Below are 72089 nucleotides of genomic sequence, written 5' to 3'. Positions count from 1 at the left end.
GGGAAAGAAAGCACAATGAACACCAATGCTAGTGAGAGACATAGGGTCACTTTTATTTCTTTTTTTTTTTTAACCTGTTAAAATGAAATATGCAGGGAAGATGTTAGAGGAGTTAGATCAGTGTTGACTGAGGGGACAGTTGGAGGAATATGCTTTGAATAGGACAAGGGCATTTACTGGCCTGGTACAGGATCTCAGCAGGGAATGGATGTAGACATAGATGTTCATGCTTGTGGTTTTGCAAGGATCATTTTCATGTGCTTACCTGATTACCTCCGTCTTCTCCCTAAGGAGTCAACCAGTTTATCTGCTAAGAGAAGACAGAGCAGTAACTAAGACGGTGACTTGAGCAGACTAAGATTTAAAATATCTGGAATATTTGCTCTGGCAGAGGGCCCCGTTGAACTTGGAGATCATAGATTCATAGTGGCACCAATCCATCCAACTGCATGATTTCGTTCAACAGTACTCAGCAAGCAAGAGTAGATGACAGTTATATTGACGTAAGGCTGAGGACATCGAGAACAAAACAACTGAAGTGATGGGCAGTGTAGTTCCAGTGGGTACATGAGGAAGTGAAGGCAGGAGGAGACTGGTAGTGAAACATAAATAAATAGAGGATCAAAGAACTAGAGGGGCTTGATAAGACAAAGTAGTTCTGTGTGGTAGATGTAAGCAAAGAAAACTAGGCTGAAAGGAAGTTTGAGTCAGAGATTTGTGTGTTAAAATTAGAAATGTGTGGGGTGGGAATTTTCCTGCTAACGATAAACTCCAAGATGTAGCCATCAATGTACTATTAAATGGATGACCCAGAAGATAGGAAGGGAATTTGAAGTAATGATAATAATACATGGACTTTATCTCTGTGATAGATTATAGATTACAAAGCATTTTCAAAACCATTATCTCATTGACCTTGACCTATGATGTGGGTAGTTCAGGAATGACATCAATTATTATCTTAATTTTTACATGTAACAATGAATATGAAGATAGTAGGTATCTTAACAGACTGGCTAAGTGATGGAAATTACAGCAAGGATGAAATCATTAGCATCTGGATCAAAGGTGAAACACATCCAGTCATTTCTGCTAATTCAAACAGTTAAGAAACAAATACTTTACGTAAGATTGGTTTAGCAAAAACAAAAACAAAAACCAAAGCCAAACGAAACAACACAGCAACAACTCTTTCTAAAAAAACATGCTCTCGGGGTCATGAAGCAAAACATTTTTTACCTGCTCAGTCACACCTGGTAATTTCACAATGAAAAGGTGATCGTGTTCCCTGACTGATCAGCAGCAGGGCTCCCAGAAGTCCTGCTTTTCATTACTACTGTGGGCTGGAGCCCCTCAGAGCTCCTGGGCTCTTGGCCTGGTTGAAGATGGATGGAGATCAGATCTAACAGCAGTGGGTAGATGAGGGTCCAGACTTGGAGCAAGGAGATTTTTCCAAATGGCAGAGCAGAGACAGGATCTGGAGGAGATGGCAGCCTCCCAAATAGGGTAAGGGGGAAAGATGGCCTTCCAAATCCAGCTCAGATTTCTCCTTTGCCTCTCTTGCTTCTTGCTGGCCTATTCTAGTCCCAACCTGGGTGTCAAATTGCACCTCAACCCCTGGTCTTCTGCTGGTTCCTAAACCAGACCCCATAGTTTGCTTTATAAAAATTATTAACTCCTTCCCCGTCTCCCTTTTCTAGCTCTGTTTATTAGGAAACACTACTTTAGTCAAACCATTGTGATGTTTGGAAGGATTGCACTGGACTCTACTTCATTCCTGATCGTGTTTGGCTCTGTGAGCTTGTCTGTGTTACTTTATCTCTCTGAAACTCACTTTTTCATTGACAGACTTAGTTTTTGAGCTGTTCATAATTAACAAATAGGTCTCCTTCTTATCACAGATCAGGTCCATGAGTATTTTTTCTTGGGTCTCTGCTGAGGAGGATTCTTGGATAGTTGAGGTTCAGGATAACTGGCACGCCCTCCCTTTCCTGTAGAACAATGGTTCTTGAACTGTGCTGTGTACATTAATTACCTAGAGAGCAAGTTTCTGATGCAATCACACTGGGTCATGTGGCTGGAGAATGTGCATTTACATCAACTCCCTGGGTGAGGCAGATATTGCTGGCCCAGGGGCCATATTGAGAACCACTGCTTCATCCTCAGTATTATTTAGTTGGAAAAATGCCAGCCCCATCACTAGCCAGTAGACACAAATATATAGATATGAGGCCCAAAACTGCTTTAAAGGAGGTTAGAGTTTCATTAAATAGTAGGTGTACATCTGTTCTCTTTTTTTCTTTTATAAATAGTAGTCCGTTGATCAGCACAAAATTATAGTCCACTTTAACTAGTATGATGAGATAGAAAGGATATGGACTTTGGAAAAAGGAGCAAAGTTAAATACTGGATCTATAATTTATTAACTGTTTGACCTTGGTCCAGTTTTTAAACTCCTCACATTCACTTATAACAGCAAATTCACTACCTTTTCTTCTTTATTCCATGCCTAACTTACAGTAGCCAATCAAAAATTCTCTTTGGGTGAATATGAAATAATTTGCAAGAAACAAAGCTCCAGATCTTCTAAAGAAATCATTTTCACTTTTGTCTTTATGCCGTGTAGGAATTAGCTGAAAAATTCTCAATGAGTTTTGAAAATGTCATCTTTAAGAACACAAGGGGCTGAACTCTGTACCACAACTCAGCTGTGAAGAGAACACAGCTTCTTTTATTTTCCCTAATTATTCTGTTCTTGTTCACAAACATTGTCCTTCTGTTAGTGGTAAGGTGTGGGAGAAACTTACCCTAAGGGTGGGAGTTACTTTCAGTGGTTTTTTTAGTGATTTGGTCCGTTTTTGTGAATGCTCAGTCTTTGGAGGTCCTTTTCCCCTTTCCATCTCTCAGATGGCACTCTATGTAAAGAAATGCCATGTGATCCCATGATATCCCAGGAAAGAGCTGCCTGCTGGCCCCTGGACTTTTCTTGTTTAGCTGATCTTGTCTTTGGAATATTGATCAATGGGTCCCTTCTGGCTCTTTTGAGCCGCCGCTTCAGGAATCCTTTGTCTCGGCCACGGTTCTCGGTTTATTAGATCCAGGGCCACCACGGCCTATTTGTCCTTCTCTTGGGATCCTACAGGTCTCTCGGCCCTCTCAGAACCTCTATGTCTCCTCACCTGTGTAAGGGGAATACTCAGATTCCTGTCAGAGGTGTAAACAGGGCTCTTATTAATAACTAATGTAGAGGGCACTTAGCGATATCTAATGTGAGCAATTCAATGTAGTTTATTAGGAAGAACTCAGGAGCGAGTGCTACAACTGTGTTTGAATCTTTCATTACCTCTGACCACTGAAGGAGCTCTGAAGTCATTGCTCCCCTCCCTGAGCTTCTACTTCTTCATCTCTACCAAGTGGGTTATGTGGCAGTATTGAAGAACTGATGTGCTGATCAAGAGAAATTCTATTTGTAAAAATCCTAGATAAAAAGCCAATCTTCCTCTTATTCTTTGGAAGTAATTTTCAAGCAGAGAAGTTACTGTGTGTACTATGCTTTGGGGTAAGGATGAAGGATACTGACTGCCCTCACCATGCTTAGCAATTTGTGGAAGGTTCTGCCTGGCAAATTGAACATGAAAGAGAAGCATTGGGATGGTGAGATTTCCAGCCCAGACTCGACAGAATGACTTCCCTCTGTCCTGAGTCTCTGAGGCCTGGTAAGTAATGAAAATAATGCCAGGATCTTCATCACAAGCGTGGGCATGTGTTCATGAGGGTTAAATGAAAGTAAGTAAAGACATTTTGTCACCAGTAAGGTGGGAATCACCCAAGGGCTATGAGTGAAAATTTTGCAATAAATATGTTTATTTTTCCTTTCAGGGAACTGCAGTCATCTTAGAGTTGGAAAAAAAAAGCGGGGGGGACAATGATTTTATTGAAAATTCAAAGAAAATAAAGAGAACTTTGACTTGGCTTTTACAAGACAAATATTTAAAATGTGTTTGTTCTAACTTTGAAAGACAATGTTCTCTAAAGAAGTGGAGGCCTCTCAGAAGCATCTGGAGTTGTGTAGAGGTCTCTAGAGTGTCTTAAAGTAGGAACTTAATATGAGGAGTAGGGAATATAGAGTGATCAACGTGGCAATATAACAGATGCCTCATTTCATATAGAGCCTAAAAAAAATCCTTCCTGTACACTCCGAATGCCATATTTTTAATTGCCAAGAAACTCTATCCTGTTTTGTGGGAGTCACATAATATGTAACGTCAGCATCTATGCTGAGCAGCTATGGCGTTTCACCTTTCAATCCACACAGGGCATCTCACTGTGGAACCAGGAACGAGAGAGAAGGAACTGCTGAGAACACTTACACACTCAGAGACTTGGGTTTTTCCCAGGTAAAGGAAGTGGCTACTTAGGAATGAGATCCATCATTGAATGTTTATGAGCAATGGTCATAGGGTTGTAGACATTTCAAGCTGGGAAGGTCCTTAGGGATTGGCCTGACTCCTTGCACAGATGGGCAAAAGCAGAAGAAGCTACCCAAGTTGTAAGGAATGCCTACGTTGCACAGCCACTGGACTGTGTTACCCCTCTGCTGTCAATGCAGTCCTGAGTGACAGGAATTGCTGATATCCTCCTTATCCACGTCACAAACTTAGACTAAAAGGAGAAAGCCAGTTGGTCATAGTGACACTAGTTTTTATTGAGAGTCAAGAATCTGAGGGAACAAGAAAATGCTGTGGGTTTGGTGAATTATGATCATGTCAAAAAGTACTTTTGAAGTTACTAAAAGTGGGGAACCTAGCATCTTTGACATCTAAAACAGGTCATTTAATGTTCTCCTCCCTAAAAATGACAAAAGTATTATCACTAACGCAAGAACTGGTAAAATAAATGTCACCTTAGCAGTACATTTGGTTCAACTGCACACTTAGAAGTTTTCTGAATTCCTTCACTTATAGAATGTATTGCTTACTAAAGGATCAGTAAGGAAATCTGTGCTAAAGTCAACCTTGCAAATACATCACAAAAATATTAACAGTGATGACATGAATTATTAGATCAAAGAAAGTCTTATTTTTAAATTTTGGAGGAGATTGTTTTATCATTCACGTTGATTAGAATTGTGAGCACATGTAAATAACAAAAAGCAATTGAATTTTATTTGGTTTTAGTCTTGGTTTTTGGCTGTCTACAGACAATGGCCCCCGATGTCTGCATCTAGGGCAGATTCTCATAGGATCTCAAACCCTACTGTTAACTGTGCATATGAGGGGTCTAGACTGTGAGCTCTTTGTGACAGTCTAATCCAGAAACCACCCCCCATTGCCATCCATGAAAAAGTGATACCATGAAACTGGTCTGTGGTTCCAAATAGGCAGGGGACAGGGTAATACTAATTAGTATGTAAATTAATATTGAGTGTTTACCATGTGCCAGACACAGTGCTAGCCAAGGGTTTTAAGTACATTAGCGCAGTTTAATCTTAAACACAACAACAATGTAGGCACATTACTCCAATATTGTTAAAGAGGAAGCCAAGTTCAAATAATTTGTCTGTGGTCACAGGGTTAATGATTGGATGGAACTGAACTATTGGGGTGGGCTTAACACCTTCAACCACTCAGCGCTCTCAACTACTCTGCACACAGTTTCAACTCCTATCTATCAACAAACCTTGTGCTTCTTCTGTGATCCCATTCTGCAGCCATAAACGGATACATTGGTTCAAAATGAAAGCTGCCCAGGTAAACTTTCTTGTTAGTTGTGGATTTGCTTCCTTTTGTTGGTTCCCCAGTTTTACTTTTACTTAGCATCCATGAATGTGGTGGCTAAGAAAGACTGAAAGCAGAGACTGAGGCTGATAAAAACATTCCCCTTCCGAAAAGAAAAAAATCAAATAATTAATCAATGAGCACTAATATAAGATATATGCTTTACCAGGCATTGTACTAAGACCTTTGGGAGAAGGAGGGTTCCAAAAAACAAGATTACTGCTCTAAAATGCCATCCAGTTAGCCACTGGCACAATTTTCCATGATAGCTCATGATAAAATAAGTGAGCAACATAGAAACAGTGAAAATTCACAATGCTAGAACGTCAGGATGTCACTTAACTTGTGGTTAAAAAAAAAATGGAAACAAGTCAACTTACAGCCGAGGAATCTGTCTCTCCTGTTTTTTCAGACCACAGCTCCAAGAATTGTGGCTGTGGACTAGCAAAAGGCTCATTGTGAATGGTTTCATGTTGCATCCTCCCAGGATCTGCTAGAGACACGGGGTGCATGGGTAGCAATGCATCCTGGGAGCTGAAATTTCCCTACTTTTCTTTATGTCTACTGCACCAGAAGCAGAGAGATCATGGGCATAGGAAGAGTTCTTGTTTCAACTTTGTATTATACCTGGCCTGGAAACTGTGAATTATCAATTTTCTCTTTTATAATATAAGGTAATCCCTCAAGGATTCAACACCTAAAAGGAAAACTAGAAGCCCCATATCTGCTACTTCCTTAGTAGCTAATACCCAATGCAGAAATGCAGCTTGGACCTTAGAAGACATGAGTCCATATTCTGATTCTGCTACTTACTTTTCTATATTTTAGGTTTTATGATATGAGAATAATATTTGTAATATTTCTCATTTGTAATATGGAAATATAACAATAGCACCAACCTCATTGGGGTCAGAAATGTTAAATGTGAAGCTGACCGTTATAATAGGCACCCACAATCTTCTTCCCAGAATACTTCCAGCCATATGTGCTTCAGAATGCAGATATTTTGGGCATTTGTAATGCCGTATTGTCAAATATCCCCACCAGTGTTTAGGGAACACCCCTTAATGAAGTCATATTTTTCTAAAGTAAAATGTTGGAACTGTTGCTCTCAGATGGATATATAAAGTCAAAGATTACCTCCTATAAATTTGGGGTGATTTTTGCTGCCAAATGAGTTTTCCACAGACTTGCAAGCAAAACAACAAAACAACAACACAACACAGTCCCTTTCAAAGTTTTTCAAAGCTTCCCAAGTTTCACAATTGCAACTAAGGGTTGTAGATCAAAGGGAACAAAACTGACAACAAAAACCAGCAGCTTCAGCCCAGCAGGTGACCTTTCCTGAGCTCTCCTTCTGCACCAGTAGTGCTTAGCAGGGATCAGAGAAGGCTCTTCCTCCTGGCCCCGGGACCATGCGCAGTCCCTGTCCACTTATGGCCACTAAGCCAGGTCAATGGGTTTCCACTGTCTTGGATCAAGTGAGTCGTGCCCTCCTGCATGCAGCCGACACCAACTCGGTCCAACAGTTCTCCCCAGTATGTCTCCCCTCTGTTAACAGTTAACCATTCTACAAACCCTCCCTGCTGCCCTGTGCCAATATTGCCACAGGGCTTGGGAAAGCCCTTGTCCCCAAGCCTACCCTCTGCTCCTCTGAACCCTCCTGAATCCCTCCCAAACTTAGCAGTCCTCTACTCCCAGCCTGTGCTCAAGTGCTCATGGAGCACTTCCCTTCTCTAAAACCTGGCTTTCCCCACTGGATTTTATTTCCCAGGCATCCCTCTTAAGCAGGCTTTTTATTCTCTTCCATGAACCTCAGGACTGAGTTAAGTGCATTTCTTGGGTTTGTTAAACAAAACTGTTGTTTAACCAAAATCAAAAGTCAACAACAAAAAGAACAGCCTGCAGCATAGCAGATGGTATTTGTTGTCTGACTTGGATTCCTTGTCCCTTGTTTATCAAGCTCGGAGAAACAGGCCTTTTGCGTCTACTCTCTTGCCTCTACTTCCTTGGGTGACACCTCCATCCTCTGCTCTATACAAGTCCCCCGACATCTCCACCTGCTGGCCCTGTTGGGACCGGGCACTGCCTGCCAGTCCTCAGCCTCAGGCTCACACCACCCTCTGCAGGGAACAGGAGAGCACCCCGGAGAGCTTTATTTTCTCCTAAGCACCTGTAAATGTCTTCTTGCCTCTCACTGGCTTTATACTCACTCTACACTTCACTCCTCACTGATCACTGGGGTCTGAGGACAGGTATGCTGATTGATTTGAGCTGATTAGTGCCCAAACCAGAATATGTTCAAGAGAATATGTTTTTCCCCTTATGGAATTTATTATTATCTATCTGTTTATATTATTCACTTCGGGAGATATGCTGTTCCCTATATATGCTAAGGAAAACATTCCTAGAGGGAAAATTGGAGGGTATTGTTATGGTTTAGATTTGAAATGTCCCCTAAGAGTCTCATGCTTAGAGGTAGGGACTTTGGAAGGTGTCATAGCTTATATCTAGATATTCCCCAAAGCCTCATGTACTCATAGGTGAAGCTTTTGGGAACTATTGGTTCACTATTGGTTGACTGAAGTAGTCCACTGATTGGTTTAGCATAGTTCTGGGTGTGGATGATGGATTTAGTGAAGAAGAGTGAAGACCCACCCTAGGTGTGGGTGGTACCCAATAGGCTTATGAAATAGCCTGGATGAAATAAAAAGGAAAAGAAGGAAGTCTCATTGCTTCCTGCCTGCCCTGCCACAGACTGTTTCTCCTCTGCCGTGCTGCCCTGTAGTGGAGCCAGACAACTGTGGACCGAGACCTCTAAAGACTGTGAGGTGAAATTAACCTTTCCCCCTTTACCTTGTGGATGTCAAGTATTTTGTTCCCGCAACGAGAAAGTAAGACAGAAGGTGATTGGATTACTATAGCTCTGACTTCATAAACTGATGATATCGTAATTTGATGGCACTCCTGGAAGGTAATGGAAATTTAGAATGTGAGGGCTAGTTGAAGGGAGTGGATCACGGGAGCATGACCTTAGGGGTCGATCATTACCTCTGGTTCTTTTCATCATTTTCTGGAGCCAAGTGACCACAGACTGACACCTCTAATGTGGTGAGCCCAAACAAGCCTGCTATCCTTTGAGTCGTTTATGTCAGGTGTTTTGCCACGGTAAGGAAAAGCTGACTGATTCAGCTATCTTCTGTCTCCTAACACAGGCCCATCCTTCTGCTTCTGTTTTGTACTTCATACTTGTCATGTTTCTTCTCCACCTGCCTGCCGCGCTCTCAGGGTCAGTCCAGAAGAGAGTTCCCAAAGCTGTCAACTTTCCCTCTGAATTTCCCTGAAACCCTACACCGCTCACCATCTCTGCTGCTACCATCCTTGTTCAACCCGTCTCATACACACTCTTGTCCTTCTTCAGTCTCATGATCACATTGTAGCTAATACTATCTTCAAACATGTAGAAATCGGCCAGTTCCCTCCACATTTGATAGCTCCCCAGTGAAATTCTATTGCTTCTATGATAGAGGATAGACCCCCCACAGACCTTGTAAGACCTGCCTGGTCTGGAATTTCCCTGTGTGTGTGTGTGTGTGTGTGTGTGTGTGTGTGTGTGCATGCGCGCACCTGATTCCACATTGTTCCTGTGTCTCCTCTTTTCTTGTTGCATTGACTCTCTCTTTACATGCCAGCAAGGGTTATTCCTTAGGGAACTTCCATACATCCCTGGTCCTGAGGTTTGTCTGCTGTAGATACTCCAAAGCAGTGGGCTTTCCTTTCACAGCCCCATGTAAACTATAATTACTCAGTTGGTAGCATGCTCATTTGATCAATGTGTCTTTGCACTAATCTCTATGCTTCCTGAGACCAAATCAGCATCTTTCCCATATTGGCTTCCTTTCTCATTATTTCATTTCCAGCAATTAGCAGGCAGCTTCATATCTCTCGAGTACATGAGTGAATGCAAGTGATAAATGTCTGTGAAGTACATAACAGAGTCCTTAACAAATAGCAATTACACCAAAGAGATGGGCATTATGGCCATACTATCATTTGTTATTGTTCCTCACATTCGAAAGAGATTTTTCATATTGCATTATTTACCCACACCCTACAGTTCAGTGGAATTTATCACAAAACAACCGGTGATACACATTTGCTAATCTCAGATCAACTGTGGCATGTTAGGTACTTTGAGATAGGCAAATCACCAACAAACTGTTTCCTTCTTACATATAATCAAGGAGAATAAGAACTAAATGATATAATGCTGCTTCAGATAAGCGTTCCAGTATTAATTCACTGTCAGGAATATTTCATATTTTTCTACAGTTAATAATCACATTATATAATGTCCTTTTTGAAAAACTGAAAAATATTGAGAATCCAGCCTATTAATAAATCTCTAATCTCTTTCTAAATAATCACACATCCAGGTCTTTTCCAGGAAATATTTCTGTGAAAATTATGCTTAAAAATCTGTGAAATACAGTATAAACTCAATTACATTAGCAACCAGGAAGATTCCAAACAAATAATCAAAATACATTCTTTAACTTTGGTGGATGTATTTTGTAGTTATTATGCTTTCTTTTTATCCTCTTTTAAAATTCTAAATTCCCTAAAATTATTCTGTGATAATATAATTAGAAAATATAGACATAAAATTTTAAGCTTTGTACATAATATCTGATCACAATTATGTAAAAGGCATGCAGCAGAAATAGCCCAGAAAAAATAAATACAATGGAGGTTATCCCTGAGTAATGACTATATGACATTTTCTCTAATTTTTAAAAATCCAATCATTTTAACAATGATAAATAACTTATATTTTAAAGGAAAAAAGTGTGCGTGTGTGTGTTCCTTGAGAAGTCTGCAAATTCCTAGCACAAAACAAATTATGGGTTATACAAGTCCAGACTGAGAAATATTTCACTATAAATAGAAATACTTTGAAAAAAATCAATTTCTACATAAAAAAGCTAGTAAGATAATTGTCACTTATTTTGCACAAATAGTTTTAGAATAGAAAGTGACCCAGTAACCAAGAGGTTGCACATTGGATTAGACTATGTGTCTGATTTCTTCTTTACCCTACAAAGAATACTTTATATATGTTAACCTTAAGTAGCTGATCAACGAAAAAATGTTTGCTGAAATTACTTGAATTGGGAAAGTAAAATTCCTCATGACACTTTGAAATATTCAAGCACCAGTATCATTCTTTCAGAATGCTCACATAGTAGGCTTTCAGTACAAGTTGAAATTCATAAATTAAAGATACAGTGTAGCACACGACAGACATATCAAGATCACATTCTCACCAGTTACAGAAATATTTACTCTCTCCTCTCCTGGAGACGTGCATCCTGAATCCTCTCTTGACCTCAGAGGCTCACCCCTTCAAAGAATCCTCTGTCACTGCTCTGTCCTGAAGGTTTTATTCCTTCCTTTACTGTCTGTTAGCATTTCTCCCCACAACTCATTTGAAAAATGCATTATCTCTTTTAGTAGCTTATATATTTCCTTAAATAATCTTTTAAAATAGTTACATCTATTATTATAAATGATCTTAATCCCCTTGTAAGATGGCCTTAATTTTAGATTGCTATTTTTCTCACGTTTGTCCTTCTTAAGACTGTCTCATTCAGATCTTTTAAAATTTTTATTTATTTATTTATTTATCTATTTGTTTATTTTTGTACTGGGGATCAAACTTGGGTCTTTGTGTGCTTGTGAGGCAGGCAGCAGAACCACTGAGCTAAATGCCCAGCCCCAGATCTTTTAAAGTATTCATATTGGGGCTAAGTTTCCCTCTGCTTTCTCTACTCTTGCATCGCTGTAATTTAGAATCACTCTGTGACTCCTCTCCACACAGTACTGGTTCCTTCCCTGACTCTCATCCTGAGGGACCCTGAGGGCTTAACTCCTGCATTGCTCCACCACCCTGAGTGTACCTAGTGCAGTGGTGACACCAAAGCAGGGGGGCCTTGGCTCAGCAAGGGCACAGCAGGTCTGTTGGAATATGAGACCACGTGTCCTTCCTGCACACCAGTTTTCTCATCTGTATGTGCAAATAAAACCTTCCACATGTGGTTGTTGCAAGAGTTAAACAAAATAATGTACATAAGCACCTTACACAATACCTGTCATCTAGTAGGTGCCTTGATCTGTGCTAGTTCTTTTTCCCCTTTCCCTTGGGATTATAAGTTTTCGTTTTCCAAAATTTGGAACACTGTGTTTATAAAATTTTACTGAGCATTTTAGGAAATAACTATTATGTAATAAATAATATTGGGAAAACACGTGTCAAATTAGATTTAAAAGATTTCTTAGAACCTTGAATGTGTTAATGGATTATTCTCTAGTGGAGTATATACCAGACAAACGCTCCTAGTATATTTGACAATAAATGTTTGCTTTTCCATGGAACATCAATAAAATTTGGATTAGGAGTGTGTTGCCAGTTTGATTCCTCTGTCTGAAAACCTCAAACTACAGATTCTATTTATCAGTTGATATGCCAAGCTAAGTTTTTTTTTAATTCTCTCTTTTGGAATCATAGAACTGCATAAATTAGATTTCTCAATATTGTACAACCAAAACAAAACAGGAAATTAAACTGAGTCCTGAGGATGCAATGAGATGGCAACCAGGGAACTATAAACTTTAATTTCAGACTTTGTATTTAACAAAACATTTTCATCCATCCCAGTTAGTGGTTTCATAAACTATTATAAACTTAAACAATGTAATATACGAAAATTGTTAAAATTAAAAAATGGAATCAATATTTTACCTCCAGTTGGTAGTAGATAACTACTCTTACAAGCAAAAGAACTCTGAAAAATGTACAAACATGAACTAGTCAAAGGGCTGGATACTGCGTAAAAGCAGTAGAGTTTGAAGGAGGATTGAGGCTAGAGATTCACGCAGCAGTTGGAAGGTGATGCTGTGTCCTGAGACTCTACTTTGAAGCTGCCACAATCATTGTGTAGGTGGCTTCAGTCAACTAAAATTCTGATAGAAAACCCTACCGTTATTTTGGCCAAATAAGGGAGAGCTGGGCCAGTGAAAACTGTGAGAAAGAATTAGGGTGAAACCAGAAAAGGAGAGAGTAAAAAATGAGGGCTTACTTTAGTGCTCAAACTCAGCTTGAGCTTCTGGAAGATTCATTTGTGAGGCATTTGAAAGCAGCTTGCAATAAAAGCTTTCGCACCTGACCTAAGACCCCATCACAGGTATAACTGCCTGTCATTTCAGTCGAATCAAATAAAAATTCCTGCTAAAACACCAGATAATTAAGAAAACTGTTTGGAGAAATGTAACAAAATTACAGTTCTCTAAAACAGAATATTTATATTGTCTAGTTTATAAACCAAAATCACTCCACATATTAAGAATTTTTAAAAAACTGTAGATCTACCTTCTAGGGAAAAGACAATCATCAGATGACAAATCTTGTGATAACCCAAGTGTTCAAATTATAAGTATTTTAAAGAAGATATCATAGTCCAGTGAGATAAAGTTAAATATATTTATAATGAAAACAAAGGAATTCTCAGCACAAAATTTTTAAAAATGTAAAAAATGTAATGCACTATATTAACAGAGCCAAGGACAAAAACCATATGATCATCTGTACTGATGAAGAAAAAGTGTTTGACAAGGTCCAACACCCACTCATGGTAATAATAAAAAAAAACCTACAGAAAATGTGAATAAACAGTCTTTATCTCAATTTGATAAAAGCCATCTAAGACAAACTAGCAGCCAACATCATATTAAATGGACAAAACCCAAAAGCCTTCACTCTAAAATCAGGAACAAGACAAGGATGTCCAAAATAGTTCTGGAAACATTAGCCACAGCAATTAGATAAGAGAAATAAATAAAAGGAATAAAGATAAGAAAGGAAGGAGTTAAATTCTCATTATTCACAGATGACATGATACTCTACATAGAACACCCCAAAAACTACAGGCTTCCTGTGCACAAATAACAGGCTCAGGGAGAGAGAAATTAGAGAAACAATCCCTTTCAAAACAGCATCCAAAAAGTGAAATACCCAGGAATTAATCTAATGAAGGAAATAAAAGAGCTCTATATCAAAAACTACAGTACTCTGAAAAAGTAAATCAAAGGGGATATCAGAAAATTGAAAAATATTCCTTGTTCTTGGATAGGGAGAACCAATATAGTGAAAATGGCTATACTTTCAAAATTATTATATAGATTCAATGAAATCCCAATCAAAATCCCAATAACATATCTCATCTCACATAATTAGAAAAAGCAATCCTAAAATTCATATGGAACCAGAAGATACCTAGAATAGCAAAGGCAATTCTGGGCAACAAAGGTAAAGCAGTGGGTATAACAATCCCTGGCTTTAAACTATACTACAAAGCTACAGTCATAAAACCAGCACGGTACTGGCAAAAGAACAGACCTGAGGATCAATGGAACAGACTAGAGGATGCAGAAACAACTCCAGACATATTCAATCACCCTATCTTTTACAAAGGAGATAAATACCTTCACTGGAAGAAAGCTAGACTCTAACAAATAGTGCTGGAAAGACTGCCATGCCAAAGACTGAAGGTAGACCCATATCTTTCACTGTGCACTATCCTAAAATCAAAGTGGGTCAAAGATCTAAATATTAAAACAGAAGCACTAAATCTGCTGGAAAAGAGAATAGGTAAAACACTTGAGGACACAGAAATAGGCAAAGACTTCATGAACAAAACCCAGACTGTACAGGAAATACTACCAAGAATCAACAACTGGAACATTATCTTCCTAAAAAGCTTTTGCATAGCAAGAGAAACCACCAACAGAGTGAAGGGACAACTCACAGAGAGGGAAAAATTTTTTACCAGCTATTCAGATAGAGGACAAGTATCTAAAATATATAAAGAACTCAAAAAAATCAGACCCCCCAATGAAAAAATGAGCATCTGAAATAAAAAGACATTTCTCAGATACAGAATTAGAAATGTCAAATAAATATATGGAATCAGTGTGGAAATTTCACAAAAAACTAAAACTAGATCCAGGGAGTTAGCTCAGTGGTGCTGCCTCCTGCCTCACTAGTGCAAGGTCCTGAGTTCGATCCCTGACATAAAAAAAAAACTAAACTAAACTAAACTAAAACTAGAGGTTCCACTTGACCCAGCTGTACCTCTTCTTGGTGTCTTCCCAAAAGATTTTAAAACATTATAACACAATGATATATGCACACCTATATTTATAGTGGAACAGTTCATAATAGCTGAATCTTGGAAACAGCTCAAATGCCCATCAACTGATGAGTGGAAAAAGATTTTTTTTTGATACAATGAAGTACTACTGTGCCATAAAGAAGGATGAGTTTCAAATATTTATAGCTAAATGGATGGACCTTGAGATCATACTCTCAAGTGAAGTAAATCAGACACACATGTTTAAATTCCGCATTGTTTCTCTGGTGTGAGAAACTGAATGTTGAAGTAAGGACTGACATGTACAATGGATGTTGGGAAATGGGAAGAAAGTGTTTGAATGGAAAGGGGAACAAGGGAGGAGGGTGGGAGAGAGGAAGGAATTCACAAGAAAAAATTGAAAATGGAAAAAATGGAAAGAAAGCTTTTGTACACAGGGAGGGGAGGGGGCTTGAAGGGGGAATGGGATAAAACAAAATTTCTTAATAAAAATGTAAATAATGCCATAACACAACAAAAGTTACGCTAAATGTTATGAAATTGAACATTATGCATAAATGGCAGAGGTTTTCAGAATAAATGAGGAAAGCAAGACCCAACTGTATACTGTCTACATATACTTTAAAGAATAACACAGTTTGGTTGAAAGTCAATGTTCAAGAGCAACAATATAATAAAACAATGAGAAATAAAATTTTACACAAAACATGTAAAACCTTTGCTGAAAACTAGAGATAGAATATTGCTGAAAGAAGTTAAAAATGTAAATAAATGGATATATAATCCTCGTACTTGAAAACTCAGTATCATTAAAATGTAAATTCTCTTCCAGATGTAACTGTAGATTCAATGCAGTGCATAAAAGTCACCACAGAATCCTTGGCATAAATATCAAAATGAATCCAGTGACATATCAAAAGATTACACATCATGATCAAGTGGGAACTATACTAGGAATGCAATGATGGCCTAATATCCAAAAATCAAATAATGTGACAGATCATGTCAATAGAATACATTTTTAAAGCATTTGGCCATTTTAATAGTCACAGATAAAGCATTTAACAAAACCCAACACCCTTTAATGACAGAAGGAATCCAAAAGCCAAGCCTGTTAGTACCATTACACTACATCAGCCTATTAAAAGAATCTAAGTTTTATCTTAAAATTAAAAACTAAGTTAATTTGTGAAGACTTCTACGTAGCTTGTGGTGCCAACTCTGTTAAATACATTTATGTTCCCCAACTGTGCAAGCCTTCTAAAAGGCAAAACATAGGAGAGAATATCTTACTACACAGCTCTCCAACAAAATTGTAGTGATAGAGCTTCTTGGGCTTACATGGACTCTCAGTTGTCTTGTGATAGCTGAATGGACCTAAAACACTGTGTGCCAGGAATGTCACTCTAATAACTGAAGATCAGTCATTAGTCACCTATAAAGTCCATCATTAAACAAGTACATTCTAGTTAGACACTGTATTTTTAAATAATAACAAATTTGCATGATAATTTATTTATGAAATTTAATATTTTATAATTGGATAGATTTAACATATTGGTGTTTATAACCTACTGTTATTTCACACTAAGATGAAAATTTTAAGACATTTTTAGAGAGATAATAGAATTTAATGGTTCTGGTATAGGAATATCCCCATAAATGTCATGTTAAAAAGCTAGGTTTGCTCTTGTTTTTATTTTACATTGCTCTTGTAAAACTTTATAGTGGTTCTCTGTTACCATTTCATAGGAACATGGCTATTAACAGACAGCTTAAACAGTACTTTAAGATGGTAGCCCATCATGCACAGGATAGATAGAATATGACACTGATTCCTAATAATAATGTTGACCATGACTAATGAAAAAGGTAGCTGTTCTCTAGTCACACTTTCAAGGGCGCTGGTATCCAGAAAAGGTTAAACAGTTGGGATTAAGATCTATTATTTCCATTTCAAGACTTGATTGTCTTTCTCTCCCACATTGCATTAGTGACATTGTGCCGATCGGACCAAGTAAGCAAAACATGATAACCACTCTGGACTTGTTGGTAAAGTATTCACTTGATAAAGGTTGAGAAATAAGTCCAACTAAATTAAAGGTCCATCTACCTGGATAAAATTTGTAGGAGTCCAGTGGTGTGGAGCATGCAGAGACTTACCCCCAAAAAGAGAAGGATAAGTTGCATCTGGCCCTTCCCACAACCAACCAAAAGGTGCAATGCCTAGTCTGACTATTTGGGTTTGGGAGGCAGCACATTCCTCACTCAGGTGTGTTTCTCTGGCTGATTTACTGAGTAGCTAGAAAGCTGTCACTTCTGCATGGGTCCCAGAGCAAGAGGAGGCTCTATGACAAGAGAAGGCTCCAAGCTGCTGTGCATGCCATTTGGATCGTTTGATCCTATCAGCAGATCTGATTGTCAGTTGCAGCTAGAACTGCTGTTTAGAGCCCCCATAGGTACATCACAGCAGAGGCCCTCAAGATTTTGGAGCAAGTCTTTGTCATAATCATCTGCAGACAATTACTTTCCTTTTGAAAAACACCTCCTGTTTTGCTACTGGGCCTTAATGGACACTTGACTACAGCACACCAGATTACTACTATTCAACTTGAGCTGCCCATCACGAAATGAGTTCTATCTGACTCACCAAATCATGAAGTTAGACAAGCACAGCAGCAGTTTCCTAAAGGTATCAGTAAGTTACATGAAGAAATGGCCCAAATGCCCATGATTCCTACTCCTTCTATACTGCTGCTGTTCCTAGGCATGCACCTATAGCCTCATGACCCTATGATAGGTTGACAGGGGGAGAGAAGACTAGGGCTTGGTTAGCAGATGGTTCTCCATATTAGGTAGGCACCACCAAGAACTGGACAGCTGTAGTCCTACAACCCTATTCCAGGACATCCCTGAAGAATAGTGGTGAAAGGATGTCTTCCCAGTGGGGAGAATATCAGGCAGTGTACTTGGCTGTGTATTTTGGTTGGAAGAAAAAACCTGAGTCTAGCTTTCTTCCAGTGAAGGTATTTATCTCCTTTGTAAAAGATAGGGTGATTGAATATGGCAGACACATGGCTAGATGTGTGACTATATACCAACTCAGGAACTGTGCTCAGTGGTCTCACTGGAGGGTCAGGGACTTGGAAGGAACATGACCATGACTGGAAAATTGGTGAGACTGACATTTGGGGAAGAGGTAATGGAACAGATCTCTCCATGTGGGTGAAGGATATGAACATATTTACATCCCATCAAATGCTCACCACCACATGACCTTGGCAGAAGAGAACTTTAATATAATCAAGGGAGTAGGGTGGCCCATTCTGTGAATAACAGTTAACCTTTTCCCTCAATTACCCCATTACTACCCAATAGGCTCAAGAAAAAAGTGGTCATAGTGGCAGGGATGGAGGTTATGTGTGGACTCAGCAACAAGGACTTCCATTCACCAAGTTTGAGCTAGTGACAGATACTCCTGAACCCCTATAGTCCTCCAGCAGAAAATTTTCTCCTGTAGTGAGCCAAGTGCAAACTTTCTATAGATCAACAAATTCTACAGTTTTCCAACACTGAATATACGTAAGTATTCCAAACTCCATAATACAATGGACCCCCTTTGATGGCCCATACTCTATTTCCTTGAGCATGTATTTTTAAAATGTTGCCTAATAAATTCCTTTATGCTTCTTAAAGAAACTTACAGTGGAGTTATGTTGTAGTGAATCTAGTATCAGTGGAAATATTGGCCAAAAATGTATCTAATATATTTAACCTAATGCATTTCATGACTGAGCCTAGCCCAGTGGCAAAACTTTTAGAGCGTTCAATGAGAGCAAGCCGTTCACTGTAGTACGTCCACAGTAGATTCATAACCACTGGCCTAGCTTACCTGCAACTTGCTTGTAACACCTGTATTAGCCTACAATTGAGTAAAGTCATGTAGATTTGGGAGCTGTTTCCAGCCAGCTTTCACATGTGGTAGTCCACAAAGCAGAAGAAGCCAAGCTGAATTTACAGGCAGTACACAGTGTATGCACAGGACAGATGCAAGAAGAGAGTTGGAAATGTGTGAGTTCTTGTGTCCAGTTTGATCTTGGTCACACTTAAAGTAGCCAGAGATACATATCAGCCATTCATAAATATGAGACAAATTTGGCCACTTTGTTAATATAATCTTATTGAGAACACAGTCCTACCCATTTATTTACAGTATGCCTGTGGCTGCTCTCGTGCTACTATGGTAGAGTTGAATAGTTGTGGCGGAGAATACATAGGCTGCAAAGCCTGTAAAATATTTACTGTCTGGTCTTTTTTAGAAAAAGTTTTTTGATCATTAATATATACTGTCACCTCTTTCAGAAAATGTATATTTTCATGTCTTACATAAATCCATAAATGTAAAAAATTATATATATATATATGTGTGTGCGTGAATACATTTTTATATATATTTTTTACATATAGTGATAAACATCATAGAAGGTTGGGGAGCACTTCTATAGGCAATAATGAGTCTTTAGAAATACTTAACAAGGTAATGGTGCGTGCAGAGTAGCAGAATAATTCTAGTGCCAGCTTGAATGTTCACGAGGAAGCAGGAGAGAAACTTAAAGGTAATATAAGGGCTTTGTCATTCAAGTCAAAAAAGGAAGAAGAGGAAAAGGTTGGGTGAGAGAAGTAGCAGTTGGGATGAATAGAGAGGTGGGGACTCACACAAGTGACTCAGATTTGGCCTCTCAGCAGTCCTTCACCTACAGATGACAAACTCCAGGTTTGGGGAACAGATTGCTCTGCTACAAGAAACCATCAATAACTGTTTCCGTGATCATCTCATCTTGGCCCAGGCCCCACTCCAGCCAAGTTATTAATACACACATTATTCTTCTTAAAGAAATAGAAAAATGCATTCCAGATTGCCAAAGAAAGGAATTCCCCATGATTTATACCGAAATGTTCCTAAAACTTTTTTTTTTTTCATCATCTATCTTCAAGAAATACTAAAGACAAATATTTCATGAATCCAGAGGTACTGCGGGCCAGCATCTGGAGATGATCTTGAGAATACAAATCTGTTATCATTTTTCACAACAGGCCTCAACTGTCAGGACATGTAATAAACACAACCAGCCAGAGGGCTGGAAAGAGGCAGGGAGCACAGTTAACCACCGAAGCAGGAGGTAGCAGTGAAGACGGTGTGTTTGCCCACAGTTCCTTCCCCATATCTCCATTTCACAACCCCACTACTCGCTCTTCTTTTTCTAACAAATGCTTGGGTGCTAGATGCTGCTGCTGTAGTTGCTGATTACCTCAAAGGTTATAGCATTTTACTAAGCATCTCCATACAGTAGACAGAACATATCGTATGTAGACCATGAAATCAATCAACTCAGATCTTCATTCTGCCACTCCATACTCGTGTGATCTAAACATTTTTTTAACCACAGTGAATACTTGTTTCTACATCTGTAAAATGGTCATATCCACAAATGCGAATGTAAGTGATACTATTACCACAACCAAAAAGGAGAGAGATTCCTGTCATTATTGTTATAAAACCACTATCAAATTACCAGGACACATTTATCCGATGGTTAAATGCAGCAGGCAGGAAGTACCTACTAAGCTGAGCACATGGTAGTAGTCAGCACTTCCACTCCTAGGTATGCACCCAAAATAACTGCGTAGATGTGTACCACAGATACGAACAAGGATTTTCAAAGCAGCACTGTTCATAGCAGCAGAGCACACAACTGGAAAGTGCCCAAATGCACATCAGTAGTATAATGCAGGTGTCAGCAAAAATTTTCTATAGAATGCCAGATTGTAAATATTTTAGACTTTGCAGGCCAAGAAGCAAATATCAAATCATAATTGCATCACTGCTATTTCTGGTTCCCCAAGCAGCAGTGCAAAGCAATGAAATGCTGCAGATGGTCTCTGTTGGAATCACTTCACTCTGCCATTGTTACTCAAAAGCAACCATAGATAATAGGAAAACAAATGTGTGGCGTGTTCCAATAAAATGTTATTTATGGACGCTGAAATTTAAATTTCATATAGTTTTCCCATGCCATGATAGAGTATTCTTTTCTGTTTTTTTTTTCCAACCATTTAAAAACATGCAAACATTATTAGCTTGCAGGCTTAAGAAAAATGGGCAGTAAGCCAAATTTGCTGAGCTCTGTAGAGGATCAATAAATTATGCATCCACCCAATGGAGCATTATACAATAATGAGGATTAAAAACAAGTGTACACAAACAAATAGGTGAACCTCAGGAACATAATAGCAAGGCTCAGAAAAGTAAAAGATTCCATTTCTATAACTTATATAACTAGGCAGAATTATGCTTTTAGGAGTCAGTCTAGTGGTTGCTGTGGGCAGTGACGGAAAAGAGAAGCAAGCTTCCTCTGGGGAGAAAGGTAATGTTTGTTTCTTCATTTGTTATGTTTATGAAAAATCATCAAGATGTACACTCAATGATATGGGCACTTTCTGTATGTATATTCTCTCCTAGAAACACTGTAAGGAACCTCCACTATTTCTCTGCCTCTAGTGTAGGCCTTCTCTGCCTCACACATAATGAACAGGTTCCAGATGCTCTTTTCCCCTGTTCTTACCTTACTTACACTTTTCAGAGCCTCTGAAGTTCCTGTCTGTCCTTGTTTAGTAACAAGAAGAGCTGAGGCACAGATGACAGACCTGTACTTAACAAATGAAGGCATGCATCTGACTACACTTCGTATTAATTGTGCAGCTATAGAAAAAAATATTGGTCCTGAATATCCTATGGTCAGCTGCAAAGTAAGGACATAATTTCTTCTTTATGGCTTTGGTTTAAAGATTATCCTTGATAGTGAAGAATTTATTCATTAAGTTCTGTACTTCTATACAAATCACCACCACACATGACATTCTTCACTTTGCTACCCACAGTGACTAAGTTTATATGTATGCATCTTTTTCTCGGCCTTCTGTTAATTTTGTTTGGGAAAACATTGTTGCATAGTGGTTAGGGACTCTCAGGTAAACTCTTGATTCTCACTTGTACTGTTGTTTCTCTATGCCGCAATTTCCTCCTTTGGCAAAATATCTACTTTATATTGTGCCCCTAGGGATTGTGGTAGCCACACCCAAGAGGATGCCAATGATCCCTGCCTCCTTCCAATAGTCACATCTTGAGAAATGTTCTCCCGTACTGTACCAGGACTGCTGTCTGTGAAAATAAGGTGTTTTAGCTACTACTTTAGCAGTAACTTGGAGTACATGACAGCAGTGCCCTTCTGAGATTAGGTTATGAAAGATGGCCTGCCACGTCAGGTGCTCTTGCTGGCCTTGGATCCCTTGCTTTTGGGAAATCCAGCTGCTGATTCCAGAAGCCCTAGGGAAAATTCCACATGGGGAGGAACCGAGGCTGCCAACAACCACAGGAGCGATCATGGAAGGACATAACCCACAGCGCGAGGTAAATTTGTAAATGACCACAACCCTGAGTCAGCTTGCCTGTATCCCCATGAAAACATGAGCTAGCAAGCACTCCAGGTTCCTGATGCTCTAGAAATAGTTTCATGATAAATGACCTTACAACATAGAAAACTGCCTGGTGCACACTAGGCATGCAATAAAATATTGGCTGTTACTATCATTTGTCCCCTAAGATCTGGCACTTCTATATCCGGAGAGCTCATTGCAGATGTTCCTGTAGAGTGTACAGACTAGCCAGGGTCAATGCATAGAACACAGACAGTTTCTCTCACTTTTCCTGGTCCTCATAAAGACCTTGCTGGCTTCTGTCTGAAAAACATTAATTTCAAGGTGAAGTTAATGTCCTAGAACATCTAGGTTTTCTTATTTTTGGATGCGCCCTTTTGTTTTCTTTTACAGAGTGCTCCAGAGATGCAGGGTCAGCTAATGAGCAGATTGGTACTTCTGGCAGCAGAGGTTGTGATGGAGTTAGGAGTGAAAGAACATCATAGAGGACAAGATCTATGATGGGAAACAAGAGGAGAAGCAAAGGTGGACTAAGAAAGCCTCCAGACAGTAGTATAGATCCAACAGTTGTGAAAGAGAAGTAGGGAAGAAGCAAGTTGGTTGGATTAGCTTCTGATCACCATACAGGTCTGACAAAGCCATGCAATGACCCTACCGGGAGCTACTGAGCAAATGCAGCTGGGAACAAGAGTCCCAGATTAAGCGGCAATGGCCAAGTCCTACTGCTTTTGCCACTTCAGTCATTAACGAACATTCTTGAGAACTGTCTGGCCTCAGCTAAAAAGCTGGATCCTAAATAAAGGTGCTCACAGCTGGAGGCTATCAACTCACTATACTTCTTGTAGCTGAGGAGGGCTGAGCGTGGTACTTCCACTGTCACTACAGTCATTGTGATCATGACTGATCATTGTGATCATTGTGAGATGTCAACTTGACTTCTCTGGGAACTGCCTAGCAGATTCATGAAGTTCTGGGTGAGTTTGTGGATGATCGGCACATAGGCCAACAAATTGAGGGAGAAAGACCCACCTTGGATGTGGGTAGCACCAGCCAATAGATTTGTGGCCTGGATGGAAATAAAAAGGGAAAGAAGGATGTGCTCCCTTGTTTTTGTATATCAGTCTCCACTTTCTTCGGCTTTTCTACACAGACTTGTATTAGTGACTCTACAGTGAGCCTCCAGACCTTTGATCTTCTACTGAGTTGAATCCTTGATCCCTTTTGTTTTACGGCCTCCGTCTTCTGGCCCAGCAGGTACTGGGTCCTTCAGCTCTCCAGTGTGCAGACAGCCACTGCGGGCTCTTCTGCCTTTAATCCTGTAAGCCTACCTAAAAAATCCTCTTGGACAATCACCCATGCATTTTCTGTTGATTCTATTCTTCGAGAGAGCCCTAACTAATAAGTCATATTTATCACCTTGCCTGGCCTGGCCTCATCAAACTCTGTGTGTGTGAAATATCTGGGCTTCCAGTCTTGGAATAGATCTGACAAGGCCTGGCCTATCTATCTTGGGGAGGGAGAAATAAAGGTAATGGAGTGCCAATTTGAAGAAATAAGTGAGATGAGAATCATTTCAGTAACAACTGTAGGGAACACGAGGAGGTTTGGTAGAAATCATTTGTTTTCCCTAAGCATATTATATATGCTCTATTGCTGTAGGAAGCCTAGAACTGTAGAATGTTAAAGCCAAAAAAGATTTGAGTGTCCAGTTCAATGTTGCCTTCATAAAATAGGAATCCTTTCTAGAACATCCTACACAAATTCACTGTTCTCTTATATATATCCAGTCATGCAAACTATCACTTTAGTCATCTCTGGGGTTATTGGGCTGTTCTAGTTGATAGAATCATAAATTTAATTCAAAATATACCATTCTCTTTTATTTCTGAAATCACTTTAAAAAGATGTCTTGCTCTTTCATTTGTTTTTTGAGTGGTTGATATTTGTTGTCACTGCTCCTTAAAACCAGTGGGAGGGGAAGGTGTGACAGACAGCAGGGTCTGATTACTATTGATCACTAGGGTTTCTTTCCAACCTAACACTTGATAAAGCCCTAAGAACCTCATGAAACAACTCTTCAATAAAAGAGAACTCCATATGAATGACGACAACACACTCACTGTGAAATATTTTTGTACATTTTCTCTGGAGCTCACTGGGGCTCAGGAATAGTGGGACCATCTGCTAAGCCATTTCTCATTTATGTTGAAATCAAACGGGCTTCTACTAATTGGAACCATACTGCTTACATTGAAAAAATACGATCTCTCCAGTGTTTCCCCACTATTAGCCATTCCTGAAGTTGACTGGACATGTTAACACAAACCCCAGTTTCAATAAAGAAAAAATAAAACAAACATGGCAGTTCACAGCACAACAAAGAATTATGTTTATCTTATCTAGCATAAATTCGGGCCCTAAGTACTCACAGTGTGATGTCCTCCATGATAGATGTTTTTACATATAGTATTTAGCTTTATCTAGCTTCACAAGAATATTGTGGAATAGATCTTATAAACTTTCTATTCCAAATCAGGAAATCTAAGCCTTACTGAAATTGAGTGACTCATGCCAGGTCGCCTGGCCAATAATCGGATAAACTAGAACCTCCTGACTTGAAGTCCAGTATTCTGCCCATTCTACCAGCCACGGAGAAATGTCTTAATGAAAATCCTATTGCGCTGTGTGTACAGTGTGCACTGACCTCATTTGGGTCACCCTAGGAGTAAGCCCTTGAACTAAGGATTTAGTTGTGGGTAGTTCATTTAACAAGACAAAGGAATTCCCAAATGCTACAGTGAGCCAAAGAAGGGACAGCAGCCAATAAATTGTGCATTAACGAACCCATTACCACTGCAGGCAACTAAAGCCACCCCCTGCTGGGCAAATAACCCCCAAAAAGGGAACGAGCTAGAGAATTTACAAGTGAACTCTGTTATTTGCTGGTTGAGGTCTTCTTCCAGCCCATGTTAATTTCCTGGCACTAACAACTTCCCACCTGGGTGGAGGAAAAAAACTTCAATCGCAGCATGGAGAGACTCAAGCCCTTGCATTGGAGTTTGAGTTGGCTGCACACTGAAATAACGGGCAAGGGGAAGTGGTTAGGAACCTGGAAGTGTCAGGGTAGCAACTAGGAACCAAATACTCTACAAGCAGCCAACAAACAGAGCTTGACCACCTATGTGTGGGATGATATGAATATGAAAAGGCACAGAGGCCTACTTTCCTGCATCTTGTTACCCAGAGAATAGAGCAGAATTAAGATTTTCTACTACATAGAAAATAATTAAGGTGTGCTAAGTATTGGCAGGAGAAGCCATGAACCCGATTTAACACTTAACAAACAAACAAAAAAACACCTCTTAGTCAATTTTACCTTTTGTTCTCTTTCACTTCTGGCTGTATTTCTTTTTTTCCTTGTCAGAGCCAAATTTTCTGACAGAATGTGTCTAGAGTGTTTCCCCTAGTAGATGATGAGTCCTCTGAGAATGAAACATTTTGTTTTGCTATCTTTGTATTATGCCATATTTGATAGAGAAGAAGAATAGACTTTGTACCAGTCAGGATGGAGTAAATTCATTCCTGCTCACCATTTCCAGTGAATACATCTAAAATCTTCGGGCAAAATACAAAAAAGAAACTAATGAAGACTCCTAAAGTTAACGATGGAAGGCCAACTGGGGCCCTATAATAAGGAATGAGTTCCGAGTTTTCTCCATCTTTTTGGTTTTGATTTATTCATATAGAGAGACCCAGAATAGCAGAGAAGGGGTACACAATAGAAATCTCCAACTTGCCAGCCAGAAAACTAGAAATTGGGGCATCCAGGAGTTGGAGAGTACGGCAGGAAATCATTGTAGGTTTTCTCATTGACTTTGTTCCTTTTTTTTTTTTCCTTGTCTTTCTCTTTGGTCTGGTCCTTTCATGGGATCTGCTGAATTTGGGAAGCTGTGCAGCGGTGGTGATGGTGGGTGGTGGTGGTGGAGGCATCTAAGTCCCTAAGAGACAACCATGTTTTTTCTGGTCAAATAAATTAGGAAAGAAACCCATTGGCCTGAAGATGTAGGGTAAATCTCTTGTTTTGTTTTGGTTCGGCTTTTGTCTTTCTTTTCTCAAATGCTTTATCTGAAGGGTAGATTCATTTTTGTGGAATTTCTCATCAGCAATGGGGAAGAATTCCAACTTTATAACTAGAAGACTTAAACAAGGAGTTTTCTATGTTCATGGCAGCTAAAGACAATGAAGGAAACCTTTGGGGAAGAGTCCCTACATATGAATCAGCACAAGCATGTAGCTCACTCCTGAAATGCACATGGATGGAACAGACCTAAACACAGCACAGGTTTTGGAAAGTGAACTGACATTGGAACCACAAAAACATATGTTTCAAAATTATTTTCATTATAAAATAGAATATAAGAATTTGAAACTTGCCATACAACATATCTAAGGTTCATCTATGGAGTAATCTATAATTATAAATCACTTTTCATTGTCCTATAATATCCATGTAACTGTACTGCAATTTAAATACAATTTTTCTGTAGATTAATATAATGTGTGGTTTGGGTCTAGATGTCCCCTCATAGCCTTATGTGGTCGGTCATAGGCAGGGCTTTTCAGAGGTGGCCAGATCTCAAGTGGGTCATGCTGGGATCAAGGGTGTGTGAATACAAAATTACTGATTGGTCTGGCATAGTTCTGTGTAAGATTAAGAATGTTCCACACTGGGTGTGAGTGCTACCCTCCTCCCAAGGCTGTGTAGCCTGGATAACATATAAGGAACAGAAAAAGGGATGCTGTGGTAGTTGCTTGCTGCTGCTTCACTACTCTGTTGCTTTGGTGGCTTCTGCCTGCTATGAACTATTTCTCCTCTGTGACATCCCTCTGCCATGCCACCTTGCCTTGGACCCAGCCAAATATGAACTGAAACCTCTACAAATTGTGAGCCAATCAAGCCTTTTTTCCTTTAACTCTGAGTGTTGGATATTTTGTCTCAGCAATGACAAAAGTAACCAAGACATACAATGTTATCTTATTAATATTTATTTTGCCATTACAAGCAAACAATAATATTCTCTAATAACTCACACTTCCCTCAAAAACACTGCCAGAAGTGGAGATTCATCAGTGATTGTTTAGACTTCAGTAGATTATTCATCCCGACATGACATACATCCCAAGAACATTGCTCTCCAGGTGGTAAAATACAATGACCTGTGAGGTTAAAATAATAAAAAATGTAAAATAAACTAAAGGTAGAACAAATTTAGTTTCTAGGGATTATTATATTAAACATTTTCTTCTCATAAACTATATGATACATACTATTTGTAAGACAGGGAATAATAGAGGAAAATGCTATAGTTTCTAACTTTTAGGAATGAAAATAAGCAAATAACCACATTCTGAAAGCACATTCTGAAAATGTCATAGTTCCTCCAAATTAGGTACTTACAAACTGCTATAAGAAAAGAATCGATCATGTCTGGTACACTAAGGGAAGACCAAAGCCTAGGGGCAGAATAACAAAAAGCGCCAAAGCCATCTAAAAGAAGATAAGAAAAAGAATGACTTTTAGGGGAGAGGTAAAAGTTTTTGCAATATCAGTGAGACATCAGCGTGAGACACTTCCCATTTCAATACCTCTAAAATATTAGTTTATGTGTAGTACTGGGCTACGTGGGAAGGAGTTGGGAAATAGAGCTGAAGTATCACAAAGGAAAGTGTAGATTATGAACAACCTCATTACTGTTAAACATCTTCAGCTTTTACCCAGCAGTAATTGAAGAGTTTTGAGTAGGGCAGTAACATTACTAATCTTTTGTGTTAGAAAGTTGATTCTGTAGAGGGATAAATTCATGCAGGGTTAATAGGAGCTCAGTACAGAGAAACAAGCAATGATGGTGACCTGATTTAGGTGTTCACAAGGCCACTGGAAAGGATAAGGATAGAAGCAAGAGATATTTAAGATAAGACATTGCCGTAACAGAGTAACTGATTGGATGGAGGCTGAAAGGGGAAAGGGAGGCTCTCAAATGTCTCACAACTTTGGTGTTCAAATTGCTTAGTTGGATGATGTGACTTTTATAGAAATAGGGGATAAAAAAGAAGAAAAAATAGCTTTTGTGAAAGAAATTTAATTCAAATAAAATTGATCAAATTTTGTATGGGATGGAAATATTGGTGGTGCCCTTAAAAGAAACTTTAGGTACTGATATGGGGCTGGAATAAAGTGTAAAATTAATGCTACAGATTGTAAAGTTAGGAGCATATTAGTGGCAGGTGAAATGATAAATGAGGATGAAATCTTTCAAAAACAGTGGACAGAGTGAGAAATCCTTGTGTCACCCTTCTGCATCCTCACTCCACAGGATAATGAGTTTATCTGCTAATCTGGGTCACCTATACTGAATCGCAGCACAAAGAAAGTACAACAAAATGTTTTTAAAATAAGGTGTGAGAAAGAAACAAACAACTAGATTAGAACAAAATCTAGTAAACACCAATATTAAAGAGAGCAAGGCAAGCAGTGAGATACTCTGAGATAATGGTCAGAGAGAGAAAAATAGAGAAAAATGCTATAAAAATCAAGGTGGGAAAGTGGAGAGCACAGCCAGGAGGATCAAATGCTGTAAAATAAGACAAAGACAGAGATGTGTACCACTGCACTAGCAATTAGGAGACAGGACGAAGGGGAGCCAGACTGCAATGCATTTGAAAGTAAATAGGAAACAAGGAAACAAAACCAGAGTGTAGATAGCTCTTAAAGAAAATTGTATAAGGGAGAAAGAAATTAGATGAAAGAGGAAGAGTATGAGGAAGAAATTAGATAAAAGAGGAAGAGTTTTAATTTTCATTGTTTTTGTTCCTATTATTTAATTATTCCTTTTTGATGGCAGAGATCTGAACAGGTTTTTATGCTGCTAGACAAGGAGAAAAGTTACATTTTAAAGAGGAGACGATTGATGGAACAAGATTTCAGAGACTTAACGGGACAATGGAAGAAATGGCTTCACATTTATCATTTTGGCAGTAGCAGATGCCCCTCAACAATCATCTTGGTTTGGGTTTTGGGAAGCTCTGGCTTCAGACTCACCCTGTCTCTGTATGGGTTTTCCATGGGTATCTGGTGCCCAGTTTCTATCGGCTGCCACAGTTCAGAGTGCTTCTTGGCTAGAATGGGAAAGGAAGGAAATCAAGATAGTTTGGTGGGAAGAATCCAACATCTGCTTGTGTCTCGGAGCTGACTCACACTAGCATTGCCTTCATACCCTGCCTTCTTGTGCTGGGTTTTGTACTTTCCTGTGGAGCCTTCTGTATTTTTTCCTCTGAATCAGAGTGGGTTGGGAAACATAAACACAGAGTCATGAAAAACTTGTCCATATGGGAAAGGAAAGATGTCACAGCAGTTTTAGTAGCACATCTGGGTAGCAGTTACAGCTGAGGGGGGAAAAAAGTCTCATTATGGTTAAAAATTTTATGTTTTTTTCTTCCTTTCTTTTCCATTAAACAATCTCTTCTTTGGTCTAAGGTGGAAATTCAGTCAGGCTCCCTGTCCTCAAGAAATTGTTGCCACCGATAGGTAGAAATGTAAGATATCTAATATACCAAGGACTAAGTTCCCTCCTGAGTGGAAGTAAATTTGCAAGCCATTTAGTGTCCCCCTAGCCTAAGAAGTGAAGGTCTCAAGATAAATCAAGAGAGAAATCTGTTTTGATGAAAAAAATTTGATCATAAGTAGAATGAATTGGCTGATTCTTCTATACCACCTGAATGAGGAAGAACAGAAGAAAAAATAGTAGTAGAGAAGAAATGTTATTCATGCCATTTAATACTTGAGACTCTCACTAAGGGCCAGGCATTGGGTTAGAAGACATGTGTCAATGTGAGGGTGGAGAAACTATGAAAAACCACACCATGTCTAGCCACGAATACCAACCTTGGGATCACAGTACTGTCAGAGATCCAAGAAGGTGGTTGAGTTAGTTAGAGTTCTCTAGGGGAACAGGATCAATAGAAAATACATGTAGAATTGTGCAAGGGGATTTATTAGGAGGGCTTACAGGATCACAGGGAGAGTCCACAAGGGCCATCTGCAGGAGCAGCAGCAAGAGAATCCACAGTGGTGGTCTGAAGGATCCAGTAACTGCTCAGCTGAAGGAGATGGAAACTGCAGAACAAAAGGGATCAGGAGCTCAGCACTGGTCCAAGACTGAAGGGTTGGAAGCTCCCTGGAGAGTTGCTGCTGTCAGTCTGCCCTGGTAGGCTGAAGAAACTGGAGACCCAAGTTCAAAGGCAACAGCATGATCAAGACTGGAGTTCTTTAAAATGAGCACACTTTCCTTCTCTCTCTCTCTCTCTCTCTCTCTCTCTCTCTCTCTCGCTCTCTCTTATCAAGGCTACAGACCTATTGATTGATGCCACCTACAACTGGATGGGTCTTTTCTCCTCAGTTTGCTGGACTAGTGTCAATCATCTGCAGATACATTCAGAGCTTTTCTAATCTGCCAGGCTGTTCTTTTTTTTTTTTTTTTTTTTTTTTTTTGTACCAGGGATTGAACTTGGGTCCTGAGCTAAATCCCTCTGCCAGGCTGTTCTTGCTCAAGTTGAGTTGACATATCACAATTAATGTCACAGTAGTAATAAAATTTAGAGCCCCAGATGAAAATATTTTAATTACAGTCAAGTGTGGAGGCTAAGGTGGGAAGGGCTACTGTCAAACTTGGAAGGGTGCGTGCCCTCTTTGGTCATACTGATATAATTTGTTTTCTAAGAAGTCACACTCTTAGTGTATATAGCACATTATTTCTTCTCCCTGCTCTCCTTCCTCTACTAATTAATTCTAACAATTCCTTTCAGACTTGGCTCAGACTCCATGCTAACCAGGCTGGTTTACATTTTTCTTCTAGATTCCTGTACTACTTTGTGCTTTTCCTATGAAAGCTTTAGTCACTCATACTGCAGCAGATCTCTGTTTCTTCTGGGATCCTCCACAAGATTGTGCAGTCCTCCAGTATCAGATCTGTTATGTGCCCCAAAGCTCCAAAATCCAGCACCATGCTCCACCAAAACACAATAGCTAACCTACAGGAAGAAGGGCTCTGAGTTACAGCCAGAGAAAGCGGAAGCGTGATTTGCTAGGACTACAAGCGTTACCTTGGCCATCCTCATTTTTGTATTTTCTTCATTTTCCCCCAGCTGCTATAGAAGAATTATGTACGTTACTGTATGGATATTCAAAGCTTTTCTTCTCAGGAAAAGGTTATTCTTGGGTTTTTCTTGTTATCCTGTGTTTTCAAGGCAGGTGCCCCATAGCCTACCCTGAAAAAAATCTCTTTCGTTCTAGACTTGGCCAGAGAACATCAGCCTGGGGATCCCAAGAGATGCTTTCTGCATTTTCGTGAAGAGATGGATAATACCCATCCCTTCAAGCCATGTGAGGGCCTGGAAGCACATAGAAAGGGTCTGCCACGTGGTAACCACTGAGAAATTTCTCTAGAGTAGCAGGACTTGCAGTTCTCATATTGTTATCATCTAGTTCGGCAGGCAATCTTAAAGAACACCCTTTGATTCTCTGTACGTGCTCATTCCAATATTTTATTGCTTTTCCTTTTTCCCTCATTTATTCATTTCAAAATATTCTATTAATTCTTTTACTATTCCAAGATAAAAGAATTCATTAGGGGAAAAGTCTTATATTTTCTTTCTCAGTGTTGACTAAATGATCTTAGATGAGTGGTCCTCAAAAGAGTGTTGGTCTTAGAAACCCATTTAACTTTTGAATATCGTTGAGGAACCCAACGTACTTTTATTTGTGTAGATATTAGAAACTAAAACCGAGAAATCATAAAAAATATTTTTTTAATTTTTAAAAACAAGTCCATTACATGTTTATAGAAATTGTTTTAAATGTGAAATAAGTGTATTTTCTAAAGCAAAAACAATTGATAAGAAGCATAGCATTGTTTTGCATTTTTGTAAATTTCTGGAGTCTGATTTTAAAGAACACATCTAGATTTTCTTATCTGGTTTCGCAGACAGAATCTGTGCAGTATGTCGTTTGAAGACTATGACGAAAATCTAGCTTCACATAGATATGCAATTGAAAACACAAATAATGTTTTACTAATTCATTACTAATGAGTAATGCTTTTCAGATAGTTATGGGTATTCTTCTTTGATACAGCACCAAAACTTGACAAGAGGTAATTTCTGTTTTAAAATTTTATTTGATTAGTACATGTTAGCAGTACATGAAGGTTATATTGCTCTTAGGAGTAGGTATATTGTACTCCTCACCTCCCTCCCTCCCTTTGTTTCTAGGCTCCCTTTCCTCATTTTAAAAGTTTGTTGCAATTTGAAAATCAGTTACATTTTTTTGTATCTTACTACACTGAAATCCATTGGCATCTTTTCCCCTTTGAATGGATCTTTTTTGCTCATGCATAATTTTAGAACATTATGTACTGGCCATGTGGAAAATATCAGTTCATCGAGCTATATAGATCTTCAAAATGTTGACTCATTTCATTACACAAATATGAAAAAGAGCATTTCTTATTATCACCACTGGTCTCATCACAAAAAGCCCGTACTTGTCTGATGTCAAACTCATGATGGTAGATGCAAGTTTTCCAAAATTTTGGTCTTTGCTTGAAAGCTTGAATTTAATCATTGGCAACAAATACCATGAGCCATTTTCCTGGAAGAAATGTATGACACATATCCAAGTCCAAATAACTGTAATGTGTCAGTTCTCTTTCAAGTAATGATATTTATAAGTACTCCATCACGGACATTTTTCAGTGAGATTTACCTTTGTTTTTATTTTAAAATTGTGAGTTCACAGTATTAAAGACTATAACTATTTCCTAATGCAGTTGGGTGCCACCACCCTGATTCATGCTAAGGCACCAACAACCTTATCTTCTCTGGCCTTTGCATCATTAATTGATATAGTGTCCACACAAATGTTGACACAGTGAAAAAAAGCCAATCACTTCTTTATAGTAATATGAGCACAGTTTTTACCTTATAGATCCACTGACAGTGTTTTGGGTATCCCTGAGGTCAATGGGCCACATCTTAGAGAGACACTGCCAGTATTTTTGTTTTAACTGGTGAAGTAGCTTCAGCTGTTGGTTACACATCAGCCTCACTGGAGAGCAGTCCTGGCTTCTCTTTGACAATGACTGTGACTTCTTTTCCAGAGGACATCTGCCCAGTGTGTAATTGGTGACGCCATCCACGCAAACATGTGGGAAATGAGAGCAGAAGGGTGTGCGGGCTCAGAGGGAGTTGCTGTTTGGGGTACGATGGAAGAGTACAGTGCTGGAAGTAGTTCAGTTCTATGAGTGTGTATTTCTGGTCTTCAGAACATTACCACATACATGCTGTCATACAATTTATAATGTGCTGGAGGGAGGTCACTTTATGTAGTAGAGAAACAGGGCTGTGCAGTCATCTAGGCCTGAGTTTCCATACCAGCTTGGCAGCTACTGTCTATGTGATCTCTCTTACATTACTTTAGCTTGTTGAGTCCTCATTTTCCTGCCTGGAAAATGAGGCTACAGTGCTCAAAACATTGAGATGTTATGCTCTGAAGGGCTAGGACTTTGGGTGGGTTCTGTGATGGGCCACAGAAACTTTTCTTTCAGGAAGAAAGAACTTAACCTCCTAGCGGCAGGGAGTGATGCTAAAGATGGCCCCAAGCTCAGTCCTGCCTGCCCAAGGTTACATTTCCTCTCAAAGGTCAGCCTGCCTCCAATGACTGATCTGGCCAACGTGGTATAATTAGGAAAGGGCCATCTCAGCTCCACAGTTTGCCATAGGGTCAGCAAGGTTTTTTGAGAACTGTATCACAGCTCATTTCTCACTACCCAGATCTACATTTTTCTTCTACTTTTTATTTTTTTTTTTCCACAAGTGGCCTCCCATTAAGGTACTCAAATATACTTGAGTAAAGTGTAATTAGAATTTGGCTTCTGGTTGACTTATACTAAAGCAAATGTTTTACTAATATTATAATTGCTCTTAATAATCTTTTACTCCCTCCTCTGCTGTTTGTAGCTGTTGGTTCTTTGTATGCTGAGTATCCTTGAGTTTCAGGAGAGGAGGTTGGAGCCTAGCACTGAGAAAGGATTTCAGCTTACTCCAAATTGATCTCCATAATTAGAGGGAGGTGCTAGGGCTTGTGAGGAGAAGATATCAAGCTCTAAGAAAGAGACAGGCTGGGAGAGGACCAACAGGATCTTCTCTGGAAAAAAAAAATAATAAAGCGAAGGTCAAGTGTTAAGACATGGCTGGTGAGAATTTTTATACAGTACCACTTGTGTACAAGTCCAGGCTCTGCCACTTTCATGCTTTAGGGCCAAGCTAGTGACTTCATACCTTTGTGCCTCATTTCCCTCGTCCACAAAATAAGAATGGAAAAAAATACCACTTTTAAAGCTTATTCTGAAGATTGATCAAATTAATTGGAAATAAGAAGATGAAACTTTTTTTTGCATTGCTCATTATCCAATGGGAAGTTGAGAAACATACGCAAATTATAGTAATAAGTCTTGTGATTTGGATACATATAGTTTTGCTCCTTGCACAGAAGATGAGTTCTTTAAGATCATATGGGAGAATGAGCAAAATCTGTGGAAATGACAACTTGGGAAGGCTCAAAAGTATAAGATTCTGCAGACCATGAGGATTTCGAATGTTAGGGATTTGCTCTAATTGCAAGGTACAACAAACACCAATAGTCTGTCTCTCTCTCGCCTCTCTCCTTCCCTCCCTCCCTCCCTCCCTCTTCCTTTCCCTCTCCTATCTTCTCTCCTGTCTCTCCTTGGATTACTCCTTCCATAATAGGATTATAATTTCTGTCTCCACCTCTGTCTTGTCTCTGTCTCCATCTCTGTCTTCTCTTGGACATATTTTCTCTGGTAGGCTGGAGGACACTGCATGACAATGGTTACTGTCATACCACAAATATCTCTTTTGGCTGACCTTAAGAATGAAGCATCATGACCTGCTTTTATCTTATGGCTCTTTCCTGGTCAACCTATAGCTTGAAGCACTCTTTGCATGAACCACATTTGTTTGAGTTTTAATATTCACCAAATGGGAGAACTACACTCTTCACTCTATCACCTGTCTCAGGCAGCTAGTCTGAGGAAATAAAACGAACACTGACTTTGAGATAAAATACATCTGTGCTGATCCTGGTTCTTACTAGCTAGGTAAATTGGGCAAATTAGTTATCTCTGATTATGTTATCTATTCAATGCAGATAACTTTTCTCACAAAATTCTCACAAGAGAGAATTCATTGAATTATTAAATGTCAAGTATGATGCCCAGTACTAGGGAACTAGTATTAGAACTTTTTAATCTCCTTGCAAATAAGAAAGGTGTTGGTTTTCAGACATGTGCTACTGTACCTGAAATCAGTATGCAGATTGGAGTTGGCCTCTTCCACCTCCAAATTAACATCAAAACATGAATCTCCTTAAATGCAACAACTGAGAATCTACAGATCAGAGAGCCACCGTGCATTTTAAGAATTTTTAGTCCATTGTGAGAATTGCTTTCAACAAATGTGCAGTTATTTTTTTAATTATGAAATTCTAAACAACAATCCTATTTGTTTTTTAATATTATCCTTCACCATGCCTCTTTCAATGATTTTTGATTTTTATTGACACATTTTTGTAAATTATCCAAAATTCTTTTTCGGAAAGAGCCAAGGTATAGAATGTATTGACAAAAACAATGAGAAATACAACAAACAGAAAGCCAAAGCAAGGATTTATCCAGGGCAACTTTCTGCCTCATTACGTGCTCTGCATCTTCATTTGCTGAAAGCCTTTGGAGAAACGTACCATTTTAATGACCAAACACAACCTGACCTTTATGATTTTTTTCTTACCCACCAAGAAAATGCAAAAAGAGCATTTTGTGATATGGAATAAGCCCTTATTTTTATCTGGCACTTAATTTTTATGGGCTTGCCGAAGACAAAGCGAGCCAGGCTTGCTGAGGGCCATGGGAGCAAGTGGTGCTTGTAGTGTACCTGGCCTTTCTGTCTCTGTTTCTTCCTGGGGTGCAGAGTTGTACAGAGAACTGGACAATTTCAGTCTCACAATCTTGCCTTGTCTGTAGCACTAACCGTACGAGCCTTTTCCACTCTTGCCGTGACATTTGGCATGTGTCTCCTCTTACCCTGGGATGATGGAACAAACTGGCAGAATCAGTTGACACAATCTCTATCAGAAGCAACCGGGCTCGTCTCATCCAGAGCCAAAAACGCACGGCACACAGCATGGCTGAAGTCCAAGGTTACTGCACACTAACAGATGGGAGGAGATTTATCAGTGGACAAATACGACTGAGCACCATGTGGATGGGTGAGAAGAAGTCCTCTGGCCGGAGGAAAGGATTACATACCAGCACTGCCTTGGCTCACTGCCCCAAAGGAATACATAGCAATCCACACTCAGGGAAAATTCCATGAAATAGCAGAGCAGAAACATCCTGAAGCCAATGGCAACACATTCCAAGAAAAACATCCATTGAACCAAACCCCAAACAACACAGACCTCAGAAACATAAATAAAAATTAACTGAAAAAGGAAACCTTCAGAGTCTCTGGAAGGAACACAACAGATTAAGTGACCACAAAACACTACAACACTAACTAGTTATTTATCCACTGCTTTGCGGTAAACACAAGGCCCATAGTCTCCAGGAGGTTATTTCTGGGCGCCAATGACTTAGCACACAAGCCAGCAGAGAAGATGGACTGTATTTTCCTCCCAGGGCAAATGGCATTTATAATGGGCTTGAGAACCAAAAGGAAGTTCCTTTGAACCTCTTAGTCTTACAGCTATTTATAAGGATGAGAGAAGAGCAGAGGTTGGGAAGAGCACTGGGCTAGAAGTCTAATGACCCTGGTTTGCTTTCTTACCCTGCCACCTACTAACTTGACTCTCTTGGGTAAGCCTTTTCCAACCTAAGTTTCAGTTTCCTCATGTGGAGTAATAAATAGATAATGATTATTATTTCTTAAAGAGCACTTGGTATGAAGCAAAGCAAAGTAGACAGTTTTTATTATGGTAGTTGTTCAAATGCTATTACTACTTCATTTGGCTAGGACCATAGAATTAGCATCCCCTACACTAAATGATTTTCCTGGTAGCTGAGGCATGCCCTTCTGAGCACCTCTTTCAACCAACTTTTAATTTGCTCAATACCAAAACGGTTAGGAAATGAGTGTCAACTACAAATCACATCATCTCTATTTAGAATCCTGCTAATAAAATGCATGGCATTCACCCAGGACATGATGGAGTCAGAGACATTTTTTGACATGAGATCAGAGAGTAGAAGGTGTTAGAAAAACAGGGCTGAGGGGAAGTATATGGTGCCTGGGTTAGGAACAATGGATATATTTAGTCCACTCACATATCTCTCATATTCTGCTGTAGGTAGAAGCAAGTGTGCCCATTAGAATTTAGAGTCCGCAGAGAACAAAGCCAGAGTCAGAAGGATTAACCCTGGGGCAAGGGAGTATCTCAAGAAGCTGTGTTACAATTTGTATGTGTCCATCCATGCATAATGACTTCGACTATTTTGACTCACCCAAATTCCCTAATTAGACCTAAAATCAGTTCAGCAAAATTTGTTACTGGATTCCTTCCTGAACTGGCTCACAGTTTTGCTGACCTTCCCTGAATGAACTGTTGTTCTAGCATCACAGCCTCTCCCCATGGTGGGGTCTTGATGGAGCCCTAGGACATTAGTGTGAGAGGCAAACTCGAAGTCCACGCAGTTCAGTGATGCCCAAATGCCATTGTGAAGGTGCATATCAACTGAATTTTCTCAAGTCTGTAAGAAAATGAGAATAAAAGAAGTAGAAAATTTTTCCATAAAATTAGCTTGTTCAATTTAAAGAGATGCCTTATATTATGAAAACTTGTATATCCTTCTTTTCTGCTGTTCTTTATCTTTTATTTCTAATAATTGCAATAGTGTGTGGCAGTTACTTTTTAGAAATCTGTTTGTCAAATAGAAAAGTTGACCACATTATGTTAGGCTTCTGTTTTGTGGTTCTTTTGTTGGTTGGTTTATTTGATTCATGTATTTAAAAGTTCAAGAATGTCAGATCTCCACCAGCTCCTTCATTTTGATGTAGTTGGAACAGAGACCCCAAGAAATGGCAGAAGTTTCACTTAGGAAGTTGGAAAGTTAAGTTCAAAACCCGGGCATATAGACCTTTTTGCTCTCTCTCCTGCTATCTCCTTCAATATCAAGAATGTCATTGTTTATGTATACTTCTATAGTGTGGGAAAGCAAAGCTCTGGAAGAGGAAGTGATTGGGTAAAAGGGGACTTCTCTTTCCAAGTGCACCAGTGTATGAGACACCAACGCATCACTTGTGTTATTCTGCTTATTCTTCACCACTCTAAAAAGAAGATAACTTTGTTTACGTAATCATAAGTGAAGACGCCAAGGTCAGAGATGTAAGATAACTTAATGACCCAGAATCCATCAAACCATATTATCACCTATTTACAGGTCATTCAGTAGATTTCTTTAGAGTGTCTTTTCCATGCAAGTTGTTTCATGTTAATGTAATTGAAAGATTGCAGCCACTTATAAAGTGATAAGCAAATACTCAATGACTAAACAAAAGCTACACATCTCAAACAATCCTGTGAGGCTATCATATTTTATAGATGAGTAGTTGAAGCTAAGAGTCTCAATGTCTCATGCATCCAAATTCATGTATCTGGCATATTGCTAAGCTGCAACTAGCTTCGAATCCCATTGCTTCCCCTCTTTCTTGATACTCTACTAGGAAGAACTTTTCCTGGAGACTTGACATGGTACACCAGAGAGACCTTAGTCTGCAAAGGAACATGGCTAATAAGCCCCAATTGTTGCTTTGAAAAGGCAGGATCAAGAGAAGAGTCAATGGAGACACCAGGCATGAAAGGGTTGTAAGTTCTGGGCTTTCCAAAAACAAGCCATCCTCCTCCAGATGATTTCAATAATCTCTAGCACATGTGTTCTAACCCCTTGATGCTGTACAATATGTGTAACCAAATAAAAGATCTCTCCAGATTTGGAGATTTACTGTTTGTGATGGGAAAAGGCCAACCAGATGACATCATTTATATTTCAAATATGAGCTGCTGCCAAGGCTGGTGATGTTAAGCTGGAGAAATTGATCCTCATCATTATTCTATGAAGCAAAAAATAAAAAGAAGGTCTTGCCCTAGATGGTGTCTCTTTTAAAAATTTATGGGAATATGAAGTCGAGTTTAATAAACTTCTATTTCATCCAGGATTGCTTATGTTCAGTCTGTGGATTGTTTAGGCACATAATTACTTCCATATAATTGAACTTGCCAGGTTAGAGGATAACGGTTACCATGTTTTGTTGTTGATGAGGGAATAGTCAGTGGATGAGTGATCTGAAGTTTGTCTGCTTTATTTAATAGCAGAGTACGTGGGCACTTTTTCAAAAGCAGTGGTGCCCAGTCAGTAATGATGGAGTGCAATGCATGCTGTATCCAACCTTCAACTTCTTCCTAACGCAGCCATGATTTCCTTTGGGCAGCCATATCCTGCACAAATATGAGACACAAGGAAATCCAAAACCACCCCAGTTCCAAAGGGGGATCTTGATTAATCTCAGTCAATAAACACACGGCATTCCCTCCATCACCCATGGTCCACGAGTGACCTGTGAGTGTAAAGAGACAAAGGAAAAGTCTTATATTCCATGCTGGAGGAAAAGTTTTCTCTTTTTCCAGTGCATGAGAAGAAAGAAGCAGATGTCCTCATCTGTTACTAGCACCCATGTTACAATCTGAAGGGAACCAGACTTAGGATGAGGCCAATGCTGAGGATGGCTGAGTGGAGAGATGGAAAAAATCAAAATGCTTGGTTATATCACTGAGGCTATGAGTATGTTGTGTTTTCCCTGTCCCTGGACTTCCTCTTTTGCAGGTACTGCATTCCTTATTATTTAAGTCAGTTTGAGTTCCATTGCTGGCAGTGGAAAGCATCCTTACTGATAGAATGGTAACAAATTTGCTTCCTGGGATCCTGGGATTCCATCAGTTTCTTGAACCACATTCTCATGATGTTTTCAAGGATAGAGGGAATTACATTTATGTTGGATACCACAATGCGTCCATCTGCCACCATTCTCGATTTTCCAATACACCAAGTACTCCTGACAGTCCGTGCTTCCCAATCATCCCCTGACTGCCCTCTAAGCCTCATCTCCAACCGTGCTCACAGCCTTTCTTTCAACTTCCTGTTGTTGGGATGTGCCTTGCTTCCTTTCACCCCTTGATCTTGCCTGTGCCCTTTGTGCTACCAATAACATCATCTTTACCACCTCTTTACCCGCACTGGCCTTTCATCAAGTCCTGGCTCAAGCCTTGCCTTCAGGGGTCCTGCTAATACTTTTTTCGAACCTTTTTATCTCCATACCTTATGGAAATGACTGGCCATCCATGTTGGATTCAACAAGAGCAGGGAACATCTGTTCTGTTTACTGTTTTGTTCCCAGGACTGAACACATAGTTATATATTAAATATTTCACTTATCGCATGAAATATTTGTTAAAAGAGTGATGAATTAATCACTTAGAGCTATTCAAATATTCCCCATTGTCTAGTGCCTAAATGCTTCAGAATAGTTTCATGACCTAGCCCCGACTTCCTGTCCAGGCCCCTCTCTGGAATTTCTAAATTATACCAGGCAAATTTCTTACTTAAGATATGCTGAATGATACATCTTCCAATGTTTCATGCCTCTGTGCTTGTGATGGAAATATTGCTACTTCCTGAACAGGCCTCGGTTCTCTAATCCTACATTGAGAGGCTGCTGTGAATTAGTGAAATGGGTAAAAATAAGTCTGACTTCTGTCTTATCATCTTCTCAGTTGTGTGACCCTGTGCCACTTACTTAAACTTTCATCTGAAAATGTACCCCACAGGGCTGCGGTGAGGATGTGTGAAGGAAAGAATGAATGGAGACCAGGCATGGTACTCCATGCACCAAGTTGTTAGAATCAACTTCTCTGCTAAATCTTTGTTAAACTCTGCCTCCCGGTCTCAGGCTCAACCACCAGTTTCATTCGAAATTATTGCTCTGAAAAAGCAAAATCAGAGAATAAAAAATTGTGCATCTGCCTGAACTTCAGAAGCAGAAAGTGTCCGAGGAAGAAGAAAGTGTTGCTGGGTTTCTCTTATGTCTGGAGAGTTTCGGGTTAGTTGAGAGTGCTGTTTGGGGTTAGTGGGAGTAGTTTTTGGGAAGTTATTTGGTTTGGCTAAAATGGTGATTTTGCTATGGCTGAACCTGCAATTTCCAGGAAGTAACTGAGTTCCCACAGCTTCAATAACAATTGTAGAACCCATGGGGCAATTCTTCAAGGCCTGATGAGAGCACCAGGGCAAGTGTTTAGTGATGGCTTTAAAATGCTGCTGGGCAAGAACTAAAATACTGAATGAAATCCCACTGAAAGCCGTTCCAACTCTGGAGGAGTCGGGCTCCCTACGTTTGCAGAATGAGCTGGACGGACAGTCCTTGCAACTCCTTTCCACATTCCTGGATTCTATTCTTCAGCCAAGCTTCTGGTTTCTGATGCCTGACTCCTACTCTGTACCTCCTGTAGTTTTGGGCACCTAACATACTCAAGAGCCAGCTTTTTTCCTGGAGACATATTGAAAGGTAAAGGAGGGGAAAGAGATAGTTTCCAAATTGGCAATGAAATATCTCCATTCTTGTGTAGTAGAAAAATGTGGAGATCTAGAGATGGAGGGAGTAAGAGAAGTGAGGAACGGGGAATAAGAATTAAAATGTGTTATTTACACGTACCTTCTCCCCACAGTGAATATAATCATCATGTACCAATTAAAAAATAAATAAAATATGTGTGTTTCAAAGCCAGAGAGCTGGATTTGCATCTTACCTCATCTACCTATTGACTTTGTGATTTCGGCCTATTGTTTAACCTCTTTGAACCTCATCTCTTTTATCTGTAAAATGGTTATATTATGTGTCCTACAGAACCCCTATGGTAGTGGAATAATATCCTGGATGCAAAAATCTAGCAGAATCCAGAATGCTTAGTAGGTATCCAATAAAGATAGCTGTGTTGTAAATCTTTGCTATTATTAGAAACTACATGTTTGTTATAAATTGACCTTGACAGTTTTAGCATGGAGTGGGAGAGGCAGCTCCATTTAGATCTGATTTAAACCACAAGTATAATTCAAAAAGTTTTAGAAATAAATTCACTATACATTTTAGTTTTTCTGAAAGCTCTATCCATCATGAATGTGCTCCAACCCAAGGTCTTAAATTTCAAGATCTGCACCCCATTTCTCATTGTGGAGGGGGTGAAGCAAAGCAAGGGGGTGTTGGGGTAGGGGAGAGTCCATGGGGTGAGGGGCAACAATGGGCTTTCATAGCAAAAAATTATTAAACAGGCAGAGAGAATGGGCAGCAAAAGTGGAAACGGGAGTAGTAATAATGGCTTGAGTCTCAGTTTCTTCATCTGTAAAATGAAAAGATAGGATGAGATCAGTGTTTCCAAGCTGTCAACTGGAAAACTGTTTGCATTTTCTTTATGAGATCTAAGGTGAGAAGAGAAGAAAAGAAATGACAGAGGAAGGAGTAAAAAAAAAAAAAGTATATCATTGTTTCTAAGGAGCAGGGCAACAGTAGAGATAAACAGTTCCTTCCTTTCCTTCCTTCCTTAATTCCTTCCTTCCTACCTCCTCCTTTTTCTCCTCCTCCTATTTCCCTTTCATTTTAAGGGACAACAAATGCTTAAGCTTTGAAAAAGAATAAATTCAGCTCAACAAACATTGATGGGATAGCCCCCAATGGTTGCGGTGCTACATGTTAAGAATCTGAGAATGACTAGGATGTGTGGTCTACGGCTCCACTGAATCCTGTAGCCTCGAGGCAGACGGAGAGAATAGTATGATAATTTCAGTACAGTGTGGTGAGTTCTGTGGTACAGGAAGCTAGTGGGTTATGGGAGCTCTGAGAAAGTATATGCTGAGGCTTGACGCATGTCCAGGAGTTAGCCAGGCAAGGAGAAGAGAAGGGCAGTTACCTGCTCGAAACAACCACCCAAGCAATCCTGGTTATTGCTCTGAATCGTTCCTGAGGCAGAAACATGGAAGTCATTTCAAATCGTTAGCTTGGCACGGTTTACTTTGGACATGCTCATCACTAAGTACATATTTTTCTAGGATTTGCAAGGAGATGAATTTCCCTGTGTGCCCTGCTTCAGCCTGTCTGCTCAGGGTGTTTATTTACTGTGCTTTATTCCATAGCCTAGCAGGGTGTCACAGCTGGAGGCAGCTGGTGGTAAATAAATAGCTTCCATTACCCAATCCCATCACCACCCTCATCCTGCTTCAAAAACAGTTTCAGCCCATAGGTTCCTCACCCTCAAATCCATCCTGAAGTGTCAAAGACCCGTGGAGTTGCAAGAATGTTTCCTTTGAAAACAATGAAATTGAGAGGTAAAGAACAGTTTAAGACACCATGGAATTTGAAGTCTAAGAAGATAGTTCTCAGGAAAGCCCAATCAATCATACAGGCGGGCTTCTTCATAGGGAAACAGATACAAATCGACCTAAACAAATCACACCTCTCATACTACAGTCTGCCCTGAAGGTGCTTTGTGGACAGTCTGCCAAAGCATGACTTGGGTGGGTCTCTCCCATGTTCTTTGCTTTCACATATTTTACTTCATTTGGTGATTTCTGTATTAGTCTTGTCAAGCCAATAATGACTGCTTGCACAGTGTGAGCCTGCTTCCTGCCTGCCGGAGCACCTGTGTAGGAGAAACTCTGGAGTAGACTCACAGTTCACCATCCCACCAGCTACACTGGAGAAAGGAAGGAGAGGACTTCCCAAGAAGAGAGCCCAGCCTCTGTGATGCCGGTTCTTTACCTCATCAGAATCACAGGCTCCAGTTATATACGATGTAAGGCCTGTTCCTTCTGCCTGGTCTGACAGCAGGGGTCTCGTGGTGTATAGGGACTGAACTCTGATTTCTTGTTAGAGGAGAGGGAGAAAAGCCTTACATTCCTGACTCAGCAAACTGCAAGGAGGCTCTAAAAAGAAGGCTAAGAGAGAACAGAGATAAGAAAGGGATCTGGGATGGGGCGAGGGAGACGGAGGGAGGGAAGGGAAGGAGGAAGTAAAAAGGATCAAGATGTAGTAGGTATATGAGCCAATAGCCCCGATGATACATTCATTATGTATCACAAACATATACTAATGCAATTTTTTAAAAATTAGAATATTAAAACCTATCTGGCCCTGGATGCAATAGTACCCACTGAGATTATTTGACACATATTAAAGGCCAAAGTATTTATCTGAAGGAGGAAAACTTTGAATAAGTATAATTTTCATGTGACTTTCAGGTTCTTCCTGAATCAACTGACCTGCAGTAGTGCGATGCAATAGAGGAGCTAATATAACTTTATCATTCGGAATTTTTCTTTCAGTTTATCCACTTATTCACAGGTGCAACCAAGTAGCCTTTCTTAAGTATTAGTCCCCTCACCTGCCCTGGCTCTTTCTTCCTCTTCTGAGCATTTCTCAGCATTGCTCATTTTAAGTTATTTCCATGTATTTGTATCCTGTGTTATCCTACACAATATTTCAGCAAGTGCACACCTACACATTCCAATGGACTATGTGGGAACTGCCTTTTTGAAAGATTTTTGGACCCTAAACCTCAAATGACTTGTTTAGTTTTTTGATCAACAAACAAGAGCACTTGTGTTTCCATGGCTACACTGTAGGGATGATTTGTGCTTGCGGGGGTGAGTAATGTCTCCCAAGCCCTCCTCTGTTGAAATCTTAATCCACTCACATTATGCACTTAGACCCAGCTGGGGGAAGCAGAGACCCAGGAAGCCTGCCAGATGTTTACACTGCCTTTTCATGAAAAGCTAGGCTTTTTATTTGTGTTTGCTTATTTGTTGAACTGTGGACGAAAAGTTTGAACAAGACCCATTCCAGAGCAGCGGAGGGCAGAATGTTAAGAGGGCCTGATGAAGATGTGGTTGATCTCTGTGGGGTAACAGCCTGGTTCTCTGAGGCCTTGAGGGGCGGGTGGTGCCAGATCCTAATTCTGGATCTGTCACTTGCATGTCTAGGTTGTGTAGTTTGGGAGAAAGCCACAATTCTCAGGAAATGTGATATAGTTTGTAACATAAGTGCTTGAATTAAACAGTTTGAAGCTTGAATCCTAGTTCCACTCTGAGGAAGCCACAGCCTATCTCTGGAGCCACGGTTTCCTCATCTATAAATGAAGAGCCTTCCTAATGGACTCATGAGAAATGAAGGGTACAACCTCAATGAAGCTTTTAACAGCCAGGGCCTGGCTCAGATCCTTCATTTCCAAGTACCTCAGAGAAACTTTTCTTGCTCTGATGTTTCTGGAATCCACGGTGGTACCAGGATTTCTCCAAGACCACTGCTTTCCCAGCCAGCTCCCCTTTTCTTGGCCACGGGCTCCTTCTCAAAGCTTTCCTTGTCTTTTCTTGTTGCTGTGACAATTCAAGTGCCTACTAGAGGAAGCCTTTCTCTACGTGAACAAACATGTTGACGGTGTGTATGTGTCTTGGACCAGGAGCTGGGGCCTGTGTAACAGGGGAAGAATTTCCGCTGAGTTACGAAATTAGCCACTGGCATTTGGACAGTGGAGGGATGAAAATGCAAGGGAATACATTTGGGATTTTTCTTCAGTCTTTCGCTGGGACTGTTAATGCTGGACCCCTCACCCAAGGCATCCTTTCCTTCTTCGTGGTACCCTCTGTTCTGTGACAGACAGGACGGTGAGGAAGGAAAGGAATTACTTTCTGTAAAGGAATGTCCATGTTCCAGCGTGAGTCTGTGGCTGCTGTCTGAATCTTGGTATCGTAGGACAGTGTGAGAGTTAAGAGCCTAGACTCTGGCTTCAAATCCCAACTCCACTGCTGAGTGAAAATGGTGCTGATTCTGCTCTGCATTAGTTTCCTCACACTTGAGATGGCAACTCTCTCATTGCTTGCTTTAAGGCTTACATAAGAGCTAGATAAATAGACGAATAGATGATAGATAAGCTAGAACAGTGCTCAGTGCATAGATTACAAAGTAAGAGTCTACTGTCATTGTAATCATCATCATCATCAACTCCTTTGCCTATAAAAGAGATGATGATAACTCCGCTTGAGTTTTTTATCATTTGCCTTTTGGTACTGGGGCTTGAACCCAAGAGTGCTGAGCTACATCCTCAGCCTTTTGAAAAGCTTTAAAAAAGCATTGATCCATGTATGCAACAACGTGCAGTTTACATCGTCTTGGGGAGTGGGTACAGGCACATGAAACAGCTTGATTCTTTTCTTTAATCCCCTTCTCTGCTACCTTCCTCCTCCTTCTGTAAAGCCCCTTTTCCAATTTTTATTCTTGCTGACATTATTAAACTTATGCTTATGACATAAAATGTTTCCATTCATTGAGGTTATTAGGCTCCCGCCCACGGCCTCTCTTCATTGGTATCTATACATAAAAGAATACTACTTGGCTGCGGAGAAGGACAGATTTGAGACATTTGTTGAAACATGGATGCACCTGGAAAATACAATGTTTAGTGAAACGAATCAGACACAAATGTTTAAATGCCATACATCTCACTTAATTGAGTAAGGCAAAGTACAAAGAGTGCAACAAGAGGTGGATAGGAGACAAAGGGATAGATCTCTTAGCTTTTTATCTTGAGACAGGCTCTTGCTAACTTGCCCAAGCAGGGTTCAAACTGACCATCCTCCTGCCTCAGCCTCCCAAGTAACTGGAATTATAGACATGTACCACCACAAGCAACTACAATTCTTTTCAGGTAAAGTATTTCCTTTTCTTTATAATCTCAGCTAAGCTCAGCTTCTACTAATTTTCTTTATACTGTAAGATTTTTTTAACTCCCCAAATGTTACTAGGGCAAGATATAATAAATACAAATCATGAAATTAGTATCACAGAATGTGGAGTGTAATAACATTAGAATGAAATCATCTTTAGTTGATTGAAAGCAAAGCTATAAGAATGATAGGATTGAAAACAAAGCAGAAGAAATATTTCTTTCAAGAGTAACAATTAAGTCAAGAAGATTAATATCATGTTTGCTTCCTTTCTGCCTTTCTGGTAAATACAGACATGCGAAGCCAACAAAGGTAACACTTTTGCACCTAGCAGTACTTGTTGATGGAAAATGTGTTAGACCTATCTGGCCTCATTTGCTATGAACCATGATTTAATAAAATAATCGTATTTCTTGATCTCATAGCTGACCTCTGGTCCCCTCAGTTTCTGATCCGTCCAATCCAATTCACATTGTTTATCTCCTTCCATCTTCAGATCCTCACCATGTGACACCTAACAAAAGGCAAATAAGTGCTGACTGTAAGATTATTAAAATCATAGTTTAATATTTTTAAGTTCAGAGCCCAGATCGAATCTTTCTTTGCTTGCATCTTTCCAGGCCCATTCTTCCAAGTCATTTGCTGTGGGCTAGTTTTGTTTGTTTGTTTGTTTGTTTTTGTTTGTTTGGGGTGCCAATAAAAACAATAGGGGAAGCCCAGTTTTCTCATTGATCAAGACTTCTCATGGTGTCCCACACCAGTAATCCCAGCGCTCTTGGAGGTTGAGGCAGGAGTGTTACAAGCTGGAGCCCAGTCTGGGCAACTTAGTGACTTAGGTAGACATTGTTTCAAAATTAAACAACAAAAACAGAAGGATTGAAGATGCAGCTGAGTGTGAAGGCCCTGTGTCAATCCCCAGTGTGATAAAAATATAAACAAAACTCCTGCGGGTCACAGAAATCCATTCTTACCTTCCAGGTGCTCATTCCGTCAAAAGCCAAGTTTTTATTTTTGTTTACGAATACAGCTAGATGACATTTCCCGGTCTCTCTTTAATTAGCCGTGACCATGAAACTCCCTGCGAACTGAGTGTGAAGGCTCCACCCCCAGACCTGGCCTCACCCCTCCCACACACACTCCTCCACACCCCTTCTCTCTCTGCCTCCGAGATGTGCACACCTGGGCCAGGCTTGGGAGCCACACAGCAAATATACCAAACTACCATCAGTCGGGAGGACAGTGGCCCTGAACTATTAGGTGAGCAAGAGATACCTTTTAATTGTGTTAGGCCACTGGAATTTGGTCTGTTCTAATAGTCCAGCCTAATGCAATGTAGGACATATAAACAAATAGAATCTTTTGTGCTGCAAACTCTGTCCACTAGTTCAGCTGAGCTACTGAAAATACAGTCGGGAGGGAGGTCCAGGAAACTAAAGCTTTTTTCTGTCCTCTAAGCACCAGAAATACTATTTAGCAAGGGAAAGGTGTATTGCAAAATTCTCTGCACATAATTCATCCTAGAAGCCCACAGTGCTCAGTATTTTGATCCCTGTTCAGCAGATGAGGCTTCTGTAACCAAGAAAGGTGGTTTCACTTGGGCAGTAGTAAGAGGACTGAGTTCAAAGGAAAAACAGGTCACTTCTGTAGTTCTTTACCGTGCTTGTTCACTGGGACATAGCCAGTTGCTTGCTCAATTCTAACCATGTTTAACATGAACAAAGAAAGCACCCTCCAAGTTGATAAGTAAATCGGTTTTGTTTCTAGATGCTTTCACTGAACCGTCTTTCGTTCCGTTTTGAACCTCATGCATGTGAAGTGATGTGAGACATCTCCACTCCTGCAGATGGTGAGGAGCATGCGGGGAGCCCCGAGGCAGGGCAGAGCAGCTGAGCGCAGATTTCCTGGCACTTTCCAAAGTTCATGGCCTTCCTGGCCTCTGTCATGCCCTTCGAAGCAAATGCCTTGTCTACATTCCTTGGTCTTTCTGTATAAACGAAACACCCTAACCCATTTATGCAACTTTCAAGAGCTCTTTATAAACACATAGCTTTCCCCCACTTGTTTTAGTGGTGTGCTGGGGTACAGAAGCCGGGCTTCCTCTCTCCGGGTCATCTCAGGCTCATCTCTACTTTGGTTTCACCTTCCACAAGAGAACGAGTTGGTCTAGGGCTGCATCTTTTAATTTTTCTACCACCAAAAATACCACTTTATATAACTTTGATATTAAGGACCCCTGAATTTGGCAAAATTAGAAAACATATCATCTTCAATGCCTAGTGCAGCACGATGCCAGCACAAAGCTGGGTTTTGCTAAATATTTGAAGACACTCAGGTCTACAAAATGTCACCAGTCAGGAGGGCCCTCCACCAAATGCTTCAAATGTTCGCCCCTCCTAGCACATGGTGGGGTTGCACTGCCCAAGCCCTGTGCAGCCTCACTGGGATATTCTGGTAAGAGATCGGTAAGAACAGTTCACCGCCAATGCAGGATCCTCAGGAGTTCTCCTCTCCCTCCTTATGTACAAAGGTCAGCCTGGGTCCTGGAGTGGGGCCACAGTGCAGAGCACAATACTCCTAGCCAACCTAGTGGAAACCAACGTGAGCCTTTGCTGCTCTAAGGCACTGATGTTTCTCTTGTTAAAATCATGCAACTCACCCTGTTCCAACTGAATCAATAAATCAAGTCAGAGCCTCTAGCAAGAAAGAGCAAAGTGGTGTCACTCATTAGACTGATAAATCCCAACCCAAATCAAGGTATTATGATAATCACAGCAGTAGCAGTGACAATGAGGATGATTTTATTCCACTTAAGATAAATATAATTGATTTCAGGCTTTTAAACATCGGGCATAACTTCAGATGTGCACGACTACTTTGGCTCTGCTTTTTATTCTTGGTTTGCACAGTTCAATACCACGGGCCTCGTGTATCTCAGAGGCGTTCTGGGGTGCATTTGTTCTTTGGCACCAGATACGGTAGTAACTTATTTGACCTCTTTGGATCTCAGTTTCCCTACTTATAAAACAGGAACAGCAAATAACACTGTAGCAGAGCTGTCAGGACTATCACCTGAGATGTCACATACGTGTGTGGATCGCTCCCTGATAACTCCGTGTGTAGGTGGCTTCCTGAAGGAATCAGGCACCTGCCAGCTTTCAGTAAGTGACCCCAAGTGACAATGCACTCAGAAAGGCCAACTTCTCCTCCTTGTTCTTATATTATGGTTTCAAACAAAATGAGCAAAAATTATTTTTAAATTGATACATAATAATTGTATGCAGATATTTTAATTGACAAATGAAAAGTCTCTACATCTATGGGATGCAATGTGCTATTTTGGCAGAGGTTTACATTGGGGAATGATTAAATCTAGTTACTTAACATACCTGTCATCTCACATGACAAAGAGATAAAGCACAAGGCAGGCCTTCATCTGTGACTAAGCCCCCTCTCCCCGACTTTTTGCCGTAGGATGTTCTGTTCAAACAATGTAACTGTTTGTACTGTGGGATATCCCTGCCCAATGTATCAAAACGTTCTTTGAAAGCAACATAAATGTTTGTTCCGGGATCTCTCTAAGGTTTCAAAGATGTTCTGTTAACTCCACCCCTCAGGCTCACTGAGTGTGCTGACCTGGTAGATGGGCTCACGCCCCTAACTGGAAGATATCTGTATAAGGCTGCTTTCATTGCTATTTGGGGCTCAGACACAGGAGTAAGAGCTCCATCTCTCTGAGTGCTGCTCGACTTCTTTGCCACCAGAGACCTTCAGATAGCTGTAAGCCTTGGCTGCAACACAGAGCTGTAACACTTGGCTGTAATGCTGAGCTGTTGCACTTTGCTCTAACACACATACTTATCTCTTTGTGGTGAGAACACTGAAAACCTACTCTTTTAGCAACTTTGAAATATAAAGTACAATACTAGTGACCATAATCACCCTGCTATGCAATAGATCCCTTGAACTTGTTCCTCCTCTCTAACTGTAACTCTGTATCCCTTTAGCATCTGTGTTCCCTACCTGCCCCCATTGTAACCTCTGCTAACACCATCTTACTCGCTATTTCTATGGTTCAACTTTTTAGATTCTACATAGATGTGAAGTGATACAGTATTTATGTGTCTGTGCCTGGCTTATTTCACTAGCGTGCTATCCCAAGGATTCACCTGTATTGTAGCAAATGACAGAATTGTTTCTTTTTAAAGGCAAAATAGTATTCCATTGTGTATACATAGCTCCTTTTCTTAGTACACCTGAATGCTGATGGACATTTAGATTGTTCTTGTATAACTAACAACAGCACCTCCTTTTCTTCTCAAATATTCCTGCTTGGAGAGGAACTGAATGATCATGGTAGCTCTGGGCACTGCAGTGCTGTGGTCTGAACTGCATGGCATCAGGATCCCTGTAGCTGCCTTCCTCTTGGAGGTGCCTTTGGTCACTTGGAGACTATTGTCGCTTGTGAAGTGTTTCAGACAGACTTGATTTATCTTGTGCTTTCCACATCAGTGTGCTGTCTCCTCCTCTGTCAGGGTCCTGGAATCACAGGCCAGGAAGGGCCCAGAAGCCATTTGGTCCAGTGCATTAGCTTTCCAAGCCTGAGGTGCAAGGCAGTGTGCTTTGAGCATCACCATAGTGAGCAGGAAGGCCACTGTCATGTCTCCATCTTGCCTTCCTTATGCTCTGATCTGGCAAATGAGTGCCTGAGTTCTGGGACAAAGTTGCAGGTTCAAGTCTCTGTTTTGATACATGCTAGGCACTCTTCACCTGCGGTGTGCAGATGATAGTGTCTACCTCCTATAGCTGGTGGGAGTGGACGCATTCACAGCACGCATTGAGCACATGTGCAGAAAGAGGTATCTCCCTTCTGCTGTTGTGACCAGCTTCAAAGTCCCAGCCACCCAAATCATCTTCTGTTAGACACTGCTGGAATAATCCTTATTCTCAAGGGGTATATTGTCTGCACTTCTTTACAAACTGTTTACACCTGGCCTATTTTATTGTAAAAGTAGAGGTAGGAAATAGCTCAGGAGAGCCATTCCCTTCCATAATATGCTATTCAAATCTAAGAGTTAATGTTTGTGACCCAGACTTTCACAACCAGACTGCCTGTGTTCAAATCCTACTTCTGCCGCTTAACAGCTAGGTAGCTTGAGGAAATTCCATCACTATTTTATAACCCAGTTTGCCCATCTATAAAATGGTGGCTATAAGAATTCTTGCCCCATATAATATACATAGAACAATGTGCAGCATGTCATAAATGTTGTTCATCTAAAATTATTTTTGCATATGTTATTTACTTTGTCTCATATCTTTATGCCTTCTATATTTAGTTAAATGATGGTCATTGTTTCTATCATGATTTTTTTTTGTACCATGAATCATACTAAGGGCCTTTTGATTGCCAGGCAGGCATTGAACTGCTAAGCTACATTCCCAGCCCAGATGATTTGTTTTTGTTCACTCTTGTTATTGTACAAACAGTATTCATTTTTGTTATTATAAAACAGTACCAAGAAATCTGAGTCATCTCCAAACCCAGTGTCTCATTGAGCTGTCTGCTCATCTTCCTTTATGTTCTCTGGAAGTTGCTGACAATTCATACTCTTGAACTTTATTTGGCTATATTAGCTTACTTCTTTTTCTTTACCATTTCAGTGCAATATTAAATTTGTGGAAAATTTGCAAGAATAATGCAAAGAACTCTTGGATAATCTTTCCTCAGATTTCCCAAATGTTGTTATACGTGCTGTACATTTTTCTCTTTCCCTCTCCAATGTTTGCAGAAACATTTGATATTAAGTTGCAGATAGAATAATCTTTTATCTGCAGATGGCTGAATGTGAATTGCCTAAATATAAGAACATTCTTTCATATGAACACAATATAACTATCAAAGTTAGGAAATTATCATTGATACAATACTACTATCTAATCTACAGACCCTATTAAAAAATTCCCAACTATCTCAATATTGTCCTTCTCGTAAATCATAAATGAATTTTTAATTTTTCAATTGAGTGTAAGGTGCACAACATGTTTAATAAACACTATAGGTAAGCAATTTAATTTAATATAACCATCTCCTTCTATAGTTACTTTTTAAAAAAATTATGAATGGAAAGAATACTGAAAATCTACTCTTTTAGCTACTTTTCATAAGTTTATATTATTAACTATAGCCCTCCTGCTAAACATTAGAACTCTAGTTTAGCCCATGCAGCTTCAAGTTCATACCCATAAAACTGGAAAAAAGAAAAGCAATATGGCCCAGTCATATTCTAAAGAACCCGCTTCTTAATATTATCACACCAGCATAAGCTTTCAACATTTGAATTTTGGAATGCATTCAGATCATACCAGTTGCCAAATGGTGATTTTCTAAGTCTAGTTTTGTTTTGTTTTTTAAATTTGTGTTATTTGGCTCTCTGCTGTAAGGAAGAACTTTCCTTTCTCTACCACTCACATTCAGATCTGTGCGAACTCATGCATATGCTCTTTTTTCATTTAGTCTGTATCTTGATGTGTTTATTTTGATGCTCAAATTGTGGCACTCATTATTTTTCCAAGTGTATTTCAAAGACTATGTCCTCTAGAATCTTGGTTCAGGCCACTAAGGCCAAAGCCTAGCTCCATCTTCAAGCTCTTCTGTTCACCTCTGTTCCCTTAATGCGTAGCATGGTGGCTGGTGGTGCTCAGAGGACCGCAGTTCATCGTGTTAAACCATAAATAGATGGAAGAAAGAGAAATCCAGACAGACACAGCCAAGAGTGATGTTAAAGCACCTACCAATTTGCCCTGATCCCTTTAGGGGCCCTAGTCTCAACTACCAGAAAGGAAAAATATATATGAACATTCATAGTAAACCACTGAAAATAAAATAACAAAGTCAAGCTAACATGGATTCAACTACTGACATGTTTGAATTTAACACAAACATTTCCCCAAGAGGGGGCCAGCCAACTCTGATCTCATATCTTTATAGTTCCTTTATCATTTATTTGATGTGGTGTTGTTTCCTCTATTGATTCATCATTCATTAAGAACTTCTCTGTCCAAAAATGAGATAAAGAGATGTGTTCAGTGCTTCGATAAGAGGTGGTAAGTCTCATCATAAATATCTGAGCACTTGATCAGGAAACCTGATCATTTTTTCTGTCTGAGCATCTAGATCTGTGATTCTGAGTAAGTCGTGTGACTTACTGCTGTTTGTTTCCTTCATTTTGAAATAAAGCTCATAGTGTCTGTGATATAAATATATATTGTGCTCCAAATGAAGGGACCTAAGTAAGGTCACTTTGAATCTGTCCTGTCACCTTGCTGGAGTATCTGTACCTTTACACTTCACTTATCTATTTGCCTGAGATACCCTTCCTTTCCTTTATACCTCTTTATTGAGAAATCTCTCTCAATCTTTCAGGACTCTGCTCATTTACCACCTTCCTGTGTGTGGCCTCTTTGAGTGACATATTGTATCCCTCCAGATCTCTATTTTGGTAAGACACAACAGAAAAGGCACTCTGGGATATACATGTCCTGTTTGCAAACTAAACATTGAGTGGCCCCCCATAACTGCATCTGGATTTTCTCTTCACAGCCCTGGCAGCAATGTGCATTTTTCATAGTAATGGTATTTCAGTGAAACTAACTTTTCTGACTGTGAAAGCATCCTTTGGCTCCCTCAAGTTCCCCTTCTCAAGAAAAAGCTCCAAATACTTGCATATAGCCCTTATGCCATGCCTGATTCACTCTAACTTATTAGGTTTCTCAAATGAAAGGAGAAAACTGTTTTAGATGAAAAAGTGGACTGTATGTTAGTTAACTTTCCTTTTGCTGGGACATAATACCCAACATCTACAATTTAAAGAATGGGAACTTGCATTTGGCTTATAGTTTCAGAGGATTCAGTCCATGCTTTGCTGACTCCATGGCAGAAATATCATGGCAGGAGGGTGTACCAGAACTAGGCTACTCAGGTCAGGGCAATTGGAAAACATAGATAAGAACGCAACAGTGCCAGAAAGGAAGGGGCCTAGAGCTAGATATAGCACTCAACGTCATGCCTCCATCATCCATCCAGACACAGCCAGGAGTGTAAATTACTAATCTCCTATTAATCTAGTATAGTTGACCTATCCCAATTAAAGATCACAATCTACCTCTTGTCAATTTGAAAAAACAGATAATCTTCTTAAACTGTCCTTAATCCCCAAATGAGAGTAATAGCAAGTTCATAATTCCACCTAAGATGAAAAAACTCTCTTGAAAATACACTAATTTCCTTACAGTTTTGGCATTTTTCAAACATTCTAGCCCAAGTCTCTTCTGAGACTTGAATCAAACTCTTATCTGTGAACCTCTATAAAAGTAAGAAACAAGTTTGGTAATTCCATAGTAAAATGGTACAGTGTAAACATTCTCATTTCAAAATAAGGGAATAGAAAAAAGTAGAACCAAAGCAAGAAAGAAAGCCAACAGGGAAAAAAAAAAAGTAACTCCTGTAGTTCCATATTGGGAAACGTGGGCACATGGTGGTGAGATGTGAGTTCCAGGCTGTTTGGGGTGGCCCCACACTTAACTGGTTGTAGAACAAACAATCTCTCTTTAGGGCTAGTTCCATTCATGGACTGCTGCTTTCCTTGGCAGACAATCCATATTCCTGGCATCTTTGACTTCCTGCAGTTTCCACTGCACCTTTGGTTTTATTTCCACAGCTTCATACACAACCTAACAAGGGTACACTGCTTGGCCTCCCAGGATATCCTTTGAAATTTGGGTAGAAGCTTCCTTGGTTTCACAACTCTTGTATTTTGTGTGCCTGAATGACCAGCAACACATAGGCCATACTAAGATCTGCTGCCAGTGTGAGCAGTAGCCAGGACCCTTGGACCATGGGTGCATCAGTCTCTAAATGCCTAAATAGCTGAATATGGTGAAATGAATTCAGGGGAACCAATTTCTTCAGTGGCCTTTCTCCAGGAGGAGGCCCAGACCCTCTCTTCTCAAACGAAAAGTTTATACTTTTGCACACTTCAATCTGAAATAGATGGGTTCTTGCTGATTTCTGAGATCTCCTAAAGGAATCTTTCTTCTTGTCTCTGTACAAAGCACCGGGTTCCTTTAAATAACACCAATCCCTTCAGCATCCATTCATACCTCCTTTAGCCTCAACTTTATACATGGTTCGTTTGGGGTCTAAACTCAAGTTTTTCAAATTTTTCTGTTTTGCTTTTCACTTTTAATTCTCACTATAAATCTGCTGAAAGCAGCCAGCTGTACCCATCCAACAGCCTGAATGCTGAGCTGACTTGAAATTTCCTCAGGCAGATCAATTATTCCATGCTCCTTAGTCTCTATCTCCTGTAAAGTCTCAGGACATAGGCAAAATGTAGACAAACTTGTCAGAATGTAACACACAAGGCCTCTCTAGTCCAATTGCCAATACAGTCCTTGTCTCCAACTGAAACATCTTGAGCTTGGCCTTTACTGTCCACATTCTGGTCTTCCGAATTCTAACAAAACTCCTGAAAGCTATTTCCAGGTATGATCAGAGTAACAACTCCCCTCACAATACCGATTTTCTGAATTAGTCAGCTCTTTCATTGCTGAGACACAGTACTCAACACTCATAATTTAAGGGAGGAGAGGTTTAATTTTGCTCATGATTTTAGGGGATTCAGTATATGTTCACCTGGCACCAAGGGAGAAATATCATGGCATAAATGTGTGGCAAAGCTGGTTCATAATGATCAGGAAGCAGAGCAAGGGAATAACAACAGAGAGGAAGAAGTCAGGGACCAGACACATACCTCAAGGCCATACTTCCATGACCCACCCAGACTCACCCAGAAGTGTGCTTTGCTAATCCTCTGGACATTGCTTAATCCAGACATGTTGACATATACACCTAAACATCACAAGCTATAAAGGCCAGAAATTGTGCATTAAAATAAGAGTGCACAGGGCTAGGGATTTAGGTCAGTGGTGCCACCAAAGGTCCCAAGTTTGATCCCTAGTACCAAAAAAACAAAACAAAACAAAAAACCCAAAAGAACAGATAATACTTCAATCAGAAGTTTTTACAAAGAAGTCATATTAGGCCAGGTGTGGTGGTGCATGCCTGTAATCCCAGCACTTGGGAGGCTGAGGCAAGAGGATCCCTGTGAGTTTGAGACCAGCCTGGGCTACACAGTGAGTTCCAGGTCAATCTCAACTACATAGTGAGACCCTGTCTCAAAAAAACAAACAAACAACAAAAAAAGAAGTCATATTAAGTACAGTAAAGCTTCATCTTGGTTTCTCATTGCCAGTGCTAAAATATTCACACATATTCACCTGATTAAGCTTTTAGAACCAACTCTTTTCTCTTTGACAAATCTCCTATCTTTCCTCCAAATGCAACTGTGGTTGCAGCTACTTTAATCTTATTGTTCTCTAACATAATCTCTTTCCCAAGATGTTTTGTCATTTCATTTCTAAACGAAAAATATTGGCCGTACTAAAAACAAATCATATTTTCCAGGAAATCCCAAATCATTCCCTAGAGCAATAGATTGTTCACATCTTTGAAACTTCCTCAGTAATTGCACTGATCAAGGGCCTGTGATCTGTTCTGGAAGCCAAGGTGAAAATGTTGCCTGATGCAAAGTGGACACTTTATAATATTTCTGAAGGAAAGAAAGTGGAACAACGTGGGAGGGAGTTAGCTGTCATCGTGTACTTACAGATTCCAGACATCAGGTTACAAGTTTTGAATACATTGTATCTTTTAATTTTCACAACTACTTACAGTAAATCTTAGCCTTAATTTTATACGAAGGACACTGAGGGTGAGAGAGTGAATGACTGGTCTGTTTTCACCCACCTATTAAGCAGAGTAATACCTCTCCAACATATGTTAACATTTCCAAAGTATGTCATAAATAGAATGCAAATGTTAAAGTTTCTATTAATTTCTCTTTTCACCAGGCTGGATATGAAGATACAAAAGTGATACTCTTGGTTTTGCTGCTTCTCATCTATATGACTTTGAATGACTTCTGGTATCTGCTCCTTTAAAAGGTGTTTCCTGAATCTCTAGACTTCCTTCTGTCTTCCAGTCACGATCCATCCGTATCACTAGTATTAATTCAAATTATCATTTCCCTAGTTGTCGACTTTTATCTGGACTGTTTTTTCCTTAAGAGCTGGGACTGTCTTTGCTTTGAGTCTAGCCCAGGAATTAGGACAGAGTAGATACCGATTAATTTTTATTGAATTAACAAGTGCATGAAATGATACAATGCATTCTCCTGCCTCAGCCTCAGTTTTCCAAAAGGAAAAGGTAGGCTAGGTCAGGGATGGCACAAACATAGTGCTTGTTCTGCCTCTTTCCCTTCTCTGCACGGAACAGACATTGCAAGACGATTATCCACCCTGTTCTAGGCCAACTGCAAAATCTTCCTCACTGAAGCGTGCACATACTACTAGCAAACTGTGCTGCCTTCCAGAGTTTAGCTGTTCTTTCCTTGTCATTCTCAGTGCTCCCCACCCAATCAGAAGGAAGTGTAAGGTGCTCTCTGAAGGTGCATTGCAGGGGGAGCACTGAGAATGACACTATGTCACTCCTGAACTTTCATCGTCACATTCTGGATGTGACAAGTGATTTAGCATCCCAGGCAGGAAAAGGATCAGTGGATGAATTGGTCGTCTGTGCATGGCCATTGGGCAGGAAATTAATAAGAATGCTAGCTGACATGATCTATGGTACTCTAAGCTCATTAGGCCTGATTAGCTCCCAGCCCTTCACTCCCTCTGACAGCTCCAGGGCCTCCAGGTTTCCAATGGCAACCATTTCCCTTACTGTAATTGATTGCTAAGTCTCCAACCGTGAAACCAGACCCTCCCAGAGACTCGTCAGAGGAAGCGGAGGCTTTTCTGCATCTTGTTACCTTCTCCTCTCGGGCAGTTGGAGAGTGAGTTCCTGAGTTGTCGAAGTGGTGCTGACAGTGAAGTCTTTTGAATCCAGGAAACAAAATTAGAAGGGAGCTGTACAGTTCAGTCGATCAAACTCTTATGAAATTACTTACTATTCAGACATCTGTATTCAGTGCAGAGATGGATCATAAGATGCTGAAAACAGGGAGCAAGTATTTTTAAATTATTTTATCAAACACTTAAGTTGTACAAACATGACGATGGACAATGGAACCAATAATGGGTTATACATGCAACTAAATCCAAATTGAGTTGCATATCTCCACACTAATACATATTCTCAAAGCATCTACTACGCTTCCTAGTACCTCTGTGCCCTCAATTTTGAGCTACACTCCCTCTGGCCTCTCTGGTCATCGCACTGAACACCTACTCTTGCTCCAGTAAAACATACAATATTTTTTCTTACTTATTTCAGCCTTTGTTTTCTTGCCTTCTTTCCTGCCATAGATCATCCTTCTCTTCTCCTTTGGAAAGAAGATACATAGGCTGAGATCTCTATTTCAGTAGAGATGGGTGAACAAAAAGATGAACAGTGAAGAAATAGAATGTAAATATAACGGAAGCTTTCATAGAAGGAATTCTTATGAACATAATCCACTACATGAACCCAGTAAAGAAAGCCATTAGTGAGCCCTGTCCCCTAGATGGCCAAGTAGAGAATTGCTCCTACCTGATATAGTAGAGAGGGGTGACCAAGCCCAACACTTGCTGCCTTAAAATGTTTTCCTTGATTCCACTCACAGGGACAGTCATATTGATTGAAATTTTCAATCATATAGGTTGAAATTGTTTCTCTGAGAGCATTCTGCAGGCTGCTGTAAGGTACCAGGCAAATACTAATGATTATTACGCAGTTTCAGTTTCAGTCAAAAGGACATAAAAGAGTAAGATAGGCTTCTGCTTTTGAGTCTAAGTTGGGTCTAGCTTCATTGCATCCTCAAAGAAAAGGGAAAAATTCTTACTCTTCTTCCTGAGCTGATGACCAAGCTCAGGAGACCTCATTAGCAACTCAGTGGTACGTGACACATCCCCAGCTTGGCCCAAGAATGATGGGGCCTGGAAATACTCGTGGCCTTTGAAGGAGTTAGATGTGATTTTAATGGCATTTAAAGAATACTAACCAGGCAGACAAGCATAGTCTCCTCCACATTGTCTCTCAGTGACCCCTTAAGAAATTAATATTTGCAATAGTGGGAAGCATACTGTTCTGGGCAGATTTTGTGGATTTCAGTCCTCTGATTAAAGGGAAAGCAGAGACCCCTGCTTGTTCACATTCTTGGGTCTCTTGTCATAAGTGTGACCTTCTGGCCCAAATTTCATTCCATTTTCAAGACATTTTTAAAAATACTTTAAGTTGCTGTTTTCCCCTCTCTCCCTTGCACAGGGCTCAGGGAAGGTGGAGTGATTTGCTTGCCGTGTGAATTCAAGTGAGTCACTTTGTGCTTCTGAAGCTGTTCCCTCACATACAAAATGAGAATCATAATCTTTACACTGCCTACCTCCTAATGCTGTTTGCAGCAGTGAAGGAGTAAGAGAAGGAAGATCCTATAAAACCCTATGAACACAAAAGGAATTTTATCATCGGGGGATCTCTGGAGGGTAGAAGGAGCCATGCTGATTTTTCACATCAGCACCAAGGTTTTCAAAATCAACTTGACACTTACAAAATTAACAGTCCTGTCTTAATACGCCTGCTGGACAAGGACAAGCAAAGACCCTGGTGTCCAGGCTCAGCCACTTGCTCCTGTCCCTCCGCACTCTCTCTAAGAGCTCTATTGTTTTGGAAAGGTGCAATACTTCTTTCCAAGTTCTAAAATTCATTTCTCCAAAGAGTGAGGAGTCCCACAGGCAGTGAGATGTGCAGGGCTTGAAACTATGGTGAAATGCCACCCCCCACACACACAAAACCAAAACAATGTATCCTTTCTACAATACGCAGGTAAGATGTGTATGCTTTGATCACAACTAGAACCTAGAACTTATCCCTTTTTGCCTCTGCTAAAATAGGATAACAACTTTTTGCTTGGCTATCTGTAGAACAGAGTAAGATCAGGAAAGTAAGGTAAATTTGTTTAGAATTCATATTCATAAGAATGATCATCATAAAAACAATAGTGTTTTGCTAGCTCAGGTTTATTCAACATTAGTTACCTTTGTTGATGTTGAAATTAAAATTTCAACCTTTACACCTTAGGCAAATTTACGGCTACACAAGAAACAAGAAAAACCAATCAGTTCTCAGCCTCAGCTGTCCAACACCACTCTATGATTAGATATTTGTTTGAATCCCTGAAAAGTTAAAGGGTTTAAAAATGACTTTTGTTGTGCAAGAATATACCTGTTTTGATGTGCATTTGGTTATATATAAAAGAAACTCAGCTACTGAGATATAGAGAATAGGATTGTCCACCCACATAATAACACACCCAGAAGCAGATGGTCCGCAGTTAGTGTGGTGGCAAAATGTCCATATTTGGGACTCTGTGGAGGCTGATGACAAGTGTCAATTTGGATCACCTACATCTTTCTGTTATTCAATCACATGCTGACTTAGATTACTGTGAATCTATTTTCTGATTAGATTCAATAATCATTTCTGTTTAAGTAAAGAAGCTATCCTAGGTTGACTGGGTGGGCTTGATTCAGTCCATAAAAGGGTGTCAGAGCAGGCTGAGGTGGCCCTGCAGAAGCCTCATGTCACCCTTCCTAATGCCCACCCTACAGACTAGGCACCTGCCCAGCCAGTCCCTTCCGCCACACAGGAAACTCATCTGTGTCTGACCTAGTATGCTACTGTACTTGTATACTACTACTTGCACTCATACTAGCATCTATGTCCTTATCCTTGGTTCTACTTTTCTGGTGGAACCATGGCCAATACAGACTTAAGACTCCTGTTCCCTTTCTCTGGTGTGTACCATTCTTGGTGCTTGAGAGCAGCTACTGAACTGCTAGGTATGGTGTCTGTATACCTCATAGGTGTAAGGGGAAATGAAAACATCATAAACCAAAAAAATAAATAAATAAATAAAATCTCTCCCAACCTATCCCATCTATCCCATCTAGTTACGTTCTCTCTCTCTCTCTCTCTCTCTGTCTCTCTCTCTCTCTCTCTCTCTGAACTACACTTCTAACACTTTTTATTAATTTTTTAAATGTTGGAACCAGTTCTCACTAGTTCTTCTATGTAGGATTTGAACTTTCAATCTTCCTGCCTCAGACTCCTAGTATTACTGGTCAATATGATACTTTTTTTTTTTAAATGAAAACTTGCCAGGCATGATGACACACACCTATAATCCCAGCAATCTGGGAGACTGAAGCAGGAGAATCACAAGCTCATAGCCCAACAGGGGCAATTTAATGATATAGCCAGGCCCTGTCTCAATGAAAGAAAGAAAGACAGACAGACAGACAGACAGAAAGAAAGAAAGAAAGAACTTATACTTCATTGGCTAGGATATGGTCACATGACTGGTTCTAATGCTTTTAATGGGGCACAACGTGGTCCTGTGTAAACTTGGATGAGGGGAGTTGATAGTAAGGAGGAAAGGGAATATGGATATTGGCTCAATAACCATAGAAGACTCTCTAAATTCCTTTATGATATTAAGATCCAAACTTACATCTGAGGTCGGAGAGTTTCTTCTGTAATTGTTGAAAAGCTGCTCCTTCCTCCTGTGGCAACTGGGCCTTGAGGCTGTCTGCCTCAAGGCAGAAGAGCGGATGTGTAGACATTGTGAACCCTAAAAACCCATCCCTCCTTGCTCGAGAGTCTTAGAGGACATGAAACAGAGGCAGGAGTGCTGGCAGGATGTGCTCCTGACCACCCTCTGTGTTTCATCCAGGCAAGGGGAGGGCATAGGTGTTCTCCTGAGTACCAAGGAGGAAGAAAGCACTATATTTGCTTCATATTTAGGACTCTGAAAATAAGCACAAAGCAAACTCTCAAATTCAGAACCTGGAGGCAGAAGGAGGATCAGAATTTGATTTTTCCAGACCACCTATACTTCCCCTGTATATGTCCCAAACTTCTCATGTGACCCTGAGGAGGCATGAGAAGTGAGTTGCCATAGGGCTTTCTGTAGAAGGGGTGACATCCAGGGACAGAATGGAGCCTGAGGCAGAGAAAGGAGGGGAGGCATCTACAGCACAGCACCCAAGATGGCAGTGAGAAGACTGAGTTCATCAAGAGACGCCTTGGCCATGTAAAGCTAGGAGGGGAGGGGGTTGATGACCAGGGAGGGAAACCGCACAGAAGTATGGAGACAGGAAGATAGGGATGAAGTCATCCAGTTGCAGCCTTCAGTAGCAGGGAACAGAAAGAGGCCCAGGCATAGGAGCAGTTTCCAGTATTAGGAGCAGTGGCAGACAAGGGAGCGTCTCCCAGTGGCCCCACCACTGAAGAGGTCACCAGTGATCCAGGCCCAACACGAAGACACCAACCTCGGAAGGAGCAAGAGGAGAGGGCCAAATATGAGTGATAGGGTACAGTTTCACCCAAAGAAAGCCAAGCAGTAACTGTAAAAGACTGCTGGATTATCACAAAGGCAATAAGCACAGTTAACTAGACTAGAATAGAGTCTTCTGCAACCTTCCATCCACTTCCTGGATGGATCTTCATTAATACTTAACTCATGAGAGTTAAGGAAAAAATGAACTGTATTTTTTGCACATATGAATCACCGTGTAATCTTGCAACCTCCTATATGCAAAATGAGAACAATAATACATGCCTTTCAGAGTGGCTGCAAAAGTAAAAAAAAAAAATCTTTCCCTCCCGTAAATAACAAGGAAGGTTGTACATGATATGTTAGCTTAATTTCTTTTATTTGTTTGTTTGGTTGGTTGGTTTTGTGAGACAGGGTCTCACTATGTAGCTGAGACTGACCTGGAACTCACTGTGTAGCCCAGGCTGGCCTTGAACTCACAGTGATCCTCCTGCCTCAGCCTCCTGAGAGCTGGGATTACAGGCATGCACCCCTGCACCTTGTTTGTTAGCTTAATTTCAATTACCTTTGCACACTGGTGGGAAGTATCTATGCAAAGCAAAATACCTGATGTGGTAAGCAGAGGAAGGTGAGCAGGAGCACCTCTAGCCACACACAGATTGCCACATTCTCTACCCCAAACCCTCCTTCCCTCTCTTACCTATGGGACCATATTACCCCATTACTTTTCCCTCATCATGTGTCAGAGTACTGTTGACATGTGTTTACATTGTTGCTCACATCTCTAGAAAGATAAGTGCCATATCTGATTTCTTTAAAACTCAGGCATGTGAGGTGCATGTAAAATTAATTAATGATAATCTTTATTTCCCTGGTGCCCTAGAAACTCAGTTTACACACACCCAACATAGCCCATCCACAGCAGAATGTGTTTTTAGTCAAAGCGAAACGTCACTAGAGAATACATTGCCTTCTAAGGTCACTATCCATTCGTGCAACTTGCTTTTCTTTCATTTTACTTTGCAAACCCTGTAGATCATTAGCATTCCCAAAAGCATCAACTTTAAAGTATTTATGAAGCAGAATTGAAATATATGGCCTATTTAATCTTTTAGTACAATATTTGGATTCTGCTATAAACAAAGCAAAATGTACCCTCTCCAAGAGTTGCATATCCACTTTACTTTCATGTAATCTATTTTCCAAGTATTTTCTTAATTATTAGGGTGTGCGTGCGTGTGTGTGTGTGTGTGTGTGTGTGTGTGTGTGTGTGTGGTGTGTGTCCAGACAGTCCAAGGGCCACAGCTGTGCTTCCCACACCACATGACGCTCTACACTTTTTGTTGACAGCCATTTGCAGAATCTGATCTGTGTTCTGTAAATGTATCTCTTATCTGGTGGGGAACTGGTCTCACATGATCAGCTTCAACCGACACCACTCTCACCATGATGAGAAGACCTCACTTCTTGGACCCTATCATCTAGACAGCTCTTTTTGCACCGCCTCAATTCACAGGCGACTTTTTCACCATGCTCTCCTCGAAATTTCATTGTTCTTACAGCAGGACATGGGACAAATTCTCATGCCAAAATTACTGCCCTGAAATTATAAAGCCAGATAGAGCTGCTTGCTAGAGGGTGTGTGTGAGAGGGAGAGGAAGCGGGAGGCAAGGAAAGGAGAATGGGGATAGGATGAGGAGGACAGGCATAAGGGTGGGGAAATGAGAAGGGAAATAACAACAAAGCTGGTGCAAATCAGAGGCAAGATGAGAGAGAGAGAGAGCGCGCGAGAGAGAGACCAAGGCAGAGACACACAGAGCATGTCCCAAAGTCAGAAGACAGCGAATAAGCTGACTGCTGAACAATATTATTAGCTACCTTTACAAATACTATGTTCAGTATACTTTTCTTCCACTCACAGATAACTTTTCAGGCATGAGGTACACCCATATTCCAAACAGGAGGCCCAATTGTTAGTCTAAAAACGTATCGTACACTATTTTCTTTGTGTTTTCAGAATTTTGTAGTGTATTAGCACCTTGAAAACAAAGACAGAGAGAAGCAAAAGAGAGGAGGCGGGAGGAGAGGAGGTGAAGGAAAGACTAGAGCCACAAACAAGATATAGAGCAGCACACTCAAATTTAGACAAAGAAAGAGCTATGGAAAGACCCTGCTAATGTGCTTGGACTGAGGGGGGTGCTTAGTGCTCTGCAGTTTGTCCGCAGAAGAGAAGAAGGCAGGGTGCCCAGAAAGGGGAACCCTAAAAAGAACAAAGGCCAGAAGACTTCCTGGGGGAGGGGTTCTGAGTGGAGATGGAGTCGGGAGGGACCTTTTTCAAAGAATGGATTGGAGAGGTTCTTCCCAATGGAGGAAGCTAAACAGTGGATGAGGAACCTCTCCCTTTGAAGCTTATCATTTGTGCTACGATCTCAGTGAGCGTTATAGACTGAACTGGGTGCCTCTAAAACATGTATGTTGCAGACCTAATGTGGAATGTGACTGTATTTAGAGAGAGCATCTCTAGGGAGGCAGCTGGGGTTAAGTTATGTCATACAGAGGAGGTCTAATCTGATATCCAATAGGACTTGAATTTTTATAAGAGAAACCAGATTTCTTTTCCTTCCTTCCTTCCCTCCTACTTTCCTTCCTTCTTCCTTCTTTCCTTCCTCCCCCCTCCCATCACCCTCCCAAGAAAAAAGGCCATGTGACTGTCATATGGGCAAATGCATGCTCTTTAGGGATGCAGCTTCTAGAGGTCTCACATCAGGAAGTGGAACAGGCTAAACCTCTGTCTCTGGGATCCCTTCATTGATGTTTTTATCCAGAAAGACTTCTTCTCTGGGAAGAAGTTAGAGAGTTACTGGTGGTTTAAATTTATCTGAAAAATAAAATGTGTTTCTGTAATGCTCAATCGGATCGTGGCCAGGAATTTTTGGAGAAGATTTTTTATAATCACAGCATGTTCTGGTCTATTAGTGGGCTAAAGGAGATGTTGGAGCACGACACCCACCCATAATGTGTGGGGTGGGAGGGGAGAGTGAAGCCCCTCTGGAGACAAGGACACCGCGTGAACTAATGGAAACTACATCAAACAGAGAAGAGAGCTGTCAAACTCCTAGAACATTGGAGAAGTCCAATGCTGGAGCTTCAAGGCACCATAATTTAGAAGTTTAAGGCAAGAAAAATAAAAAAATGACAGCTGATTCAGGAAACTGTCTTTGACCTGCACAATAAAATAACATGAATGTACCCTGCATGCTGAGAATTCAGGGTTTTAAAGAAAGAGAATTTTGGCAATGTCTAGTGACTCAACTTCACACAATGGAAAGATTGGTACAAATACTTTTCACTTTGCCTCCAGGGCTGACAGATTCAAAATGCAATTATTAAATCTGGGTTTATAGTGGCAATCACCAAATCAATGATACATTTTTATATTGGTCTTTTCTTCTTTTGTTTTGTTTTTTGTTTTCTTCCTGTCCCTCACTCTTCCTCCCTAGAATCATTTCCCAAATAAACTAGTCAGCAAATAAGACTTCATTTCAGATCCTGCCTTTGGGGATATCCAGGTTATGACAGTTAGTTATAGGGGAGACCCTAGAATATAGACCATGCTGGTGAGATTTGGGGGGTTGATCTCTAGATTCCATTGTCTTCTAGGCTCTAGCTCATGACCTGGGCCATCCATCCATCAGGAGATACAGCGAGGTTTCCACTGAACTCTAAACTGTGTTTGGTTCCTTCTTATTACTGCACAGTCAAGGAAGAAGGCTGCTGCACTGGTGAGCATAATGGATCCTGAATATACTGAGGCATCGACGTGTTGCCATAGAGTGGTGGCAGGGACAATAACTCTGGAACTTAGCGGATTCTTCAAGGTAACCCTTGACACTTTCACGCATGGTTGTACCATTGAACAGACATCAGAAGACAACCATGCACAAGAGCTATCAAGGGCTCAGGCCCCTTTGGGATGATGCTCTCTGGGAAAGTCCACCAGAAAAGCATCCTAGACCCACTGAAGTACTGGCTAAGACTGATGGAAATCTATAGAACGTGTTGGAGGAGGGAGGTAGTGAATACTGATTAAGACATCAGAAAGCTGTGGCTGGGAGGCTCTAACTTGATTCTGTTACAGAACAGTAGCTATCTACCTCTTTGAAGGAAGAGGTACTAGGAGGCCCGAGAAAATCAGAGTGATGCTCAGGATGGACTGTATTTGACACTTCTCAAGAGCCACTTCAAACCCTCTCAGCACCTCTTCTTCATTCAGCTGCATGGGACAAGCAGTTTGATCTAAAGGGAATAGTGTTATTTTAATCAGTAGAGCCAGGAAAAGCCCGTGTTTGAATGGCTTGATTTCCATGGAGTTGTGCTTGGCCAATGGGATGGCAGGCCAGGGAAGAATTCTTCCTCCATCTACCCCTTGCGGACTCATTCTCTGATGCATCCTGGAAGGCTCCTTGGGTGTCCCAGGAGGACCCAGCCTCGCTGTCCCACAGTGGCCACCAGCACAGTCATGTATTCTGTGTTGGTCTCCTCTCTGGGCCTTGTTTGCTCTCCTCCTTACTCTGGCTTCCAGCAACCAAATGAACTATCCCAGAGAGATCTATCTGCCCACAGCTGTTGTTTTGTTTTGTTATTTTGCTCCTCTACACCTTGTTTTGTGTCATTTCGAGCTTAATAACTTGCTGACTTCTTAATACTTTAAGAACTTGAAGACAACGTGTGCCAGGGTTCATACAGCTCTTGCGTTCTTCAGTGCTATGTGCTTTTGCCATTACATGATGAATCATTGTCTTCTCTTGTTATGAGCACACATAGGCCACGCACCCTGATCACACTCACTGTAAAGACTTGGTATGTGTACACAACACATTGTAATTCTTTTTTGCATCCCCTTCCCTTTTGCAAAAGATCTCTCTGTTTCCTGTTGTATTGTATGTTGCTCTTTAATTGATTTACGTTTTGATTTTTTTCACATAAGAGAAATCATTTGACATTTAAGCTTGTGTGTAAGAAGCAGCCTGTATGTCCGTCAACAGGTAAATGGATAAAGTAAAAGCGATATTTATACACAATGGAGTACTACTCTGCCATAAAGGATAAATTGAGTCATTTGTAGGAAAATGGTTGAGACCATAATGCTAAGTGAAATAAATCAAACACATAAAGCTTTTGCCTTGGTGTTGGTTTGGGAGGAAATTTGGACTAAAATGAGGTGATTTGGCATTGTCCTCTAATTACACTGGATAATTATTCTTTCGTGAAACTATTTGAAGTAAATAACATAGCATTAGATTTGTATTTATTTTGGAGACTGCTTTTCAATTATGAAAATGTGGATTATTTACATTCACACTTATAATTATTCATAAGTTCTTACATTTCACTTATAGTTGGCAAGAAGTGTTGCTTTTGTTAATTCTTTCCTTCTGTCTATTCTTACCCTCAGACTTTTGCCTTTCTGTGTCTGATTCTCAGAATGATATTTGAGAGTTCTCATAAGGGCTTAGTTTGTTAATGCCCAGATGAGTGAATAATACTTCATATCATTTATATGTGCCGTGAATTTTTTCCTATTCTGGTGTCTACTTTCTAAATTAGTGGGTTTTGAAAAGAATTATTGGTCCTATATTTAAAAGTTTAATAATAGGGGATAGTTCATGAGATAGGACTATCTGTACTCAAGTAAGTAATACCAGCTCCTAAAACTGTAATTATAATCAGCAAACTGTATTCTAGTATAACACTGAATGAAAAAAGAGAATATAAACTGCATTATATTGACAGTGATAATGACATAAACACTGATAGTTACCATTTCAAGAAGGGAACAGCTATAATATCATAGTCTGAGGGTCAATGACAAAAAATATTTAAAATCTTATCTAGTACTATTATATTCCTTAAAATAATTTAAAAGCAAGTTAAGCCCACAGTTTTTCATGCTGGATAGACTGATGTAACTCAAATGTCATCGTGCCTGTTTCTTTCCATGGAGTTGGTAATGTGCAGGGCTTTGTTCTTTCATTTGGAGAAAGTCACACTTTATTAATAATAACAACCCAGTCTCTCAAGAGATTGCTGAGCAAAGGCACAGGGCTTTGGAATGCTGGGCCCTGCCCCTGCCTTCAGGATATTCCTAGAACATTTCACTGGATGCTCAAGGCACAGTGAGTTTGCCTCCTTTCACGGACTTCTCAAACACATGTATTTGCCTGAGCTTAAAGTCTTACATTTGTAAAAGCCATTAGTGTCGATTAATGCAGACAAATGATTGAAATTGGGACATTGGGAGGTGCAACTCCACACCTTGTACTATTTATGAGCAGGAAATGAGCAACAATTAGATTGGTGAGGCTGGAAAACACTGCACCAGCCCTGCCAGCATGGGGTGAGTGGCAGGAAAACTCCATGGGAGTGTAATGGGAGAAGGGCCAGCTGCCGGGGCACCACAGATGGGAGCAGCAGGCAGCAGTGATGACCAGAGCAGACTTTCCAGCTCAACCACCCCTCTTTAGGTCACTGATAATAACGACCGCTTAAATGCTTGCCACGCTTTGTGTGTAATTCTGGCCTCTCACAGCCATCTTGGAAGTGTACTCATTCCTTTGTGGATTTGTTTATTCTTTATTGTTTTTCTGTTATCAATAAATGTTTTCTGAGCACTGAATCTGTTTGAAGGATCCTGTGATGAATGGGACATATTTGCTTTCAGGAAAGTTACTGGCTAGGCGATTTCAAGGTAGCTGGGTATTATGGCAGTGAATGGTGCCTATGGGAGCTCACAGTGGGGCCCTTAAATCTAAGGCACTGTAGAAAGCTCCTTATAGAAGATGAGGTCCAAGTTAAGATACGCCAGATAAGTAGAAATAACCCTTTGAAAAATGAGAAAACTTATGTACCGTTTCAGCAATATGCCATGCCACAAAGAAACAAAGGGAGCCCAACTCATATTTCCTAATGCGAACTGACTCACTTATCTACCCAACAATTCCCTTGTTTTATTGAAATAGTTATTTTTTAAAAACTACATTTTATACCCTCTTCTGAGGTAGACTAAGACAGAAATGTTTTTTAGTTATTTTAATAAAATGTATTTGCCTACACACTTATCAAAGACACATTACTGTACTTCAAGGGTGCGTAAGCAAACTCTACAGACCTATGGGCACCAGGGATTCCTAACCTGGTGAAGAAGATGAAGAAGAGGACTAGAGTAGAGTTTCCCAAACTGTGTCATGTAAGATAAGAGAATAAAAAGTGCCTTTTGATTTATCATTACTGTACTTCAAGGGTGCGTAAGCAAACTCTACAGACCTATGGGCACCAGGGATTCCTAATCTGGTGAAGAAGATGAAGAAGAGGACTAGAGTAGAGTTTCCCAAACTGTGTCATGCAAGTAAGGGAATAAAAAGTGACTTTTGATTTTGGACAGAGCATGTGTATAACTGATTATACCTAAGAGGGAGATTCAATATATGAGCAAAGCCTTACAGGGCAGAGTCACCCTTGCAGCAAGCAGTCGTGTAACACGGTATACGTAGTGATGATTCACTGTGCATTCGATTGCAACTGTGACACTTCATTGTGCTATAAATGCTATCGGGCTTTTTGTTCTCTTGCTCATCAGCCATCATCTATCCCACGCCCATATTCCTATCCGCCAGCTTACACAGATGCTCACCTAGTTTGCTGCTTACGATTGCAGGACTATTTCCTGTTTGATAGCTCCACTCACTGAATCATGCTGGGAGCTTAGATAACAGTTCAAAATAGCCTTAGTGAGGGCCGAACAAGGGATCATTAGTTCAAGAGCATGAAACACAGAGGAGAGCACAAGGTGAACACAAGGCAATAGAATCTGAACACCAAGGCTCCTCTGGGGACACAGCCCCCCACTTAAATGAGGCAAGCTGTTACTCAGCACCAGTGGCCATTTAGATGTTCTGTTTTTCAACAAGAAGATGGGAATCTGGATTTTGTTTCTATAATCTATTAAATATTAATAGTGGTAATAAGTCATCAATTTTAAAAATACTGTTATGGTTTATATCTGGGGCATCCCCCCAAACCTCATGCATTGGGAAGGCAATTAGATCATGGAGGCTGTACACACCCATGGATCATTCCACTGATGAGTTCATAGCTGATTTGCTGTTAGAAGAGAGTCGCAGTCACGTTACTGGGATTTGGGGTGCTGGAATGTCCTTCTGGAAGTGGTTT

At 40.3% G+C, this 72089-nt stretch overlaps 2 long non-coding RNA genes across 2 annotated transcripts; one reads left to right on the top strand and one right to left on the bottom strand.

Annotated features, from left to right (window-relative positions):
• Positions 1-27641: 27641 nt before the first annotated feature.
• On the bottom strand, positions 27642-48516 carry LOC104852609. Its single transcript, XR_777543.2, has 5 exons — positions 48399-48516; positions 47858-47941; positions 30547-30653; positions 29580-29656; positions 27642-27697 (listed from the first exon to the last, which is right to left on the bottom strand). It is a non-coding gene; the product is annotated as an uncharacterized LOC104852609 (long non-coding RNA).
• Positions 48517-48601: 85 nt separating this feature from the next.
• Positions 48602-49227, top strand: LOC109117603. Its single transcript, XR_002024904.1, has 2 exons — positions 48602-48684; positions 49192-49227. It is a non-coding gene; the product is annotated as an uncharacterized LOC109117603 (long non-coding RNA).
• The last annotated feature ends 22862 nt before the right edge of the window (positions 49228-72089 follow it).

Source organism: Fukomys damarensis, unplaced genomic scaffold (genome assembly GCF_012274545.1).
Source record: "Fukomys damarensis isolate Sample0158 unplaced genomic scaffold, DMR_v1.0_HiC HiC_scaffold_23, whole genome shotgun sequence".
Taxonomy (NCBI): domain Eukaryota; kingdom Metazoa; phylum Chordata; class Mammalia; order Rodentia; family Bathyergidae; genus Fukomys; species Fukomys damarensis.
This window is presented reverse-complemented; position numbering and strand designations above follow the sequence as displayed.